Source organism: Coregonus clupeaformis, unplaced genomic scaffold, assembly GCF_020615455.1.
Source record: "Coregonus clupeaformis isolate EN_2021a unplaced genomic scaffold, ASM2061545v1 scaf0291, whole genome shotgun sequence".
In the NCBI taxonomy this organism is placed as follows: Eukaryota; Metazoa; Chordata; class Actinopteri; order Salmoniformes; family Salmonidae; genus Coregonus; species Coregonus clupeaformis.
The window spans coordinates 380030-452118 of record NW_025533746.1 but is presented as its reverse complement, the minus strand read 5'-3'; the positions used below and the strand labels follow the sequence as shown (position 1 = coordinate 452118).

The window sequence follows — 72089 nt, the reverse complement described above, 5'->3', positions numbered from 1 at the left end:
GTGGAAACTGTTTGTCTGGATGGCTCCACTTCTTGTCCATCTTCTTCCTCTCCTACTTGTTCTCCGTGCACTGCTGCTTCCTTTTCCTCCACTCCTCCTGAAACACACAGTTACCGGTGTGTGTTTGTAATGGTGACAATGTCAATGTGAAAAACAATGCTGTGTTCATAGAATGTTCTATGGCTTTTGATGGAAAAGTAAGCCAAAATAACAAAGTATTTGGACTATGTTACTAGGTGAGTTAATCCCATAGATTTTACCATTATAAACTGGTAATCAGCAACAATCAGTTATCTTCCCAACAAAAAATACAAGGCTGAGGCTCACCTGCAGTTTCCACATCTTGAACAAAGTCCTGAAAGTAGTTTATTATCTGACTCTATGGCAGCCCTGGAGGTTCCTCTCCCGCTCATTTCAGGAGCAATGAGGCTGACTACATAGTCAGCATCCGGCTGAAAAAGGATAAATTAAATTTCAAAATAAATCTGACTGCCTCATACATAACTAAACTAATTTAGCAACAAATTCACTAACTGTGCAATATTCCCCAGGGACAAATAGACTCTTGCAGAGATTTGGCTGCTTCTGAAGGATGTTCCAGGAAGCCATACAACTTATTTAGGAGGTATACACTGAAAATAAAAGGTGTCCATGCCTTTGTAGTCTTGCCTGGTGTTCTGGAAGAAGGGTTTGTTATTTTTCCAGAGGCAGCCTGCATCCGGAAGAGGTTCAGAAAGAACCTGCAAGTAAAAGGGAGAACATTCACATTGATAAGTCTACATTTGAGTTTATTTTATCTCAAAATTGTAATGAGAAACAGTGTAGGTTAGAGGTATACGAGAGTTTTAAGTGTGCGTCATTATGTATCAGAGAGTCTATTCATCTTATTTTGTGTCTGCAAATTTGTAAAGTGCCAAACTAAGAACTACCAACTTTGGATGCATAAGTTTCAAAGTGTTTGTGAGTGAGTGAGAGGTGTAATAATGAGAAAAGTAATACATCATTTACAGATTAATCAGTCATCAAAATAGTGGGTAGACCCTATGATGGGTTGGGTATAGACACCAAAATGACACATTTCCTGTATTCTGGGACCATTGATATGCACCGGGCCATCTCCTGGTTACTGGAGGAATGCAGCGGTCACTGGGTCTGTCCCTGCACCTCTGTCTGCTGATGATGCCCGACCGTGCAATTGATGCACCTGAGCTTGCGGATGCAGTGACACTGGACTCTGTTAATAGTCTGGGTTAGCACAGAGATGAGGCTGTGTGAAGCCAAAACCACCTCTGAATACTCTCTGCTGAACACAAAGTGAACATTAGCTGGATATACAGTGCGGAAAGTATTCAGACCCCTTTTTCCACATTTTGGTACGTTGTTTTTTCATCAACCTACACACAATACCCCATAATGACAAAGCAAAAACTGGTTTTTAGATTATTATTTAAAAAAAATAAAAAACGGAAATACCACATTTACATATGTATTCAAGCCCTTTACTCAGTACTTTCTTCAAGCACCTTTGGCAGCGATTATAGTCTCAAGTCTTTTTGGGTATGATGCTACAAGCTTGGCACACCTGTATTTGGGGAATTTCTCCCATTCTTCTCTGCGGATCCTCTCATACTGTTAGGTTGGATGGGGAGCGTCACTGCACAGCTATTTTCAGCTCTCTCCAGAGATTTTCGATCGGGTTCAAGTCCGGTCTCTGGCTGGGCCACTCAAGGACATTAAGAGACTTGTCCCGAAGCCACTCCTGAGTTGTCTTGACTGTGTGCTTAGGGTTGTTGTCCTGTTCGAAGGTGAACCTTCGGTTCCAAACTTCTTCCATTTAAGAATGATGGCGGCCACTGTGTTCTTGGGGACCTTCAATGCTGCAGACATTTTTTGGTACCCTCCCAGATCTGTGCCTCGACACAATTCTGTCTCTGAGCTCTACGGACAATTCCTTCGACCTCATGGCTTGGTTTTTGCTCTGACATGCACTGTCAACTGTGGGACCTTATATAGACAGGTGTGTGCCTTTCCAAATCATGTCCAATCAATTGAATTTACCACAGGTGGACTCCAATCAAGTTGTAGAAACATCAAGGATGATCAATGGAAACAGGATGCACCTGAGCTTAATTTCGAGTCTCATAGCAAAAAAAGTATTTAGTCAGCCACCAATTGTGCAAGTTCTCCCACTTAAAAAGATGAGAGAGGCCTGTAATTTTCATCATAGGTACACGTCAACTATGACAGACAAAATGAGAAAAGAATTTCCAGAAAATCACATTGTAGGATTTTTAATGAATTTATTTGCAAATTATGGTGGAAAATAAGTATTTGGTCAATAACAAAAGTTTCTCAATACTTTGTTATATACCCTTTGTTGGCAATGACACAGGTCAAACGTTTTCTGTAAGTCTTCACAAGGTTTTCACACACTGTTGCTGGTATTTTGGCCCATTCCTCCATGCAGATCTCCTCTAGAGCAGTGATGTTTTGGGGCTGTCGCTGAGCAACACAGACTTTCAACTCCCTCCAAAGATTTTCTATGGGGTTGAGATCTGGAGACTGGCTAGGCCACTCCAGGACCTTGAAATGCTTCTTACGAAGCCACTCCTTCGTTGCCCGGGCGGTGTGTTTGGGATTATTGTCATGCTGAAAGACCCAGCCACGTTTCATCTTCAATGCCCTTGCTGATGGAAGGAGGTTTTCACTCAAAATCTCACGATACATGGCCCCATTCATTCTTTCCTTTACACGGATCAGTCGTCCTGGTCCCTTTGCAGAAAAACAGCCCCAAAGCATGATGTTTCCACCCCCATGCTTCACAGTAGGTATGGTGTTCTTTGGATGCAACTCAGCATTCTTTGTCCTCCAAACACGACGAGTTGAGTTTTTACCAAAAAGTTCTATTTTGGTTTCATCTGACCATATGACATTCTCCCAATCCTCTTCTGGATCATCCAAATGCACTCTAGCAAACTTCAGACGGGCCTGGACATGTACTGGCTTAAGCAGGGGGACACGTCTGGCACTGCAGGATTTGAGTCCCTGGCGGCGTAGTGTGTTACTGATGGTAGGCTTTGTTACTTTGGTCCCAGCTCTCTGCAGGTCATTCACTAGGTCCCCCGTGTGGTTCTGGGATTTTTGCTCACCGTTCTTGTGATCATTTTGACCCCACGGGGTGAGATCTTGCGTGGAGCCCCAGATCGAGGGAGATTATCAGTGGTCTTGTATGTCTTCCATTTCCTAATAATTGCTCCCACAGTTGATTTCTTCAAACCAAGCTGCTTACCTATTGCAGATTCAGTCTTCTCAGCCTGGTGCAGGTCTACAATTTTGTTTCTGGTGTCCTTTGACAGCTCTTTGGTCTTGGCCATAGTGGAGTTTGGAGTGTGACTGTTTGAGGTTGTGGACAGGTGTCTTTTATACTGATAACAAGTTCAAACAGGTGCCATTAATACAGGTAACGAGTGGAGGACAGAGGAGCCTCTTAAAGAAGAAGTTACAGGTCTGTGAGAGCCAGAAATCTTGCTTGTTTGTAGGTGACCAAATACTTATTTTCCACCATAATTTGCAAATAAATTCATTAAAAATCCTACAATGTGATTTTCTGGATTTTATTTTCTCAATTTGTCTGTCATAGTTGACGTGTACCTATGATGAAAATTACAGGCCTCTCGTCTTTTTAAGTGGGAGAACTTGCACAATTGGTGGCTGACTAAATACTTTTTTCCCCCACTGTATCTGTTTTTTATTTTAATGAATGTGCAAAGATTTCTAAAAACCACTTTTTGCTTTGCCATCATGGGGTATTGTGTGTAGATTGATGAGGGAAAAAAAGTATTTAATCAATTTTAGAGTAAGGCTGTAACGTAATAAAATGTGGAAAAAGGGAAGGGGTCTGAATACTTTCCGAATGCACTGTAGGGACAAGGGAAAAGCATTAACTGACTTGACCAAATTTGAATGTCTCTAGCTGAAATTGCCACCTAGTGCAGAACATTTTGCTAAGGGTAATTCAGATACAATCAGATATGTATGACTAGTTTTAACGTATGCTTTCAATAAACCAAGTAGCTGTCCATAAAGGTGCAATATGATTTCAATCTCATGATCTAAGAGTGTTGTCGTGTCATGGTTGATACATGTAACGTTACCTAGCTAGCTAACTGGAGACATTCGTGATGGGACTAAAATCACAATGGCTTATTTCAACGTGACTTGGTTTAATAAAAACATACAGACAACCCTACGGCAGGCAGTGGCTAGCTACAGGCTGACAGCGATTAGTTACAAGCATATAGTGTCTTGCGATTCACTCCATTTGGCTAGCTAGTCAGACAACTTAATCCAGCCGACTAAACTATGTAGCTAAGTAACGTACTTCAAAATTGTCACAGGTCAATATACACTGAATAAAAACAGAAAGGCAACATGTACATTTTTGGTCACATGTTTCATGAGCTGAAATAAAAGATCCCAGAAATGTTCCATATGCACAAAAAGCGTATTTCTCTCAAATGTTGTGCACAAATTTGTTTACATCCCTGTTAGTGAGCATTTCTCCTTTGCCAAGATAATCCATCCACCTGACAGGTGTGGCATATCAAGAAGCTGATTAAACATCATGATCATTACACAGGTGCTCTTTGTGCTGGGGGAAAATAAAAGGCCACTCTAAAATGTGCAGTTTTGTCACACAACACAATGCCACAGATGTATCTTGTTTTGAGGTTGCGTGCAATTGGCATGCTGACTATAGGAAGGTCCAACAGAGCTGTTGCCAGAGAATTTAATGTTAATTTCTCTACCATAAGCTGCCTCCAACGTCGTTTTAGAGAATTTGGCAGTACGTCCAACCGGACTCACAACCGTAGACCACGTGTATAGCGTTGTGTTGGCGAGTGGTTACCTGATGTCAACGTTATGAACAGAGTGCCCCATGGTGGCGGTGGGGTTATTGCATGGGCAGGCATATCTTATGGACAACAAACATAATTGCATTTTATCGATGGCAATTTGAATGCACAAAAATACTGTGACAAGATATCTGTATTTCCAGTCATGTGAAATCCATAGATTAGGGCCTAATGAATTTATATCAATTGACTGATTTCCTCATATGAACTGTAACTCAGTAAAAATATATACAATTGTTACAAGTTGCATTTATCTTTTTGTTCAGTATATTAAGCGTATATTCATACAATACATTTCATGGTATCAAGCAAGATTGGGTCTAGGCTTCAGGTATTGTTATGGGAATAGCTATTTAGGGTTGTCACTTTTTTATCTCACTCTCACACGGGCAAACATACGGACCAACCTTTCACTACGGCTGGTAGTGGCTAGCTGTAACATTACAGGCATGCAGTCTTCAAATCGAATAAAATCTTATTTGTTACATGCGCCGAATACAACAGGTGTAGACCTTACAGTGAAATGCTTACTTACAAGCCCTTAACCAACAATGCAGTTTTAAGATAGAATACCAATATATATATATACAATATAAAATAATATGAAATAAAAGTAACAAATAATTAAAGAGCAGCAGTAAAAATAACAATAGCGAGGCTATATACAGTGGGTACCGGTACCGGTACCGGTACCGAGTCAATGTGCGGGGGCACCGGTTAGTCGAGGTAATTGAGGTAATATGTACATGTAGGTAGAGTTATTAAAGTGACTATGCATAGATAATTAACAGAGAGTGGCAGCAGCATAAAAGTGTGTGTGTGTGTGTGTGTGGGGTGGCAATACAAATAGTCAGGGTAGCCATTTGATTAGATGTTCAGGAGTCTTATGGCTTGGGGGTAGAAGCTGTTTAGAAGCCTCTTGGACCTAGACTTGGCGCTACGTTACCGCTTGCCGTGTGGTAGCAGAGAGAACAGTCTATGACTAGGGTGGCTGGAGTCTTTGACTATTTGTAGGGCCTTCCTCTGACACCGCCTGGTATAGAGATCCTGGATGGCAGGAAGCTTGGCCCCAGTGATGTACTGGACTGTACGCACTACCCTCTGTAGTGCCTTGCAGTCGGAGGCCGAGCAGTTGCCATACCAGGCGGTGATGCAACCAGTCAGGATACTCTCGATGGTGCAGCTATAGAACCTTTTGAGGATCTGAGGACCCATGCCAAATCTTTTCAGTCTCCTTAGGGGGAATAGGTTTTGTCGTGCCCTCTTCACGACTGTCTTGGTGTGCTTGGACCATGTTAGTTTGTTGGTGATGTGGACACCAAGGAACTTGAAGCTCTCAACCTGTTCCACTACATCCCCAACGATGAGAATGGGGGGTGCTCAGTCCTCTTTTTTTCCCCTGTAGTCCACAATCATCTCCTTTGTCTTGATCACGTTGAGGGAGAGGTTGTTATCCTGGCACCACACGGACAGGTCTCTGACCTCCTCCCTATAGGCTGTCTCATCGTTGTCGGTGATCAGGCCTACCACTGTGGGGTCGTCGGCAAACTTAATGATGGTGTTGGAGTCGTGCCTGGCCATGCAGTCATGGGTGAACAGGGAGTACAGGAGGGGACTGAGCACGCATCCTTAAGGGGCACCCTTTTTGAGGATCAGCGTGGCAGATGTGTTGTTACCTACCCTTACCACCTGGGGGCGGCCCGGCAGGAAGTCCAGGATCCAGTTGCAGAGGGAGGTGGTTAGTCCCAGGGTCCTTAGCTTAGTGATGAGCTTTGAGGGTACTATGGTGTTGAACGCTGTGCTGTAGTCAATGAATAGCATTCTCACATACAGTGGGGAAAAAAAGTATTTAGTCAGCCACCAATTGTGCAAGTTCTCCCACTTAAAAAGATGAGAAAGGCCTGTAATTTTCATCATAGGTACACGTCAACTATGACAGACAAAATGAGAAAAAAAAATCCAGAAAATCACATTGTAGGATTTTTAATGAATTTATTTGCAAATTATGGTGGAAAATAAGTATTTGGTCAATAACAAAAATGTCTCAATACTTTGTTATATACCCTTTGTTGGCAATGACACAGGTCAAACGTTTTCTGTAAGTCTTCACAAGGTTTTCACACACTGTTGCTGGTATTTTGGCCCATTCCTCCATGCAGATCTCCTCTAAAGCAGTGATGTTTTGGGGCTGTCGCTGGGCAACACGGACTTTCAACTCCCTCCAAAGATTTTCTATGGGGTTGAGATCTGGAGACTGGCTAGGCCACTCCAGGCCCTTGAAATGCTTCTTACGAAGCCACTCCTTCGTTGCCCGGGCGGTGTGTTTGGGATCATTGTCATGCTGAAAGACCCAGCCACGTTTCATCTTCAATGCCCTTGCTGATGGAAGGAGGTTTTCACTCAATCTCACGATACATGGCCCCATTCATTATTTCCTTTACACGGATCAGTCGTCCTGGTCCCTTTGCAGAAAAACAGCCCCAAAGCATGATGTTTCCACCCCTATGCTTCACAGTAGGTATGGTGTTCTTTGGATGCAACTCAGCATTCTTTGTCCTCCAAACACGACGAGTTGAGTTTTTACCAAAAAGTTATATTTTGGTTTCATCTGACCATATGACATTCTCCCCAATCCTCTTCTGGATCATCCAAATGCACTCTAGCAAACTTCAGACGGGCCTGGACATGTACTGGCTTAAGCAGGGGGACACGTCTTGCACTGCAGGATTTGAGTCCCTGGCGGCGTAGTGTGTTACTGATGGTAGGCTTTGTTACTTTGGTCCCAGCTCTCTGCAGGTCATTCACTAGGTCCCCCCGTGTGGTTCTGGGATTTTTGCTCACCGTTCTTGTGATCATTTTGACCCCACGGGGTGAGATCTTGCGTGGAGCCCCAGATGGAGGGAGATTATCAGTGGTCTTGTATGTCTTCCATTTCCTAATAATTGCTCCCACAGTTGATTTCTTCAAACCAAGCTGCTTACCTATTGCAGATTCAGTCTTCCCAGCCTGGTGCAGGTCTACAATTTTGTTTCTGGTGTCCTTTGACAGCTCTTTGGTCTTGGCCATAGTGGAGTTTGGAGTGTGACTGTTTGAGGTTGTGGACAGGTCTTTTATACTGATAACAAGTTCAAACAGGTGCCATTAATACAGGTAACGAGTGGAGGACAGAGGAGCCTCTTAAAGAAGAAGTTACAGGTCTGTGAGAGCCAGAAATCTTGCTTGTTTGTAGGTGACCAAATACTTATTTTCCACCATAATTTGCAAATAAATTCATTAAAAATCCTACAATGTGATTTTCTGGATTTTTTTTCCTCAATTTGTCTGTCATAGTTGATGTGTACCTATGATGAAAATTACAGGCCTCTCTCATCTTTTTAAGTGGGAGAACTTGCACAATTGGTGGCTGACTAAATACTTTTTTCCCCCACTGTAGGTGTTCCTTTTGTCCAGGTGTGAAAGGGCAGTGTGGAGCACAATAGAGATTGCATCATCTGTGGATCTGTTGGGGCGGTATGCAAACTGGAGTGGGTCTAGGGTTTCTGGGATAATGGTGTTGATGTGAGCCATGACCAGCCTTTCAAAGCACTTCATGGCTACAGACGTGAGTGCGACGGGTCGGTAGTCATTTAGGCAGGTTGCCTTAGTGTTCTTGGGCACAGGGACCATGGTGGTCTGCTTGAAACATGTTGGTATTACAGACAGAGGTTGAAAATGTCCGTTAAGACACTTGCCAGTTGGTCAGCGCATGCTAGGAGTACACGTCCTGGTAATCTTTATGGCCCTGCGGCCTTGTGAATGTTGACCTGTTTAAAGGTCTTACTCACATCGGCTACGGAGAGCGTGATCACACAGTCGTCCGGAACAGCTGATGCTCTCATGCATGTTTCAGTGTTACTTGCCTCGAAGCGAGCATAGAAGTAATTTAGCTTGTCTGGTAGGCTTGTGTTACTGGGCAGCTCGCGGCTGTGCTTCCCTTTGTAGTCTGTAATAGTTTGCTAGCCCTGCCACATCCGACGAGCGTCGGAGCCGGTGTAGTACGATTCGATCTTAGTCCTGTATTGACATTTTGCCTGTTTGATGGTTCGTCAGAGGGCATAGCGGAATTTCTTATAAGCTTCCGGGTTAGAGTCCCGCTCCTTGAAAGCGGCAGCTCTACCCTTTAGCTCAGTGCGGATGTTGCCTGTAATCCATGGCTTCTGGTTGGGGTATGTACGAACAGTCATTGTGGGGACGATGTCATCGATGCACTTATTGATGAAGCCAGTGACTGATGTGGTGTACTCCTCAATGCCATCGGAAGAATCCCAGAACATATTCCAGTCTGTGCTAGCAAAACAGTCCTGTAGCTTAGCATCTGCTTCATCTGACCACTTTTGTATTGACCGGGTCACTGGTGCTTCCTGCTTTAGTTTTTGCTTGTAAGCAGGAATCAGGAGGATAGAATTATGGTCAGATTTGCCAAATGGAGGGCGAGGGAGAGCTTTGTATGCATCTCTGTGTGTGGCGTAAATGTGGCCTAGAGTTTTTTTCCCCTCTGGTTGCACATTTAACTTGCTGGTAGAAATTAGGTAAAAACTGATTTAAGTTTCCCTGCATTAAAGTCCCCGGCCACTAGGAGCGCCGCCTCTGGTTGAGCGTTTTCCTGTTTGCTTATGGCCGTATACAGTTCATTGAGTGCGGTCTTAGTGCCAGCATCGGTTTGTGGTGGTAAATAGACAGCTACGAAGAATATAGATGAAAACTATTGGTAGATAGTGTGGTCTACAGCTTATCATGAGATACTCTACCTCAGGCGAGCAAAACCTCGAGACTTCCTTAGATATCATACATTTGGCAGTCTTGCGATTCATTCCATTTCCATTTGGCTAGCTAGTCTGACACCAAAGCCAGCCAACTAAGCTAATGTACAGACCGTCTGGTTAAGTAGCCAATAGAAAAAAAGCCTGTATATCATGTTCATTGATTGGGTTAAGATGAACCGTCACTCCAAAACTAGTGGACCAATGGAGACGCATTGTCTACGCCTCCCTCTAAACCCCGCCCTTCACGAATAAAAAAAAAGCCAAAACTCACAATTGAAAATACAGGCAGTGAAAGCAAAGATATGAGTAGTGTAACCAAAATGTAGTACATAAAGGCAAGAGCGTAGGCAAAATGGATTCAATAGGATTGGTTTTTGGGAAAGTTGAACTTAAAATGGTTTTTGCATTCGTTTTCAAATATTTATTTTCACTCATTTGTCAGAGGTTTGCTCTCGCTTTAAAATTATTTGCTTACAAGTTTCAGGGTTTTGCTTTTGATATTTTTGTTTACAATTCTATACATTTTGCTTTCAACATCCATTATTTCACCCTTCATCGAAAATATGTTTACATTTAACTTTATTTTTCATGTTTACTATTTATTTTATTTTAAATTCAATACATATGGCGTGAAATTTGCCCCATACCTGGGTCGAGGTAGCCTTACTGCAGAAATGTGCTGAATTAATTGAGGAACATAACGCTAGGAATTTATGAACGGCCTGTTTCGCAATTCACAACACCAACCAGGTTTCCATCTAACCTTTTTATGCGAGTAAAGTACATGTCAGATAAATGTCATGACAGGCCTGATGGAAACAGATATGTTTTCAGTAAACTTTCCAAATGTGGACAAACCAAAATACGCTAAACAAGGTGGGATCTTTTTGTGTCGGTAAGATTAATTATGCGACAAATGTTGGTGTTAACACTTGTATGCGCAAAAATCTATATAATAACCATAATATCGAAGTATACTTGGAGTCACACGATGACGTGTGGTCCTCCCACCGACTAAGTCGGGAAAGTATTCAGTTTATTAGGCTACAAATTAAATAAATTATGAACTGCTTCACAGGGTGGTGAAAGTGCAAGGTGCTTGATGCTCCTTTACAATAAATATCGAGGGTCCTATTCTGGTGACATGATCTTCGATGATTGGCTGCCGTTTGACAAATAAAAATATTATTGCTATTTTGTCCATAAAAATGTCATCATGTAGGCTATACATGTGCTCAGATATGCACGTGCCAATAGCTATATAACTCAACCATCAGTAGAGTTTAAAATACAATGGAAACCCATTTAACTTGTATTTTTTAGTCGGTACATTGGAATTTAACCGCAAAACGTATCTTTTTGTGCACTACATTATCACGCACAGCCTTTTATCTGCAGCAAGTCAATTTGGTGGGAAAATGCACATTGTTTTTATGCAGATTTTAGAATATTTGCATGAAAATCTGTCTCCAATTGGATGGAAACCTAGCTACTAGCTATGTTTCCATTAACTTGTCCAGTGATTTATTTTGTGGACATTTAGAAAGTTTGCATAGAAAATAGATGCGACAATTGCCTGCTAGCGTTTCTGCTAAAACCTACAGTGTCAAATAAAAATGTAGTGGTTGAAGTGTTTCCATTCAGGCAAATTGCGCATTAATAAATTGGCGACAGCCTGTATGCCTCCCAGCTATCTGTTTCATGTAGCCTGTGAAATCCAGCATGGATAGAATGCAATAGTTGACTAATATTTGCCATAATCAAATAATTCTCATCGGCTGCCTAGGCTAGTCAATGCCATGGTGAAACTTGTAGATCTGAAATAATTGGATGGCGAAACTTGCCAGCCAAACCAGAAAAGGAAGGCGAAGCATTCTTAAATACCAGGATAATCCTTGTCCTGCAAAGAAACATTTTTATAGTTGAAAAAATATACTTTGCAAGCAGTAGGCATTTTAATTAAATGTGGAGTGGAGCTTATAGTCACGTGTGTTGGTGGACACATAATTAGGAGAGGGAGTACAAAACCAACGACGCTAGACAGAGAGGAATTTGCTTAAGCAAAAGGCAGTTTATTAAAACAGAGATAGCTGGTACTGCTCAAGCTACATGCATGGACCCAACCAATTGCCTCTTAAGGAGACAGTTGAGAAAGGATGATTAAAACAGAGTTTACAGCATTACTTTATACAATGTAACATAAAGGAAGGGGTCCTTCTTCTAGTCCCTTGATTGGTTCCCGAGGCGTAGGAGGCGGGTCTGCTCTGTCCAGAGCAGATGCCCCATTGGTGCACGGCAGAGTCCTCTGCCCTTGGCACCCGACCAGTAGAAGGGGGGGTTCAGAATGAGTGTGCGTCCACAGTGAGATGTCTGTGTGTGTCAAAGGAAACTCGTGAGAAGCAACTGGTGGGGGCCTTGGGCCTGAGGTGTGGGTGTTGTCCAGTTATCGTACTCCTGTAAGATTAGGCCATCTGGTGCTCTGTTCTTTGTTCGCTACTAAAATGTTATGCACAGACAACTAACACACTGTTAGTATCAGACACATGACACAGAACATTTATTGAAAACAAGCTCCTAACACAATTTGTCTTGCACAACCTCTTGCACAACATATTACTCAGATCAATCTATAACATTTTATATTTACTACGACACGTGCCCCACGTACCTTTAAACATTTTCAATCATTATTTGAAAAAACTTCCCATCATCATTTGTCGCAATGTCTTTTTTTTAAATCCACCCGTCGAACGGATGAAAATGTTGATATTTAGAAAATTTCTCCAATATCTGCAGTTTCAATTACACGTCAAACTATTTTTTTTTGTGCAACATTGTTTTTGTCGAATAAACCTGGATCAATGGAAACCTGCCTTTTGTCGATCAAAGATAGTTAGGATACTCTATCATTACTAAAGTTCACTTTGAATTACTCTGAAATGTTTAAATAGTGGTGCAACGCCACTTATTTGGGGAGAACCCCGACATTGACAATATCTTGGTTTTAAATGCTTTAAATGGGCACTTCCGAGTTTTGCTATATTTTCCGGAACTCTCGGGACAATATGAATTATTCCCGGTATTGAAATTTGGTAGATTTTCAGGAAAATATTCATCCCTAGTAAAAACCGCTTTAGGAGACCTTATTCGTTTTGTTCCACGATAATCTTCATTAGCTAACGTAATTTTAGTGCATTTTTAAGCATGTATGTAATAAATACAATTCTGAAAGGTCATGTTATGACAGATCTCATAGAAAAAACTTAAATCTCTTAAACCCGTGTTAACCTTATTTTTGGCATTAATCCCAAAACCCCAATAGGAATGGCTGAACGAACCAGAGATCACTCATTTCCGGTTTTTAGAACTACAAACTGGTGAGCTGTACAGCATGAACCCTACATTGTGTTGAAAATAACACTAATATAGAATAAAATGTGTGGTATGCAATTGGGCATTATATAGAAGTCTGTGTGCAGTGTGTTGAAATCTGAGGAACTGTCCTGATATGGTTTAACTCTGACAAAGCATCTAAAAAAAATGGCAAATGAAAGTTATTTTCATGGGACACCTGTTTTTCTGTTTCTACATGCCCACAATAAAACTGGAATGACTACCCCCCCCCCAAAAAATGGGGGAAATCGTTTCATATGCAGCCCAATGTTGTATTATCATCTCTGGTGGGAAATAACAGCCTTTGTGACAGGTGTACAATTTCGATGAGATGGATTAAAGAGAACCTGGGCTATCAATCAACTCAGGATTACGGAAGAATACTGTGTTACACATTTCCCTCCATAGCGGATATTGAAAGGCCTATAATAATGTGTTCATACTTCCACAGAAGTTTGACAAAAACATGCATTATCGTATTCATTGTAGTTACAAGCGAGACAACCGTGGACAGCTGCTTATGAAAGCAGCAAATTAGTCTAAACAGCCAGGCTGACCCTAAAACAAACCAGGTGTCTGGACTATTTACAGTTCTTCTTTCCACACGTACAGAAACAAAATGGTGACCTACATACAATAGCCTACACTATGGATAAGGCTGTATCAAATAACCCTGTGGCACAAGTCATGCCATTTTTGGAAGGGAAATGTGCTAATGAAAGATCTTAAACTATTCAAAAGTATAAATGTGGACTAAATATTGCCACAAGTTAAGCCATTCATTTATTAACACCAACATTCATAATGTAGAAGCATTCAAAGTATTGTCCATTAATGCCCTTATAGCTGGTCTTAAATTACTTTAACTTCTGTAACACAGAAGCTCAAAATGTCAGAGAAACTTCATATATATAGTATACTTCATACAAAAGAGGTTGAAAGAGTCAAACAGATTGCTTATGAACATAATGTATTTACAAAGAGTTTTATTTGACAACAGCCATCTAATATTTTTAAAAAGCACTTGATAGCCAAGTAAGCAAAACCCCCACAGTTAGCAACGTTTCGCTGTTGCAAAACCACTATGCATGTTTGCATTTAATTCTGTCATGATGGTGTAGATGAGGACGCACTAAGGGGGTCCCATTGTAGTCAGTAGCCCATTAGCCATCTCTTCACAGGCCAAGCCATTCCCTGGTTTTGTGTAAGAGGCTTGTGGCTGTGAAAGAGCTCTTTAGATGAAGGTGATGCGGGTGCGGGCCTGGTTGACCTGCCACACATTGAGCTCTTCATACTCGTCCAGGGCCTCCTGGAACTGGGCAGGGGTGAAGCCACGGGAAACGCACCGCTGTTCGGCCTCCGCCATGCGCACCAGACCCCAAGACCCACCACGACCCTTCACACCCTCCGTGGCCAGCTCACGCAGCAGGGAGAAGATCACGTCCGCCGGCCGCTGGGCTCTGGAAAACAATGTGATGGAAAAGGTTAAGTGTCTGAAGTCGTGGAACTTTGAGATCAGGGTGGGGGTCAAACCCATGAATTAGGCCTACATTGATCTGTTCAGAAACTGAATGCCTATCCGACAGGATCAAATCCATGTCCAATTAAACTGACAGGAAATTGCATTGACCCAAACTCTGCTTAAAATGCACTTGGTCATACAGCCCTACCGCTTCCAAAACATACAGTGCTACATGCTTACATTTTCCAATCAACTCCTTTGAATCCCTCGAGGTAGACTGGCACAGTAGTATGTGAAAAAATCATTTGAAGTCAATAGGGCGTGTGGTGAAGCACTTAAAACCTGTAGACATGTCAGCCGTTAAGGTCTTCTCCAGTTAACACGCTGTGTAAACAGATAAGGCCGTAAAAAAAAAACGTCCCTCTGGCCATGGAGCCACTTTTAATATACAGTAGCTCCTGAATAGCTATTCTCAGAGTAGGTCATCCCCTTACTCTGTTATAACCCAAACCTCAACCATAGGCATTCAGTCAGATCTTATTAAAGCATAACAACGGTGTCATCGGGGACTGTCTTGTTGGCAGTTTCCCACAGCAGCGGAGAGTAGCTGACCTGGTGGTGCTGGACTTGTCAGCCTGCAGGGAGTCCTTGGACATTTCCATGAGCCTCATCGCCTCGTTCACGTCCTCTTTCTCCACCACGTCCACCAGCCGCAGACGGGCCTGTGGGGGTGGGGGTGAGGGAGAGACCACAGGTCAGGCAGGTACATAGGCTAAAGCTCAGAGCACATACCAAAAATACATGCAATATTAAACTGTTAAGAGTCGATCAGACATCGTAGGTTGCGCTGTGCCGGCACTGTCAGACCGAGACAAGTGCAATGCCCTCTGGAATGGCCGACAATTGCCCAAGTCTCCGCCTCTCAACACCAGCTAGTCTCTCCCAATGGATGAGGCTTGACAATCAAAATTGACACAATAGGCAACGTTAATACAGTGATGGTTGTATTATAGGAAGCGTTCAGGTAGTGAGCGACGACTAGTTCCAGTCACAGTCAGTTTTGCATGGGTTTGCACAGCTGCTCCTACAAACACAGGCTGACTGCCTACCCTGCAAAGCTGACTGGGACTAGACACAAAAACGTACATATTAACACAGCTGGATTGGGATAAAGCCACAGTAAAACATACTGGAGTACAATTATGACAATATTAATAAAATCAACACAAACACTCCATAAAGGGCATGGAAGAAACCTTTGACAGCAGTTGGGTAGGTACTAGCCGTTGATCATTACACACAAGTCATTGGACAAAGTAGTCATCTGTACGGGGGAGTTTTGTTAAGGGCCCCGACACTCGGTCTGAACATCAACACCTGCCGCTTGCAGTACGGTTTTGGAAGCATAAAACATGTTTATTTTTCATGTCAGCAATAAACCATTTTCAAAAAACAAAATGTTCAATTGATACACACCTTTATAGGGTTAGTGTTCTCACATGGTCATATCGCCATGTTACAGCGCTTGTTCACAGAAAACAGACGGAAGACAAGAGGCGACCACCTGTGCTAATTTGCTATAGAGCGGGCTGGAAATGTAGCGGAAGTGTAGTTGTCAGATGGAGGCACCCATAGCTGTATGGATTTGTGCAAAACAGTAAGTGTAGCTATCTTTTTTTTTATTTGAATGATTCTCGCAGATGAAAGAGAAGTGCTATATGTTTAGAAAGCCGTATCGCAAGCGATGCTCAACGTTTCTAAACGTTAAAACAAAGCATCGGGATTGTAGTTTACACGAGCCAGTCGTGGGCAAAGCTGACAGCTGAAAACTGTAGGGAGAAGGCAGAATGCCGCCTAGAGTTTGAGAGCTAGGTAGGTACAGGGTCACCCAATGGCGTGGCAGAGATTTGCCCTCTTGTGGCCATCCAGATGTAGCACAGTACAGCCGGTGTGTCGCGAAGTGCTGGTTTTGCAGTAGGGCGGTTGAGTCAGCTACCTGCACAAACAGCACTTTTGACACCCAGGCGCTACGAGACCACACAGTGAGAAGCATTACATTCCAGTCTTAATGGACATGAAGGAGTCAGATTCAATAGGCGAGTCAGTGCGGGCGAGAGTAGACACAGGGCCTAGTGCCCAGCGTGTAAAATAAGTGCTCACACTGCAGGTAGGCTGGGCATTGCCACTACCTGCACTGTAAGCACTTTAGCACACACTGGGCTGCAACCAACTGTCCCCCCAATCCATGCAGTCTTGCTCCACTCTTCATTCTAAGTATGCACCCAGTCAGGGTAGAAAGGGTGTGTAGTTAGGATGGGGTGAGTCTCACCAGGGCGGTGGATAGGCGGAGGATAGACAGGAGTGTACGGGCGGAGGTGAAGGTGCAGTCCTTGCTGACACGCGCCTCCTTCCTCATCTCCACGTAGGCCGCCGTGATGTAATCAGCCAGTGCCTCTGGGATGACGGGCTGTCGCCTCGTACACAGGGAGATGTAACGCCTGGAGAGCGATGATACAGTTAGTCACATAAAATAAAAATGCATGTGGGAGAAATGTCTAATCACTGATGACTAAATAGTAATTCTTTATTTTATTTCCAGCACCACAAAGTTTGCAATAAGTTGCCGTGGGGTGTGCATGTTACACCTGGCTCTGGGTTACCAGTGAACTGACCTCATGAGCTTCATATCGATGGGGGTAAAGTGAGTGGGTGGCTGGTGGCAGTGCTGGTGAACATAGGTGATGTGCTGGGCCAGTCGGAGATCGGCCTCCGTGTCAGGCTTGTCCTGGATGAGCCAAAGCAGGTCAAAACGGGAGAGCAGGGCGGCCGGCAGCTGGATGTTCTGCTCAATGGTCTTGCGCGGGTTGTAGCGGCCGTAAGCAGGGTTAGCGGCCGCCAGGATGGAGCAGCGGGCGTTGAGGGAGGTCATGATTCCCGCCTGGGAAGGGAATGAGTTAGTCACACACATTATCGTTGAACAGGGGAAAGCTCTGTTTTGACTGTCATTTTCCACCTTGTCATAGGGATACAGGTAGAAAATCTTGTCTGGTCTGCTGTAGCTCAATTGGTAGAGCATGGCGCTTGTAACGCCAGGGTAGTGGGTTCGATCCCCGGGACCACCATACGTAAACATTTATGCGCACATGACTAAGTCGCTTTGGATAAAAGCGTCTGCTAAATTGCATATTATTATTTATTTATAAAACCAGTTGAAATTCATGAATAGCCTTACATAAAAAAACAAAAAAAATAAAAGTGTTCGTTTTTGTTTCCAGAGCTACTGCCAGACATGTGGCTGTGAATGAGGAGAAAGCACACCTTGGCGATGGAGATGGTCTGCTGCTCCATCACCTCGTGGATGGCTGTGCGGTCGGCGTCGGCCATCTTGTCAAACTCGTCAATACAGCAGACACCCTGGTCGGCCAGAACCAGGGCTCCGCCCTCCAGGGTCATCTCCCCGGTGAGGGGGTCACGCATCACAGCTGCCGTCAGTCCCACGCCAGAGGATCCTCTGCCCGTTGTATACTGGCCTGGAGGGGGTCAGGGAGGTATGGTCATGGCTGATAAGTGGCAGGAGCCAAAATAGAATCATCTTCATTCCTTTATTTACTTGAACACGAGTGAGGACCTCTAGGGATCAATATTGTCAAAAGAAATCTACCAAGTTTCAATTTCGTATTTATCCAGACAGTCCTTGGAAATACCGCAAAAATCAGAAGTGCCCATTTAAAGCGTTTAAATTCAAGATATGGCTAGGGGCGCCACGCCACCTTGTCGACGCCACTACGTAAAGATTTCAGAGCAAATGAAAGTGATATTTAGTAATGATAGAGTAACTACCCTTTGATCGCCAATGACGTTGTGAGCTGCGAAACAGCCCGTTCATAAATTCAGAGCGTTCTCATGTTCCTCAATTAATTCAGCAGTAAGGCCATCTCGACACAGAATGCGCTCAGGACGCACAGAGCATAGCATTAGTGGCAGTCAAACAAAAATTAAATGACCTGTTCGGCCTGTTCACCCTGCTATCATCCAGAAGGCGAGGTATGTACAGGTGCATCAAAGCTGGGACCGAGACTGAAAAACAGCTTCTATCTCAAAGCCAGACTGTTAAATAACCATCATTAGCCGGCCCCCCCGCCCTGAACTTAGTCACTGTCACTAGCTGGCTACCACCCGGTTACACAATCCTGTACCTTAGAGGCTGCTGCCCTATGTACATAGAATCACTGGTCACTTGAATAATGTTTACATACGGTTTTACTCATTTCATATGTATATACTGTATTCTAATCAATGCCATCCAATTAAACTATTGCTGTATATACTCTATCCTACAGATATACTAAACATACTGTCCATAATGTCTATACATCACACACACACACAGAGTATTTGGAGAGTATTCAGACCCCTTGACTTGTTCCACATTTTGTTACGTTACAGCGTTATTCTAAAACGGATGAAAAATTTAAATCCTCAATCTACACACAATACCCCATAAAGACAAAGCAAAAACTGAAATATCACATTTACATAAGTATTCAGACCCTTTACTCAGTACTTTGTTGATGCACCTTTGGCAGTGATTACAGCATCGCGTCTTCTTGGGTATGACGCTACAAGTTTCTCCCATTCTTCTCTGCAAATCTTCTCAAACTCTGTCTGGTTGGATGGGGAGCGTCACTGCACAGCTATTTTCAGGTCTCTCCAGAGATGTTTGATCGGGTTCAAGTCCGGGCTCTGGCTGGGCCACTCAAGGACATTCAGAGTCTGTCCCGAAGCCACACCTGTGTTGTCTTGCCTGTGTGCTTAGGGTTGTTGTCCTGTTGGAAGGTGAACCTTCGCCTGGAGCAGGTTTTCATCAAGGATCTCTCTGTACTTTGCTCCATTCATTTTTCCCTCGATCCTGACTAGTCTTCCAGTCCATGCCGCTGAAAAACATCCCCACCGCATGATGCTGCCGCCACCACGCTTCGCCGTAGGGATGGTGCCAGGTTTCCTCCAGACGTGACGCTTGGCATTCAGGTGCCTTTTGGCATACTCCAAGCGGGCTGTCATGTGCCTTTACTGAAAAGTGGCTTCCGTCTGGCCACTATCATAAAGGCCTGATTGGTGGAGTGCTGCAGAGATGGTTGCCCTTCTGGAAGGTTCTCCCATCTCCACAGAGGAACTCTGGAGCTGTCAGAGTGAACATCAGGTTCTTGCTCACGATTGTGCAGTTTGGCCGGGTGGCCAACTCTAGGAAGAGTCTTGGTGGTTCCAAACTTCTTCCATTTAAGAATGATGGAGGCCACTGTTCTTGATGACCTTCAATGCTGGTTGAGAGAATGCCAAGAGTGGGCAAAGCAGTTATCAAGGCAAAGGGCGGCTTTTTGAAAAATCTCAAATATACTACATGATTCCATATGTGTTATTTCATAGTTTGTCTTCACTATTATTCTACAATGTAGAAAATAGTAAAAATATAGAAAAATCCTGGAATTAGTAAGTGTGTCCAAACTTTTGACTGGTACTGTATGCATATAAAAACACACACACACACACACACACACACACACACACACACACACACACACACACACACACACACATACAGAGATACACACACTGATTCCAGACTCCAACATTGCTCGTCCTAACATTTATTTTAAAAAATTATTCCATTATTTTACTTTTAGATGTGTGTATTGTTAGAAATTACTGCACTGGCGGACCTAAGAACACAAGCATTTCGCTACACCCACAATAACATCTGCTAAATATGTGTATGCGACCAAACACATTTCATTTGGCCAGCAAGTAAGAGACAGTGCATAAATGTTATAGCGGTATTTTGACATGCATAGGCAGAGACGTGCGTTGATAATGCAACCTATGGATTACAGAATAAAGTTATGAATTTTCATGCGAGACAGGAGTCAGGATTTTGGGTTTCAGTGGGATTGGGATAGGACAATCTCCTACGCTGTAGGACAGGAGATGATAGAATGTTCCCTTCATGCCTCTGAATTGTTTATAGGTTATAGTGTAGTGGTTTCCTGTAATGTTTATTAACTGCATTCGGGTCGCGTGTGCAGTCCGGCAGTGTGAAGTAAATACACTAGGCTAAAGGCTTCCATGCAACAACCTGTTTGGATGAGGTGCAATTAATTTTTTTGCTAATCTGCTGCTGCGCATGTTGTGTATTTTGTGGAATTGCATTAGTGCTGACATTGGATAAATGTTTTGTAATTTCACAACAACCACCCCAAAAATATATATATAGGGAAGAGTTCCGGGACAGTCCCGGGATCCCGGCTACCCATGTTACTCCTTAAACCTTTTCATTGACTATATTTGGTTCATGTCCCTATTAATTCAACAACTGTGCGGAATGGTGCAAGGCTTTTAGTCAATTTCCAGTAGGCCATTTAGCCTGTTGCTAATACCAGTCTTGCGACATGGGATCAGTGCAAATGAAGGAGGATACATGGAGAATAAATATTTTAGACAGTTCCAGGAGATTGTACTTACTGCGAGCAGCCAGGCGGTCGATGTAAGACAGCAGCTGGGACTTGGCTACTCCTGGGTCTCCCATCAGACAGATATTTATGTTGCCTGGAAGGAGCCAAACCGGGTCATAAGTTAAACATCCCGAAACTCCAGTTAATTCAAATGAAAGCCAAAGCAGCTATTCTAATGGACAATGTTGCAGGGCAGTGGAAGTTTTATTGCGCTCACCTCTGATCTTCATGCCTTTGGGGGCCTGCTGCACTCCTCCAACCAACAGCAGCAGGAGAGCCTTCTTTACATCTTCATGGCCAAAAATCTCAGGGGCGATAGAGCCCGCAAGCTTCTCGTAGAAATCTTCCTCTGCAAGTAAGAGAGATAAGCGCATTAACCAAACTATTCAGTTACACAGTCCATTCGCGTCGACACATCCTCTTGGATAAACAATACGAGAATGGTTAAAAAAAACGCACTCCCTTAACATTCTGTTCACAGATCCAAAAGGACAGGATACATGTAAGCACCATGCAGTGAAGCTTCCATAATACTGCCAACATCAATCTGGTTCCTTCAGACCTGTGATCACTGAAAGGTTTGAGAACCTAGGGGTTTTTTCAAAACAGTCAGGCATGCACGCACATACCTGTGATCTGGCGCAGCTCTTCCTCGCTCAGCTCTGCTGTGCCCAGCTCGTCATCCTCGGTCTTGTTCATCAGTGTGATGCTGTGGGACTCCAGGTACGTTTCTGAAAGCAGACCCTGAGAGGGAGTGACAGTCACATTACAACAGCAGCATCTCTCAGCCAGCCAACTAGCCTCCTGGTTCAGGGGATGTACTTGTACATCAAGTTGTCTCAGGCCGAATGGGCCGTTCTAGCCTGAACAAGTCTTCCTTTACATCTCAGCCAAGTCATGGGTATGGAGTAAGGCAGATTGTACCATTTTTCGCCAACTTATTTTATGTTGCTCAACTTTAGGATAATTCTCAATAAGGTTTAAGGCAACTTTGTAATGTGTTTGAGTGCACTCACCTGGACAGCCTGTCTGAAGCCAGTGCGCAGCAAAGGGAGGAAGACACCAGCAATAGCCACATGGTCTCCGGGTTGGGCCACGCGCGTGTTCTCCCCGCGGGCGTAGATGGTCATGCTCCTGGGGATGTTCCCCACAGGAACCTGGTCACTCTGGAAATAGATGAGGCACAGGCAAGGGTTACAGCTTTCAAACCAGTGCAAATGCATTAGTCTGACTTGTGCTTCTTTATTTGCCTTCAACTTCTGCCAGAGAGCTATGTGAATTGAATGTGTTGCTGTGTTTCAGATTCTTTATATAATTATAATTAGTCATTTAGCAGACGCTCTTATCCAGGGCTCGGGGATTAGAACCAGCGACCTTTCGGTTTCTGGCACAACACTCTTAACCACTAAGCTACCTGCCACCCCCAAGGGTTAGACAAAAGGTCCTTACGTGTTCCTGTATGCGCAGCTCCTGGAACTTGACAAACTTTGAGCCTCGGCTCTGCAGGTAGAGCCGGCCGCCGGACTTGTTGGTGACACACTCTTGACTGGGACACATGATGAGGGGCATGAAGGTGGGGGATTGGATCTGATAAGACAGGGAGAGGTGTCTGGGTTAGCACAAGGAACCGAGAGATCTTAAATGTTTCTGTACCGGACCGAATGTTGAATTTATTTACCCAGCCCTCCTGTGAGATCTAGTAAATTCTTTCCATTTATTTTCTTATATAGTTTATCAAGTTTTCTTGACTGGTTCATGCAATAAAACAACAACAGAATGCCAATCGCTTACCGGCTGGTATGTCTCTGCGCCACACTGGTCACAGGTGTAAGTGGCGACTGCCATCATGGGTTTGACCTCAGTGGCACGGGTGACAATGCCCCTAACTGTCACCAACTGACCAATGCTGTCTGCTCGGACATCACGGACCACTTTGGGTTTGGCAGTGCTGGGCGGTTTGAAGTACAGCTCGCTGTGAGAGAAAGGATCTGTCTCAGAGGGGATGCCATAATTGTTATTCCTTGCCTCCTAAATACGTAAAATCAGCAGTCATGAGCTGGCTATGGCTTGTAACTCATATTTAGTAGAACATGCATCCAGTCCAAATAAGAATATATACACACACTCTTTTTTTCGCCACGTGTACAGGACAGAACAGGTATAAAACAGTACAGTGAAATTATCTTGATAGCTCTTTCCCAACAATGCAGTGCTAATTTATAATTTAGATAATAGAAAACAAAATTAAAACCACAAGAACTACAATGAGACTGAAAAACAAGAAGGCAAGTATATACAGGTCAGTTCAATGTGCAGGGGTACTGGAGCGGTTGAGGTGGGTTTATACAGTACCAGCAAAATTTGGGACACACCTACTCATTCAAGGGTTTTTCTTTATATTTACTATTTTCTACATTGTAGAATTATAGTGAATACCTCAAAACTATAAAATAACACATATGGAATCATGTAGTAACCAAAAAAGTGTTAAACAAATCAAAATATATTTTACATTTGAGATTCTTCAAAGTAGCCACCCTTTGCCTCGATGACAGCTTTGCACTCTTGGCATTCTCTCAACCAGCTTCATGAGGAAGTCACCTGAAATGCTTGAAGGAGTTCCCACATATGCTGAGCACTTGTTGGCTGCTTTTCCTTCACTCTGCGGTCCAACTCAACCCAATTGGGTTGAGGTCGGGTGATTGTGGAGGCCAGGTCATCATTTTACATTTTAGTCATTTAGCAGACGCTCTTATCCAGAGCAACTTACAGTTAGTGAGTGCATACATTTTTCATTCTGGCCCCCCGTGGGAATCGAACCCACAACCCTGGCGTTGCAAGTGCCATGCGCTACCAACTGAGCTACAAGAGGCTACAGGTCATCTGATGCAGCACTCCATCACTCTCCTTCTTGGTCAAATAGCCCTTACACAGCCTGGAGGTATTATTTGGGTCATTGTCCTGTTGAAAAACAAATGAGTGGGACTAAGCGCAAACCAGATGGGATGGCGTATCGCTGCAGAATGCTGTGGTAGCAAATGCTGGTTAAGCGTGCCTCAAATTCTAAATAAATCACAGACAATGTCACCAGCAAAGCACCGCCACACCACCTCCTCCATGCTTCACAGTGGGAACCACACATGGAGAGATAATCCATTCACCTACTCTGCGTCTCACAAAGACACAGCGGTTGGAACCAAAAATCTCAAATTTGGACTCATCAGACCAAAGGACAGATCTCCACCGGTCTAATGTCCATTGCTCGTGTTTCTTGGCCCAAGCAAGTTCTTATTATTGGTGTCCTTTAGTAGTGGTTTCTTTGCAGCATTTCGACCATGATGGCCTGATTCACAGTCACCTCGAAACAGTGATGTTGAGATGTGTCTTACTTGAACTCTTTGAAGCATTTATTTGGGCTGCAATCTGAGGTGCAGTTAACTCTAATGAACTTATCCTCTGCAGCAGAGGTAACTCTGGGTCTTCCTTTCCTATGGCGGTCCTCATGAGAGCCAGTTTCATCATAACGCTTGATGGTTTTTGCGACTGCACTTGAAGAAACATTCCGTATTGACTGACCTTCATGTCTTAAAGTAATGATGGACTGTCATTTCTCTTTGCTTATTTGAGCTGTTCTTGCAACAATATGGACTTGGCCTTTAACCAAATAGGGCTATCTTCTGTATACCACCTCTACCTTGTCACAACACAACTGATTGGCTCAAACGCACTAAGGAAAAAAAGAAATTACACAAATTAACTTTAGGCACACCTGTTAATTGAAATGCATTCCAGGTGACTACTTCATGAAGCTGGTTGAGAGAATGCCAGGAGTGTGCAAAGCTGTCATCAAGGCAAAGGGTGGCTACTTTGAAGAATCGAAAATATTTCTTTGATTTGTTTAACTCTTTTTTGGTTACTACATGATTCCATGTGTGTTATTTCATAGTTTTGATGTCTTCACTATTATTCTACAATGTAGAAAATAGTAAAATAAAGAAAAACCCTGGAATGAATAGGTGTATCCAAACTTTTGACTGGTACTGTACACTGTACATGTAAACAGGGCTGAAAAGAGACTGGTAGCAGGAATATATAAATACTCATGGTAATATACACATGTAAACAGGAGTAAGTGACCAGTAGCTGGATAAATACACTGCTCAAAAAAATTAAGGGAACACTAAAATAACACATCCTAGATCTGAATGAATGAAATAATCTTATTAAAATACTTTTTTCTTGACATAGTTGAATGTGCTGACAACAAAATCACACAAAAATTATCAATGGAAATCAAATTTATCAACCCATGGAGGTCTGGATTTGGAGTCGCCCTCAAAATTAAAGTGGAAAACCACACTACAGGCTGATCCAACTTTGATGTAATGTCCTTAAAACAAGTCAAAATGAGGCTCAGTAGTGTGTGTGTCCTCCACGTGCCTGTATGACCTCCCTACAATGCCTGGGCATGCTCCTAATGAGGTGGCGGATGGTCTCCTGAGGGATCTCCTCCCAGACCTGGACTAAAGCATCCGCCAACTCCTGGACAGTCTGTGGTGCAACGTGGCGTTGGTGGATGGAGCGAGACGATGTCCCAGATGTGCTCAATTGGATCAGGTCTGGGGAACGGGCGGGCCAGTCCATAGCATCAATGCCTTCCTCTTGCAGGAACTGCTGACACACTCCAGCCACATGAGGTCTAGCATTGTCTTGCATTAGGAGGAACCCAGGGCCAACCGCACCAGCATATGGTCTCACAAGGGGTCTGAGGATCTCATCTCGGTACCTAATGGCAGTCAGGCTACCTCTGGCGAGCACATGGAGGGCTGTGCGGCCCCCCAAAGAAATGTCACCCCACACCATGACTGACCCACCGCCAAACCGGTCATGCTGGAGGATGTTGCAGGCAGCAGAACGTTCTCCACGGCGTCTCCAGACTCTGTCACGTCTGTCACGTGCTCAGTGTGAACCTGCTTTCATCTGTGAAGAGCACAGAGCGCCAGTGGCGAATTTGCCAATCTTGGTGTTCTCTGGCAAATGCCAAACGTCCTGCACGGAGTTGGGCTGTAAGCTCAACACCCACCTGTGGACGTCGGGCCCTCATACCACCCTCATGGAGTCTGTTTCTGACCGTTTGAGCAGACACATGCACATTTGTGGCCTGCTGGAGGTCATTTTGCAGTGCTCCTCCTGCTCCTCCTTGCACAAAGGCGGAGGTAGCAGTCCTGCTGCTGGGTTGTTGCCCTCCTACGGCCTCCTCCACGTCTCCTGATGTACTGGCCTGTCTCTTGGTAGCGCCTCCATGCTCTGGACACTACGCTGACAGACACAGCAAACCTTCTTGCCACAGCTCGCATTGATGTGCCATCCTGGATGAGCTGCACTACCTGAGCCACTTGTGTGGGTTGTAGACTCAATCTCATGCTACCACTAGAGTGAAAGCACCGCCAGCATTCAAAAGTGACCAAAACAGCCAGGAAGCATAGGAACTGAGAAGTGGTCTGTGGTCACCACCTGCAAAACCAGTCCTTTATTGGGGGTGTCTTGCTAATTGCCTATAATTTCCACCTGTTGTCTATTCCATTTGCACAACAGCATGTGAAATGTATTGTCAATCAGTGTTGCTTCCTAAGTGGACAGTTTGATTTCACAGAAGTGTGATTGACTTACATTGTGTGTTCCCTTTATTTTTTTGAGCAGTGTATATAAATACTAATGGTTATCAAATGGACAGTAGCGTAATGGAGTAATAAATCTTATAAATAGTAATTTTAGCAGCAGCGTAGGTTGTGTCTGAGTGGGTAGACCTGCGGATGGGCATAGAGTCAGTGTGGATAGTCCGCCACATGCATAAGTGTCCCAAAGCGGAGGGAGGTAAAATTATGGAGGGTGTAGGGGCTAATTAAACCCTCCGATAGCCACTTCTACCGAGCCAGCAACACTGCCGTGTTCAGAGCGAAGTGGAATCCCATAAAATAGTTATTTGAGTTTGTGCAATTTCACACAAAATAATGGAGAAGACTGCCTAATATGCCACAAGCATTTGTTTGTCTGATTTCTAAACTTGAACACAAGTAAAAGATGAAATACCTCCAAAATTAAAAGGTTTAACTGTTACAGAGATTTCTTGTAAAACAGAATTTCATGCTTGTTTTATTATTTAAAAAGTGGAACTTGCATTGCATCATTGTGTCCCGAAGTTATTGTGTTTATTGATAACCTCGCCACTCTCGAAGTCACCCTTGGAGTTTCGTCAGCAACGCGTTATAACGGAAGGCCCTCCAAGCGAGTTGGTAAGGGCGTGTGGGTGGTTTGGGCAATTTATTGGGCCCTTCTCAGACACCGCCTGGCATGGCTGGGAGCTTGCGCTGGGCCGTCCGCACCACCCTCTGTAGGGCCTTCCGGTCGCGGGCGGTGCAGTTGCCATACCAGACAGTATCACAACCAGTCAGGGTGCTCGCAAGGGTGCAGCTGTAGAACTTCATGAGGATTTGAGGGGTCATGCCAGGGAGAAGAGTTAAGTCCTAAGTGGTGTGGACACCGAGGAACTTGAAGCTCTTGACCTCTCCACTGCGGCCCTGTCGATGTTCACCCCCCCCCCCCATTTCCAGTAGTCCACGATCAGCTCCTTGGTCTTAGTAAGCAATTCATCCAGGTTCATGCCCAGTTCTAACTCAGAGACAATGACAAACATGCTAGCTAAGTGAACTTACAATCTCCTCATGAGCTCTGCTGGGTACTGGTTGCGAGGGTCCCTCGTGTCTGCGGTGTCGTGACCTCTCTGCTCCATCATCAGCCTATGCTCAATGTACACATCCAGGGAATCCTTGGCCACCACCTGCGTGAAAGATGAGACAGGTATTGACAGGTCCCGGGGCAGTTAGTCTCAGACTCAATGTTTTACCGATAACTTCATCCCAGGGATGCAAACTGGCGAGGGGCCCAAAAAGTATACTTTTTTAATGCACGGAAACACACCAAAATTCTGTAAAGTGCAAGAAAAATGTGCCTATTTTCAGAGTGGGGTTGTCACAATACCAACATTCTACTAACGATGTGATAACAGGCCAAGTATCACAGTATTATCACAGGGTTTGCTCTGCTCTGCTCTTCCCAGTCACTACAAAGATACAGGCGTCCTTCCTAACTCATTTGCTGGAGAGGAAGGAAGGCCAAGGGTGACTTTAACAGCTACAGAGTTTAATGGCTGTGATAGGAGAACTTAGCCAGCAGCATACCACTTGTATCCCACTGCTGGCTTGCCTCTGAAGCTAAGCAGGGTTGGTCCTGGTTGGGAGACCAGATGCTGCTGGAAGTGGTGTTGGAGGGCCAATAGGAGGCAATCTTTCCTCTGGTCTAAAAAGTATAATATCCCAATGCCCCAGGGCAGTGATTGGGGACATTGCCCTGTGTAGGGTGCTGTCTTTCGAATGAGACGTTAAAACGGGTGTCCTGACTCTCTGTTGTCACTAAAGAGCCCATGGCACATATCGTAAGAGAAGGGGTGTTAACACAAGCCCTGGCTAAATTCCCAATCTGGCCCTCATACCATCATGGCCACCTAATCATCCCCAGCATCCAATTGGCTCATTCATCCCCCTTCCTCTCCCCTTTAACTATTCCCCAGGTCATTGCTGTAAATGAGAATGTGTTCTCAGTCAACTTACCAGGTAAAATATAAATTATAATGAAGATGGGTCAACATTGTAGTTACTCCACAATAAATGAGTGAAAAGGAAGCCTGTACAGAAAAAACATATATCCAGTTTGCAATAAGGCACTAAAGTAAAACGGAAAAAGTGTGGCAAAAAAAATGACTATGTCCTGAATACAAAGCATCACTGAGTACCACTTCATATTTTCAAGCTTGGTGGTGGCTGCATCATGTTATGGGTATACTTTTAATTAAGCTTAGAATTACATTGATTAGGCATATGCATCACACCTTTGAAGAATCTCTATGAGTAGGCTATCCATCCCTTTTTTAAGTTTGTTCTGTGCCATCCAAATGTGTGCATAGCCAAGATACCATGTTGTTAGCTAGCTAGCCAGGTAACATGACTAAACGAGGATGTTCGTTATCAAACCAAAAACCTGCGGCCTGCGAGTAGTTTAAAAACGCCCCACGACATGGTTTATAAAATTATATTACATGTGCGCCAATTAGTGGTAGAAAGGCGCCGGTAATATGGGGCATAACTTTTAAGAAAAACTTTTGGACTAGAAACTCAGTTCAGTCATGTGAAGGCGCAAGCAGGCGCAAGGAAACAAAACACAAAGTGGATTTAACTTTATCATTATGTTGTCATCCAGTCACGTTCATGTATTTTCCAAGCTACAGCACAATATTTTACAGTAGGTTTTTTTAAAGGACCAAAGAATTTAGTCTGCTTCCCGTTTTCATTTTTGCCACCGGAAAAAATATTGCGATACTGGTATTGTCACAGCCCTACTGTCACTGTGATCCGTTTCTCCTCTATGGCAGTGGCACTCAAGAGGCTGCGTGACAGCGAATCCTCATCAGACTGGCCTGCTTGTTCTTACAGGCAGAATGAAAACATACATATCCACTTCCCTCACGCTGCGTGCCGCACCAATAATTAAACAAATGTAACAGCAACCCCATCACTGTCTGCACACCTCAGCTCACCATCACGGCTAAATAACATTTTAAAAACTGACGGAGATGCGCAGAAAGAACAGACAGAGAAGCTGCTGAGTAGGCTAATGGCTGGTTAGGGGATGTGGCTGGCTCTTCACAGCTGTCACACTTGATATCACTCATTCCGATATGACATCTGACATCACACTCTGAACTCAGTTTAATATTCTATTTCTAGGATGTGTAGGGATGCATTCTGTGCTCAGTCATTAATTTCAATATGAGAAACATACACCATTATTTAGTGATCACACAGGGAGAATATATGTTCGCGCCTCTCTTTTATAGCTCAATGGGTGGTACACTATGCACACTGTCAGACCCCCCTCTATTAGCAACTGCCATATCCAAATCAATATCCAGTCAAGCAGGCCAGATTAGGTCTTAAATGTGTGTTCGTATTAACATAGCTAAAATACCTCTCTCTCGCGGTACTCTGGCAGAAGCTCGTGGACCGCATTGGCGAACAGGCCCATGTAGCGCTTGGCATTCTCACAGATGCTCTCCACCAACTCGGGGTCCTCCTCGGCCACATCATCCAGGTCCACCTGCAAAGCCACCTGCTCCCTGTGGGACAGGGCAACCTACAGACACAACAGGGCTTCCATCAGGGACACAGAATATTTACATTTGTTGCTTAGCATTGATGCTGCATGGCCCTTTCCTGCAAACAACGACAAAAGTTCCTGCTCATGTCAAAATACTGCAATGTACAGTTAACTGCCAAAATAAAGAACACACTTGAGTAAATGAGGGATACAAAGTATATTGAAAGCAGGTGCATTCACACAGGCGTGGCTCCTGAGTTATTTAAGCAATTAACCCCCATCCACAGGGCACTGAATGGTTTAATGAGGATGAAAACGATGTAAACCATATGCCATGGCCGTCTCAGTCACCAGATCTCAACCCAATTGAACACTTATGGGAGAGATTCTGGATCGGCGCCCGAGACAGTGTTTTCCACCACCAAAACACCAACTGATGGGATTTATTGTGGAAGAATGGTGTCACATCCCTCCGATAGAGCTCCGGACACTTATAGAATCTTTGCCAAGGTGCATTCAAGCTGTTGTGGCTTGTGGTGGCCCAATGCCCTAGTAAAGGGGGCGGTTCACCCAAAAACACTTCTGGGCCCTTTATAACCCTTGCCTGGACATTTGTCAGTACCCCAAACAGTTTAGATTTCTGTATTTATATATCAAAATGCCACATTTACGAAATTACCTAAAATGCATTAAAAACGGTATTTAGTTACATTAACAACAATTTGTGTCTCGGCATTGAATTGCCAAATAAATGTGGTATTTAATGTAAAAAAGTATAAAAAACAAAGACCTCCTTTGTGCAAGCGCAAAGGTCTTCCATGTAGTCTAATCCGTTGATACTCTTTCGTGGTTCTAAGATTGATAATTACAGGAGGTGGGATGAAGGAGCATCTTACTATTGGTCTTCAGGAAATGAAGTCAGGAAGTAAACAAAGAGATGGTAGCTATTAGCTAGGCTAGCGGTAAGTAGTGGTTTCCAATCTCTGAAGTAAAGCAGTAGACAAATAGTACTTGAGTAGCTGAGTAACTTAAGGGAAGTAGGCAGAATATCTGGCTAAAATCAGGTGCATTGTACCCAGGTGCAATAATGTCCCTGTCAGACACAAATACAGTGCGCATTTTCACTCTTTTCCTGTCCGCGATAGAGCTGTGTGTCTGATCCTGATTATGTTCTCAATACAAAGCATGAAGTGATTCACTAGCTGCAGTAGTCCGTGTGCAGTGATCACTTTAGGAACGCTTGACAACCATTCGAAGAAAGGTAAGATGGAACCGACAGACATGGCAGCTCTGCTTCTAGCTCCTAAGCAACTGATACCCAATATATTTTGGATATCAGAGCGGCGGTAACTCACCAGCATTCTGACCAGAAATTCAACTTTCCCGAATTGGATGCTTTGTTTGTACCCACAGTAGTAGGCCTGATTACCAACAATGATGAGACAGCCTACAGGGAGTGAGGGCCCTGGCGGAGTGGTGCCAGGAAAATAACCTCTCCCTCAATGTCAACAAAATGAAGGAGCTGATCGTGGACTACAGGAGACAGCAGAGGGAGCATGCCCCCATCCATTGGACCTCAGTGGAGAAGGTGAAAAGCTTCAAGTTCCTCTGCGTTCACATCACCGACAATCTGAAATGCTCCACCCACACAGTGCCTCGTCAACCTCAGGAGACTGAAGAATTTCAGCTTGCCCCTTAAGAACTTCACAAACATTTACAAATGCACCATTGAGAGCATCCTGTCGGGCTGTATCACCACCTGGTACAACAACTGCAAAGCCCGCAATCGCAGGGCTCTCCAGAGGGTGGTGAGGTCTGGCCAACGCATCACTGGGGGCACACTACCTGCCCTCCAGGACACCTACAGCACCCAATGTCACACGACGGCCAAAAATATCAAAGACTTCAACCACCCGAGCCACGGCCTGTTCACCCCACTGTCATCCAGAAGGCGAAGTCAGTACAGGTGCATCAAAGCTGGGACCGAGAGACTGAAAAACAGCTTCTATCTCAAAGCCATCAGACTGTTAAATAGCCATCACTAACCGGCCTCCACCCAGTACCCTACCCTGAAACTAACCACTGTTACTCAATCCTGCACCTTAGAGGCTGCTGCCCTATGTACATAGACATGGAATCACTGGTCACTTTAATAATGGAGCAATTGACACTTTAATAACATTTACATACGGTTTTACTCATGTCATATGTGTATACTGTACTCTAGTCAATGCCATTCCGACATTGCTCGTGCTAATATTTTATATTTCTTAATTTAATTCCTTTACTTTGAGATGTGTGTATGGTTGTGAATTGTTAGATACTACTGCACCGTTGGAGCTAGGAACACAAGCATTTCGCTACACCCGCAATAACATCTGCTAAATATGTGTATTTGACCAATAAAATCTGAAGTTGCTAACACCTGTAGCAATTTATAACGTTATTTGTTTGCCATTCGCCGAACTAGCTCCTGATGCTTTTGGCTTGCTACTTTCACAGTAAAGTTGTCCTGTCCTGCTGTTTTGTTTTTAAATTTTGCTTCATGATGCAATTCCTTTTTCCATTACCCATAAAGTCGTCAGACCCAGATCCCGACTCATGGTGCACATTAATCTACTTCCTGGATTTCAATACGAAAATAAAATACATTGGTAAATATTAACCTACTGAAATAAGTCACTACTTTGTTCACTCAACCATTCAGTGTGTTGGGGCAGGGGAGGAAGATGGCGGCCTCCAGGCTCGCCCCGACACTTACATTGACGATTTGTTTTTAACTTTGAATACTTAATCCATTATACTTTACCAATCAACAGCATCATGGTTTAGAACCATTTCTCATATTAGATCATTGATTTTCAATTGCAAATGACTTGAAGACTGGCGTGACATATTACAGACAGAACAGGGTCATGAAAGTCAGTTCCATACTCACAAGCTGAGCTCCATATTTGAACACCTTCTTTCCATTGTCATCCTCACTGTAAAACTCTTGAAGGAACTTCTTGCATTTCTCTGAGGGAAAGAACAGAATATTCAACGGTGCACATTGAATGTTATTAATCTTATAGGCAGAGCAAAGCCTCAGTCTGAATTAGGGCCTCGTCTTTTTTTGCCAAGCTGAGTGAAAAATCTAATTTAGCTCGCCCTTTACCATTTTTTCCCCTTCCAGTTTCAATACAAGGCTCAGTTAATGAGCTGTATTTTTTTGTGAAAGTTTTCCAATTGCCATCAACAGCATGGTAGTCAAGGGCCTACATACTGCGACCTAATTTGTGGTCCTTCGACAACCCCCTTTGTTGGGTAACATCGCATCCCACAGATAACGATTTCTTACATTAAAGTACTGTCCCTACTGGAAGAGGCAGGAAGAGGATGTGGACAGCAGAGGAGAGAGTGGGTGAAGGAGGGAGTGAGGCGCCATGGAGAGAGTCAATGGGCCAGAGTAAAGTCCTCTTTCCCCTTTGTTGGCCGAACATCCATCAACATCAAGGATAGGTGGAGAACCACGAAGAAACTAAAGATGGTCTGAGGGCACCAACTGAAGAACACTGGCTAAAACAGGGAGGGACTAACTTGTGCAATAAGAAAATGCTCCTTTTCGCTTTCAGTCGCAAAATGTTTTTCTATGGGGTGCAGGTGGCTAAAGATGGTCCGAGGGGCAGAGGGCATTTGGACTAAGCAATAGATAATAGGGATATTATCCAGTTAAGCTAATTTTATATGTTCAAAGTAGGGCTGGCAAAATATTAAAATAAATCATTTTTTATTTTGGTGCTAAAGATTGGTCCATAAAATATAAATGCGCCCAAACCTTTACAACAATGCTGTAATGTTACAGGTTTGGTTTGCAGCTCACGCCAACAACCAAATCGCTGTCAATGTTGGTGAAAATAACCCCCATTTCTCCAAAAAATGTGAACTATACTAGGAGACGCGTCTGGATTTTAGACACCTCAAAACAAACATTTACATTTAAGTCATTTAGCAGACGCTCTTATCCAGAGCGACTTACAGTTAGTGAGTGCATTCATTTTTAAATTGTTTTTTCATACTGGCCCCCCGTGGGAAACGAACACACAACCCTGGCGTTGCAAGCGCCATGCTCTACCAACTGAGTTACACCTGTCTGTACCTACACAATATGCGTAGTTATTTCACTTACTTTTCATTCGAGCCCAAAATCACAACCTCTTCAACATTCTGTATTCGCAATAATTTTGTAAACAGAACAGCACATGGCTTTTAGCCTGGTCACTACGAGCAATCCGCCGCTTTCCCTCGGTCGTAAAATAGTCCCAACTAAACTGGGGGATTGCGTTAGCTATGGCTTCAAAGCATGACTCGGTTTCAGGACCAGTTTGTTGATTTGCCGAATTCACTGTAAAGTTACACTGGACTTTAGACCAACAATAGATACACTATTTAGCAGCAAACTAAATATATTACCTAGATAGCTAGGACCGGACAAACATCACGCCCATACTGCAGCTGCCTGCAACAAAGAATAGCCATCTCCCGCGGATGAGAAGCATATGGCGAAAATGCGTGTGGATTGCTAACTAGCCACTGGCAAGCCATTTATTCCATTGCACTTTTTCAATTGAAATGTTATGTACAAAATTGAGTTAACATTTCTCTTTAACTAATTCAATCACTTTTGTAGTATTGGTCAGTTCTATCGTTCATTATCAGAGTAAATCCTGCATTATCTTTCTCTGCCCCTGAACCATGTGCTCCTCGCGCGTAATTCTTTGTCCTCATGAGTTCCATCCGGGTTACTTAAAACTGAAGCGAACATGCACGCCATACCCAACAAGTCTATTTGCCCTAATTTTTAAATTGCTGAAACAACTTCACAAGTAGCCAGATAATGTTGTGCACGGGACGACCAAGCTTAGATGTTTAGTACAACTAGTTAGCTATATTATAAACTAATATTCAGTTGGCTTCTTGGCTGAGTAGTCAGAAATACTTTGATTAGCTAGCTAGCTACTCAACCCCAACGTACCCTAAAAACGTATGCTATACTGTCGCTAATAAAATCAAATGTTAGTTGGTTAGCAAGCTATTTAGTGATTCCAAAGTCCAATAGCATGGCTTACGTCACTTGTTGCTCAGACGTAGTTATGCGAGTGAGCACGCTAATAGCAAATATGTTGTGTTACAGTACTAGCCTCCATATACTCGAGAAAAAAAAGTGCCTAGTGTCTCAAGCGACCTACTGTTAGTAGATAGCTAAGTTAGCAAAAGTAAATAAATACCTTTCTCAGCCAAATAATCCTTAGGAGCCATGCTTTCAGATGAAATATGTCGAATAGTTGGGTAATGTGGCTTGATTTCGACCCCAATTTACTAAGTATTATTATTATTTTAATAAAAAAGGATTCAGCACCAACAATTCATTCACTAAGTCGGAGGTCCCACTGCAAAAAAACTGGCGCGAGTCTGTCGTCTGCACGCACCAATCAAAATGCGTATTTCTGTTACCAAAGGTGTGGCTTCGCTGTGGCGCGAAAAATGCAGCGATGGTTGGTTACATGTACAGCATAATTCAACAAACTTGTACACTTTACGTCATCCGTGGCGCGAAAAGTTTGAGGTTGCATATCATGTTTTTTTATGGGATCATTTAGCTGCCGAAACTCAATTGGTAATGCAAATAGACAAACGATTAATCAAATCAATATGTTTGCAATTCCAATTGAGTTTCCGCAACTAAATGATTCCATAAAATAACATGATATGCAAGCTTAGATGTTTAGAAAATAAATAGCAAAATGTGTTTAATATTTCATTTCCCTGGTACTATCCAGTACAACACACAAATTATTTCTCATGTTTGCCATTTAATATTGTTGTGACAGCATGAGTTGTGGGTCCATGTAGGCTTTGTTTGTTACTTTAATTTCCGAGTCAAAACTGAGAATGGAAAAACGGATAGATAACGGCTTGTTTTTGGTTTCTGAATTTGAAAAACAGAAATTGAGTTCATTTATAGTGTAAAATTTGGACATGGAATAACGGAAAACAAATAAACTATTACATTTTTGTCTTGTTCTACCCAGAAGTACACCCCCCCTCATAATATTAACATGGTTTAGGGGTTGTGTTTATAACCTAGGTTGGCATTACAAAGAAAGGATTAAACTGAGTGTGACAGGAAGATAAAAATACTAATGTTAGCTAAGAAGCAGAATTTATTAAGTTAGCATGCCAATAGAACAAATTCAACAGAACAAAGTTGGTAAGCACTAGTTGGCTACTGGCTAGCTAGCCCTACCTGGTTACTGGCTATAGTCATGCTAGCTAGTGGAAGTAAGTTAGTCCCTCAACCTTATACAAGATGAAGCTGCCCAGCCAGAGCTACCAAATACAGAAAGGTCTGATTTCTCCATTAATTTCTGTAGCTAAGTTAGCTAGCTCTTTTGTCAGCTGATGGTATTTGTCAGTAATAATGAACAACAGTTACTGTAAATGGTTAACTATCTGGCACTTTGCATTGCTAACTTAGATATTTATTACACATACAACAATGTCCAATTAAGCTAAAGTCAGTGTTGATGTGTGTGGGAGTTCGGGATGTTCCCGTAGGAGAAAAGCACACTGGCATCTGAGCAGATAATCATGAACTTCATGTAGTTACATCAGCCAATTAAAATAAGCCTTTTTATTGGTATGGGTATACGTCATCAACATCCTTTACTGCTCACTGAAAGGCAGGTGTAGGCTATACTCTTCAGTTGTGAACGCGACTATTGCGGCGACAATTGGCCCACTTCTCAATGTATACAGCAGGAAATGCAAACTTGTAGTGTATTTGATGTTTAAAATAGAAATTAAACTTTAGAAGCCTTTTTAAAGTGTCAGACTTGATTTTCCCTAACTATTTTTTTATCAACCCTTACAAAAATGTATTATAATATAATATGCCATTTAGCAGACGCTTTTATCCTAAGCGACTTACAGTCATGTGTGCATACATTTTTACATATGGGTGGTTCCCGGGGATCGAACCCACTACCTTGGCGTTACAAGCGCCATGCTCTACCAATGGAGCTACAGAGGACCACTGTATTAATTGTAATCTACATTTCCTGTTGCTGCAGGATTCTTTTCGACGACACCATTCACACAGTTCAGTCACTCAGCCCTATCCAGTGGACATGATGCTCTCAAGGTCCTGCACTACCGCCTCCTACAATACCCTGATGAGAAGCAATAATCCTGGCCCCATGACTGTAAGTGCATATCTCTCTAACCCTGCTGTACCCTACTGTGCTGAGACAATATGACTCTAGAACAGTTTTGTTACTATTTTAAATGGAATGCTCAACAGTGATTATCTCACCCACTCTCAATTCAATTCAAAGGGGCTTTATTGGCATGGGAAACATATGATAACATTGCCAAAGCAAGTATAATAAACAATCAAAAATGTACAGTTAACTCTCTGTCTTGACAATCCTCACAGTTCCCTCACAGATGTTCTGTAGACTGGTAGATGGCACCTGCAGACCTGTTTGAGGGACAACTGGACAGAACATATCAGAATTCTTGGATTTCAGCTGAGATCCTCCTCTCCTTTCCCCGTCCTTCAAGGAAAGCCCATTCTCTACACTTCCTGTTAGGCATGATGCTCAAAGTGTCTCTCCATTTCTCCCATGTCATGTGTGAAGCTGCCCGGCCAGAGCTACCAAATACAGAAAGGTATTGACCCCTAGACACTTTCAAATTGTTTGCCTGTGAATGGTTGCCAACCTCATCAAGCTATTTGCTTGTTACCTGTGTGTTTAAAATAATGCGTCCCTCTCACAGAACCTTAATTACATCTATTCACTACTGGCCAAATGCAGTCACCATCCACTTCAGCTAGCATTTCCTGTTTTCATGCCTGTTTTACAATTTCTTTGGATGAAGTGTCAAAAATGTGACAGGCATTATTATATTATTATTATTATGCTTATGTATGTGTTGGTACTGTATGTACAAAAAGGTATCCAATATCCTTAAAATCTGACATGGGTAGAAGTTACTAACATTAATCCTGCATTAAATCTCATATGGATGAATTGTAGTGTATAGAATAACCAGTGTTGTACAATTTGTAATCCACTAGATGGCAGTAATGTCCCACCACCTTCAAATAAGTCTGTTTTTCTGTTCACCCTTCAAGTACTGAGCAAATGTCAAAATTAATGAAATTCCCTGAATTTGCATTGCGAATGTTGCTTTGATGGTTACTAGATATGACACATGCAAAGTTCAAGTGTCATACAAAGTGGGTAATGCTGAGCCCCCAACTCCTGTCTGTCACTTAATCCATTAAATATCTTAAACATATAGAGTTTAAGGTGTGGTATATACACTATCAGTCAAAAGTTTTAGAACACCTACTCATTCAAGGGTTTTTCTTTATTTTTACTATTTTCTACATTTGAGATTAATAGTGAAGACATCAAAACTATGAAATAACATATGGAATCATGTAGTAACCAAAAGTGTTCAATTAAAATATATGTATATGAGATTCTTGAAATAGCCACCCTTTGCCTTGATGACAGCTTTGCACACTCTTGGCATTCTCTTAACCAGCTTCATGAGGTAGTCACCTGGAATGCATTTCAATATACAGGTGTGCCTTCTTAAATGTTAATTTGTGGAATTTATTTCCTTCTTAATGAGTTTGAGCCAATCAGTTGTGTTGTGACAAGGTAGGGGGGTATACAGAAGATAGCCTTATTTGGAAAAAGACCACGTCCATATTATGGCAAGAACAGCTCAAATAAGCAAAGAGAAACGACAGTCCATCATTACTTTAAGACATGAAGGTCAGTCAATACGAAACATTTCAAGACCTTTGAAAGTTTCTTCAAGTGCAGCTGCAAAAACCATCAAGCGCTATGATGAAACTGGCTCTCATGAGGACTGCCACAGGAATGGAAGACCCAGAGTTACCTCTGCTGCAGAGGATAAGTTCATTAGAGTCACCAGCCTCAGAAATTGCAGCCCAAATAAATGCTTCACAGAGTTCAAGTAACAGACATCAACATCAACTGTTCAGAGGGGACTGTGTGAATCAGGTCTTCATGGTCGAATTGCTGCAAAGAAACCATTACTGAAGGACACCAATAAGAAGAAGACTTGCTTGGGCCAAGAAACATGAACAATGGACATTAGACCGGTGGAAATGTGTCCTTTGGTCTGGTTCCAACCGCTGTGTCTTTGTGAGACGTGGTGTGGGTGAACGGATGATCTCTACATGTGTATTTCCCACTGTAAAGCATGGAGGAGTTGGTGTGATGGTGTGGGGGTGCTTTGCTGGTGACACTGTCTGTGATTTATTTAGAATTCAAGGCACACTTAACCAGCATGGCTACCACAGCATTCTGCAGCGATACGCCATCCCATCTGGTTCGGGCTTAGTGGGACTATCATTTGTTTTTCAACAGGACAATGACCCAACACACCTCCAGGCTGTGTAAGGGCTATTTGACCAAGAAGGAGAGTGATGGAGTGCTGCATCAGATTATTGGCCTCCACAATCCCCCAACCTCAACCAAATTGGGATGGTTTGGGATGAGTCGGACCGCAGAGTGAAGGAAAAGCAGCCAACAAGTGCTCAGCATATGTGGGAATTCCTTCAAGACTGTTGGAAAAGTATTCCAGGTGAAGCTGGTTTGGAGAATGCCAAGAGTTTGCAAAGCTGTTATCAAGGCAAAGGGAGGCTATTTGAAGAATCTCAAATATAAAGTGGGGAGAACAAGTATTTGATACACTGCCGATTTTGCAGGTTTTCCTACTTACAAAGCATGTAGAGGTCTGTCATTTTTTTATCATAGGTACACTTCAACTGTGAGAGACAGAATCTAAAACAAAAATCCAGAAGATCACATATTATGATTTTTAAGTAATTCATTTGCATTTTATTGCATGACATAAGTATTTGATCACCTACCAACCAGTAAGAATTCCGGCTCTCACAGACCTGTTAGTTTTTCTTTAAGAAGCCCTCCTGTTCTCCACTCATTACCTGTATTAACTGCACCTGTTTGAACTCGTTACCTGTATAAAAGACACCTGTCCACACACTCAATCAAACAGACTCCAACCTCTCCACAATGGCCAAGACCAGAGAGCTGTGTAAGGACATCAGGGATAAAATTGTAGACCTGCACAAGGCTGGGATGGGCTACAGGACAATAGGCAAGCAGCTTGGTGAGAAGGCAACAACTGTTGGCGCAATTATTAGAAAATGGAAGAAGTTCAGGACGGCGGTCAATGACCCTCCATGCATGGCTCTATGCAAGATCTCACCTCGTGGGGCATCAATGATCATGAGGAAGTTGAGGGATCAGCCCAGAACTACACGGCAGGACTTGGTCAATGACCTGAAGAGAGCTGGGACCACAGTCTCAAAGAAAACCATTAGTAACACACTATGCCGTCATGGATTAAAATCCTGCAGCGCACGCAAGGTCCCCCTACTCAAGCCAGCGCATGTCCAGGCCCGTCTGAAGTTTGCCAATGACCATCTGGATAACCCAGAGGAGGAATGGGAGAAGGTCATGTGGTCTGATGAGAAAAAAATATAGCTTTTTGGTCTAAACTCCACTCGCCGTGTTTGGAGGAAGAAGAAGGATGATTACAACCCCAAGAACACCATCCCAACCGTGAAGCATGGAGGTGGAAACATCATTCCTTGGGGATGCTTTTCTGCAAAGGGGACAGGATGACTGCACCGTATTGAGGGGAGGATGGATGGGGCCATGTATCGCGAGATCTTGGCCAACAACCTCCTTCCCTCAGTAAGAGCATTGAAGATGGGTCGTGGCTGGGTCTTCCAGCATGACAACGACTCGAAACACACAGCCAGGGCAACCAAGGAGTAAGAAGCATCTCAAGGTCCTGGAGTGGCCTAGCCAGTCTCCAGACCTGAACCCAATAGAAAATATTTGGAGGGAGCTGAAAGTCCGTATTGCCCAGCGACAGCCCCGAAACCTGAAGGATCTGGAGAAGGTCAAAATCCCTGCTGCAGTGTGTGCAAACCTGGTCAAGACCTACAGGAAACGTATGATCTCTGTAATTGCAAACAAAGGTTTCTGTACTAAATATTAAGTTCTGCTTTTCTGATGTATCAAATACTTATGTCATGCAATAAAATGCAAATGAATTACTTAAAAATCATACAATGTGATTTTCTGGAAAAAAATATTATTCCATCTCTCACTGTTGAAGTGTACCTATGATAAAAATTACAGACCTCTACATGCTTTGTAAGTAGGAAAACCTGAAAAATCGGCAGTGTATCAAATACTTGTTCTCCCCACTGTATATATATAAATATATATTTTTGGTTACTACATGATTCCATGTGTTATTTCATAGTTTTGATGTCTTCACTATTATTCTACAATGTAGAAAATAGTAAATATAAAGAAAAACCCTTGAATGAGTAGGTGTTATAAAATATTCCCTTTTGATTGAACAAATATTCCTACTTCTCTTTGCTATAATTTTATTTATTACTGCCACAGACATATGTTAAATAGTCAGGCACTGGCTCATTGGAAGAGAGGGGAAGGGTCAGAGAATTAAGAGGCAAAGGCCTGAGCCTACTAAGCCCACTAACAAATTACCAGCCAGGCCTCCACACACACCTGCAGTGTAACAATCAGCTTGGATCTAAAACCATGTGTGATCACGCTCTCCGTAGCCGATGTGAGTAAGACTTTTAAGCAGGTCAACATTCACAAGGCCGCAGGGCCAGACGGATTACCAGGACGTGTACTCCAAGCATGTGCTGACCAACTGGCAAGTGTCTTCACCGACATTTTCAACATGTCCCTGTCTGAGTCTGTAATACCAACATGTTTCAAGCAGACCACCATAGTCCCCGTGCCCAAGGACACTAAGATAAACTGCCTAAATGACTACAGACCCGTAGCACTGACATCAGTAGCCATGAAATGCTTTGAAAGGCTGGTTATGGCTCACATCAACACCATTATCCCAGAAACCCTACACCCACTCCAATTTGCATACCGCCCCAACAGATCCACAGATGATGCAATCTCTATTGCACTCCACACTGCCCTTTCCCACCTGGACAAGAGGAACACCTACGTGAGAATGCTATTCATTGACTACAGCTCAGCGTTCAACACCATAGTGCCCTCAAAGCTCATCACTAAGCTAAGGATCCTGGGACTAAACACCTCCCTCCTGGACTTCCTGATCGGCCGCCCCCAGGTGGTAAGGGTAGGTAACAACACATCTGCCACACTGATCCTCAACACGGGGGCCCCTCAGGTTTGCGTGCTCAGTCCACTCCTGTACTCCCTGTTCAGCCATGACTGCATGGCCAGGCACGACTCCAACACCATCATTACGTTTTCCGACGACACAACAGTGGTGGGCCTGATCACCGACAACGATGAGACAGCCTATAGGGAGGAGGTCAGAGACCTGGCCGTGTGGTGCCAGGATAACAACCTCTCCCTCAACGTGACTAAGACAAAGGAGATGATTGTGGACTACAGGAAAAAAAAGATGACTGAGCATGCCCCCATTCTCATCGACAGGGCTGTAGTGGAACAGGTTGAGAGCTTCAAGTTCCTTGGTGTCCACATCACCAACGAACTATCATGGTCCAAATACACCAAGACAGTCGTGAAGAGGGCACGACAAAACCTACTCCCCCTCAGGAGACTGAAAAGATTTGGCATGGGTCCTCAGATTCTCAAAAAGTTCTACAGCTGCACCATCGAGAGCATCCTGATTGGTTGCATCACTGCCTGGTATGGCAACTGCTCGGCCTCCGACCGCAAGGCACTACAGAGGGTAGTGCGTACGGCCCAGTACATCACTGGGGCCAAGCTTCCTGCCATCCAGGACCTCTATACCAGGCGGTGTCAGAGGAAGGCCCTCAAAATTGTAAAAGACTCCAGCCACCCTAGTCATAGACTGTTATCTCTGCTACCGCACGGCAAGCGGTACCAGAGCGCCAAGTCTAGGTCCAAACTGCTTCTCAACAGCTTCTACCCCAAGCCATAAGACTCCTGAACAGCTAATCATGACTACCCGGACTATTTGCACCCCCACCCCATATTTTTACGCTGCTGCTACTCTGTTAATTATTTATGCATAGTCACTTTAACTCTACCCACATGTACATATTACCTCAACTACCTCAACTAGCCGGTGCCCCCGCACATTGACTCTGCACCGGTACCCCCCTGTATATAGTCTCCCTACTGTTATTTTATTTTACTGCTGATCTTTAGTTATTTGCTTTTATTTTTTTACTTAACACTTTTTCTATTTTTTTAATTTTTTAATTTTTTTAATACATTGTTGGTTAAGGGCTTGTAAGTAAGCATTTCACTAATGTTTACACCTGTTGTATTCGGCGCATGTGGCAAATAACATTTGATTTGATTTGATTTTTCATATGAGTGTGACCAAGACAAAATGAATTAAGTGAGCAAAAGAGGCATATATTGTAATAGAAAGTATCAATTCACAAAACCAATTAGACCCCAAATAAAGTTCAGAAAATCCAAGTCCCAAGCCCAACCAAAAAAGTCTCAAAGTCAATCAAAAAGCAAACATTTGCAATCCCCCTTCAAAATGCAAAAATATAAGTAATCCCATAAAGTAAATCACACAAAAAAATACAGTGAACATGATCAATCTCACCGGATGGTTGAGGAAGAGGGAAATACGGCGTGATGGAGGTTTCCTTACATCTCAATGTTCATGGCATCCTCCAAAACAAACACATGAATCCTTTGTCGTTGGGGTAAAAATCCACAATAATGAGCAAAAGGTATTCCCTCTCAATGGTTAATCTAGGCTGCTTAAAAGGTTGTCCACAGAAAAAGAACCTCAGCCAGGTATACACCAAACATTTCCCAAAACTATTCTTCTTCTTCTGTTGGTTTTATGGCGGACTACAATCCAAAAAGGTGTATTGCCGCCACCTACTGGATGGGTTGAAACCAAAAAAGGTAAAAATAAAATCCATACGTGATAGGGAAACTAACTTAAAATCCTCTTAAGGATCGTACACTTTTTTTTCCATTTTCGCCTAAAATTACATACCCATAGCTCAGGACCTGAAGCAAGGATATGCATATTCTTGATATAATTTGAAAGGGAACACTTTGAAGTTTGTGGAAATGTGAAATTAATGTAGGAGAATATAACACATTAGATCTGGTACAAGATCATACAAACAAAAAAACATAAGTTTTCTATTTTTTGTTGTTGTTGAATCATCTTTGAAATGCAAGAAAAAGGCCAGACAGTGATGTAGGAATAATTTGGATTTTGTTCACAAGATGGCAGCATTCTGTGTGCAAAGTTTCAGACTGAGCCAGTGAAGGATTACATTTACATTTAAGTCATTTAGCAGACTCTCTTATCCAGAGCGACTTACAGTTAGTGAGTGCATACATTTTTCATGCTGGCCCCCCGTGGGAATCGAACCCACAACCCTGGCATTGCAAGCGTCATGCTCTACCAACTGAGCTACAGGAGTCCTTACATCACTACACAATATTTTTTATCAAGTCTGCCAGGAGTTTTCCCAAATGTTCAGAAATGGTCAATTTATACATTTTCAAGTACATAACTATAGAGAACATACAAAAATGCTATGGGTTTGAATCATTCAGATGTTCATTGGCAAACTTCAGACGGGCCTGTATATGTGCTTTCTTGAGCAGGGGGACCTTGCGGGTGCTGCAGGATTTCAGTTCTTCACGGCGTAGTGTGTTACCAATTGTTTTCTTGGTGACTATGGTCCCAGCTGCCTTGAGATCATTGACAAGATCCTCCCGTGTAGTTCTGGGCTGATTCCTCACCGTTCTCATGATCATTGCAACTCCACGAGGTGAGATGTTGCATGGAGCCCCAGGCCGAGGGAGATTGACAGTTATTTTATGTTTCTTCCATTTGCGAATAATCGCACCAACTGTTGTCACCTTCTCACCAAGCTGCTTGGCGATGGTCTTGTAGCTCATTCCAGCCTTGTGTATGTCTACAATCTTGTCCCTGACATCCTTGGAGAACTCTTTGGTCTTGGCCATGGTGGAGAGTTTGGAATCTGATTGATTGCTTCTGTGGACAGGTGTCTTTTATACAGGTAACAAGCTGAGATTAGGAGCACTCCCTTTAAGAGTGTGCTCCTAATCTCAGCTCATTACCTGTATAAAAGACACCTGGGAGCCAGAAATCTTTCTGATTGAGAGGGGGTCAAATACTTATTTCCCTCATTAAAATGCAAATCAATTTATAAAATTTTTGACATGGGTTTTTCTGGATTTTGTTGTTGTTACTCTGTCTCTCACTGTTCAAATAAACCATTAAAATTATAGACTGATCATTTCTTTGTCAGTGGGCTAACGTACAAAATCAGCAGGGGATCAAATACTTTTTTCCCTCACTGTACATGATGGATCATTAGCTTCACTACAGAAAATATACTAACCTTCAAACATCTATATTTGAATATTAAATTGATTTTATCAAACAAAACTATGCTACTCTGGGATCCTCAGGATGACAAATCAGAGCAAGATTACTGAATGTAAGTACATTTTTTACCTTCAGAGGTGAATGTATCAAACCAGTTGCCGTGACAAAAGTGTTTTGCTGTTGTGCACGATCCTCAAACAATAGCATGGTATTTGTTAGCTGTAATAGCTACTGTAAATTGGTCACTGCAGTTAGACATGTCTATGTCCCGGAAAGTTGGCTGTTGTTTACAACGCCATTCTAGTCACATATCGCATATTGAGCAGCAACCATTCCGGTATAGGCACGCCAATCCTGTAGAGGTTAATCCACCCAAATAAAAATAGTACATTGACAAAGCAAAACAAAACTCCCACTTCTTCCTTCTTTCAATTCTCCATATCTCCCTTCTCAGGCTCTAGGGCCTGAGAGGGTGGTACGGCTTGTGACAATATTCCATGTAACTCCTTCGCCGAGAAATCTTTCAGCCCCAGGAACTGCTCCGCCGCTTCCACAATGATTTATATCTTCCTGGACCTTCTCTCCACCTTGGCAGTGCCATTTATCACCATAGCTATAAAGTCCACCTTCTTAACCTTTAAAATGTCAGGATTCTTCTGGTGAAAGGCAACCCCTGCAGCCTGCAGTGAAGGCCTATCCACCACCATGGACTCTCCAAGTGCACCATTCAAACCCTCAACCCTTTTAACAGCTGCTGCATATGATATGCTCTGGATAGCCCACAAGTTGGACATCTCGGCTTCTCCCTTCTGCAAACACTTGAAACATGACCAAAAGCTTTACAACGATCACACTGCATTGGTCTTGGGATAAATTATCTAACTATGTAGTTAATATACCCTAACTGCACTTGAGTAGGGAGAGACTCCATTTCAAAAAACAAAAGAACCTATAGACTCTTCACTTTTTCTTCATTCACCACACGATTCATCCGACGTGCATCAATCACTCCAGGAATACTTTTCATCTCTTCAACATCTACTTCCCACGAGACTCCAGATATAACCCCCTTGAGGGGTGCCCTGTTCCTAAGAGACACCCACGACACTTCAAACGTATCAAATCGGGTGAGACGCAACACACGTTTCTTCTGATCCCCAGAAGCACAAAAAATCAAAACCAGCCCGCCTCTCGTGATCCCCACAGCTTTCAATCTACCCAGCACTCTCTCCACCATTTTGGATATCTCAAATGGATTCCTCAAGATTGGTAATTCAATCAGCTGCTCCTCATTTACAAACCGTACTCCTACAAGATACAAAGTGACATTCTCATCACTGTACTCTACTCTACATTCCAATTCTCCTTGATTCTACCGCCATTAGATTCAGAATCCACTTCCTCATCCGCTTCCGCCATCTTTTTTCCCTCTGTCTCCCGAGCATCGAATCACCTTCCGTATACCCCCAAACTATCCTTCCTCCTTACAGGGACATACCCTCTTAAAGGGACAGTCTACCAAAATGACAATGGCAGCCATCTTAGCTTTGCCAGTGCAAATAACGCAGTCAGAACTGGCAGATACATAATATAACAGTATGAAAATACACAAAGGTTGAACCTTGCAAAGTTTTTAAAACTTTAAACTAGATGTGCCTATCACCTTACACTTGTGGCAGTGTCACAGCAGTACACTTCTCTCCCCGCCCCCACCTACTTACACACATACAATTCAAGGAAGATCTAAGTCTGTATTCAGAAAGTGTCTCTGGGTAGCATTGCTGATTGAGGATCACTGATCAGGTCCCTCTATGTAGTCAGCAGATGCAGCTGCTGTTTCAGCACTGAGGACCGGACACCATTATAGGAAAAGTCACATGTAATAAGTCATTGTGGAAATGACACAATTGTCTTAATACTGAATTGTGTCTATTGATGACATTTTATTATAGGGAATATCATTCTGATTGACTCCTCACACCTGTTTCTTGGGCCACAGTGCACAAAATTATTCCAAAAATGTATTTTTCATGCCCTTGCTTATGTAGACATAAAACTCATCAGTATTGACAATCAAAGAAATGTATGCTTTCATGGATATAAACAAAGAGTTTTTGCATTGTTATCATCATTTCAGAAAAAGGCATATTTAATTATGGATATATCTTACTGTACCCTTGGTGACCTGTGATAGACACATTGTCCTACAGGTAACAGTTATTCTTGTTCTTGTTCTTAGAATCACTGGTGTTCAACAAATAGGTTCAACTACTGTAGGTTTTCTTGATAATGGTTTCCAACATATGATTGGCAAAACCTCAGAGCAAGAACATTTCTGTATTGTTATTCTTTTTGCAGAACATCTTATTGAACATGTGAGTAGTGGTAACAAAGTGGCACTGTAATTTTGACTGAACGCTTCAAGCAGTTCAGCGACAATGGATAAGTCTGCCCTCCTCTTCCTCATCAGTACAGTTAGAAATATTAGTACTATCATTTGGGATGATATTCCTTCTCGGTTTCTATCAGCTATTGAGAGACGTCATTAGCCTGAACCGCCTGTGAATAAGGAGCACAAATTATGCAAAAAGGTTAGCATGGATGGAAATCTAAAACGCAGATTATGTACAACTCATAATAAGTGCAGTAGTCACAATTCCCGCACCCAGGAGATGAAGGTAGGAAACACAAGGGTGCGTGCTCAGCCCACTCAATCATCAAGTTTGCAGATGACACAACAGTAGTAAGCTTGATTACCAACAATGACGAGACAGCCTACAGGGAGGAGGTGAGGGCTCTGGGAGTGTGGTGCCAGGAAAATAATCTCTCACTCAACGTCAACAAAGGGGGGTGCACCCCCCTATCCACATTGACGGCACCGCAGTGGAGAAGGTAGAAAGCTTTAAGTTCCTTGGCGTACACATCACTGACGAACTGAAATGGACCACCCACACAGACAGTGTGTTGAAGAAGGTGCAACAGAGCCTGAAGAAATTTGGCTTGGCACCTTAAACCCTCACAAACTTTTACAGAACATCCTGTCGGGCTGTATCACCGCCTGGTATGGCAACTGCACCGCCCGCAACCGCAAGGCTCTCCAGAGGGTGGTGCGATCTGCCCAACGCATTACCGGGGGCAAACTACCCGCCCTCCAGGACACCTACAGCACCCGATGTCACAGGAAGGCCAAAAAGATCATCAAGGACATCAACCACCCGAGCCACTGCCTGTTCACCCCGCTATCATCCAGAAGGTGAGGTCAGTACAGGTGCATCAAAGCTGGGACCGAGAGACTGAAACGGAGTTTAAATGTATTATAGCCTAGAGGTGCTATGTATAGACTTCCGACTTCAACTGTATATACACTACCAGTCAAAAGTTTGACAATTACCTACTATGATACAGTGGGGGAAAAAAAGTATTTAGTCAGCCACCAATTGTGCAAGTTCTCCCACTTAAAAAGATGAGAGACGCCTGTAATTTTCATCATAGGTACACGTCAACTATGACAGACAAAATGAGAAAAAAAAATTCTCCAGAAAATCACATTGTAGGATTTTTAATGAATTTATTTGCAAATTATGGTGGAAATAAGTATTTGGTCAATAACAAAAGTTTCTCAATACTTTGTTATATACCCTTTGTTGGCAATGACACAGGTCAAACGTTTTCTGTAAGTCTTCACAAGGTTTTCACACACCGTTGCTGGTATTTTGGCCCATTCCTCCATGCAGATCTCCTCTAGAGCAGTGATGTTTTGGGGCTGTCGCTGGGCAACACGGACTTTCAACTCCCTCCAAAGATTTTCTATGGGGTTGAGATCTGGAGACTGGCTAGGCCACTCCAGGACCTTGAAATGCTTCTTACGAAGCCACTCCTTCGTTGCCCGGGCGGTGTGTTTGGGATCATTGTCATGCTGAAAGACCCAGCCACGTTTCATCTTCAATGCCCTTGCTGATGGAAGGAGGTTTTCACTCAAAATCTCATGATACATGGCCCCATTCATTCTTTCCTTTACACGGATCAGTCGTCCTGGTCCCTTTGCAGAAAAACAGCCCCAAAGCATGATGTTTCCACCCCCATGCTTCACAGTAGGTATGGTGTTCTTTGGATGCAACTCAGCATTCTTTGTCCTCCAAACACGACGAGTTGAGTTTTTACCAAAAAGTTCTATTTTGGTTTCATCTGACCATATGACATTCTCCCAATCCTCTTCTGGATCATCCAAATGCACTCTAGCAAACTTAAGACGGGCCTGGACATGTACTGGCTTAAGCAGGGGGACACGTCTGGCACTGCAGGATTTGAGTATCTGGCGGCGTAGTGTGTTACTGAAGGTAGGCTTTGTTACTTTGGTCCCAGCTCTCTGCAGGTCATTCACTAGGTCCCCCCATGTGGTTCTGGGATTTTTGCTCACTGTTCTTGTGATCATTTTGACCCCACGGGGTGAGATCTTGCGTGGAGCCCCAAATCGAGGGAGATTATCAGTGGTCTTGTATGTCTTCCATTTCCTAATAATTGCTCCCACAGTTGATTTCTTCAAACCAAGCCGCTTACCTATTGCAGATTCAGTCTTCCCAGCCTGGTGCAGGTCTACAATTTTGTTTCTGGTGTCCTTTGACAGCTCTTTGGTCTTGGCCATAGTGGAGTTTGGAGTGTGACTGTTTGAGGTTGTGGACAGGTGTCTTTTATACTGATAACAAGTTCAAACAGGTGCCATTAATACAGGTAACGAGTGGAGGACAGAGGAGCCTCTTAAAGAAGAAGTTACAGGTCTGTGAGAGCCAGAAATCTTGCTTGTTTGTAGGTGACCAAATACTTATTTTCCACCATAATTTGCAAATAAATTCATAAAAAATCCTACAATGTGATTTTCTGGATTTTTTTTTCTCAATTTGTCTGTCATAGTTGACGTGTACCTATGATGAAAATTACAGGCCTCTCTGATCTTTTTAAGTGGGAGAACCTGCACAATTGGTGGCTGACTAAATACTTTCCCCCCCCACTTTATACTGTATTCTATACTAATCTACGGTATCTTAGTCACTTTAATAATGTTTACATGTCTTGCATTACTCATTTCGTATATATATACTGTATTCTATACTATTCTACTGTATCTTTGTCCATGCCGCTCTGACATCGCCCATCCATACAGTGAGGGAAAAAAGTATTTGATCCCCTGCTGATTTTGTACGTTTGCCCACTGACAAAGAAATGATCAGTCTATAATTTTAATGATAGGTTTATTTGAACAGTGAGAGACAGAATAACAACAAGAAATCCAGAAAAACACATGTCAAAAATGCTATAAATTGATTTGCATTTTAATGAGGGAAATAAGTATTTGACCCCCTCTCAATCAGACAGATTTCTGTCTCCCAGGTGTCTTTTATACAGGTAACGAGCTGAGATTAGGAGCACACTCTTAAAGGGAGTGCTCCTAATCTCAGTTTGTTACCTGTATAAAAGACACCTGTCCACAGAAGCAATCAATCAATCAGATTCCAAACTCTCCACCATGGCCAAGACCAAAGAGCTCTCCAAGGATGTCAGGGACAAGATTGTAGACCTACACAAGGCTGGAATGGGCTACAAGACCATCGGCAAGCAGCTTGGTGAGAAGGTGACAACAGTTGGTGCGATTATTCGCAAATGGAAGAAACACAAAAGAACTGTCAATCTCCCTCGGCCTGGGGCTCCATGCAAGATCTCACATAGTGGAGCTGCAATGATCATGAGAACAGTGAGGAATCAGCCCAGAACTACACGGGAGGATCTTGTCAATGATCTCAAGGCAGCTGGGACCATAGTCACCAAGAAAACAATTGGTAACACACTACGCCGTGAAGGACTGAAATCCTGCAGCGCCCGCAAGGTCCCCCTGCTCAAGAAAGCACATATACATGCCCGTCTGAAGTTTGCCAATTAACATCTGAATGATTCAGAGGAGAACTGGGTGAAAGTGTTGTGGTCAGATGAGACCAAAATGGAGCTCTTTGGCATCAACTCAACTCGCTGTGTTGGGAGGAGGAGGTATGCTGCCTATGACCCCAAGAACATCATCCCCACCATCAAACATGGAGGTGGAAACATTATCCTTTGGGGGTGTTTTTCTGCTAAGGGGACAGGACAACTTCACCGCATCAAAGGGACGATGGACGGGGCCATGTACCGTCAAATCTTGGGTGAGAACCTCCTTCCCTCAGCCAGGGCATTGAAAATGGGTCGTAGATGGGTATTCCAGCATGACAATTACCCAAAACACACGGCCAAGGCAACAAAGGAGTGGCTCAAGAAGAAGCACATTAAGGTTCTGGAGTGGCCTAGCCAGTCTCCAGACCTTAATCCCATATAAAATCTGTGGAGGGAGCTGAAGGTTCGAGTTGCCAAACGTCAGCCTCGAAACCTTAATGACTTGGAGAAGATCTGCAAAGAGGAGTGGGACAAAATCCCTCCTGAGATGTGTGCAACCCTGGTGGCCAACTACAAGAAAGGTCTGACCTCTGTGATTGCCAACAAGGGTTTTGCCACCAAGTCCTAAGTCATGTTTTGCAGAGGGGTCAAATAATTATTTCCCTCATTAAAATGCAAATCAATTTATAACATTTTTGACATGCGTTTTTCTGGATTTTTTTGTTGTTATTCTGTCTCTCGCTGTTCAAATAAACCTACCATTAAAATTATAGTCTGATCATTTCTTTGTCAGTGGGCAAATGTACAAAATCAGCAGGGGATCAAATACTTTTTTCCCTCACTGTATATATATTCTTAATTAATTCCTTACTTAGATTTGTGTGTATTGGGTATATGTTGTGTAATTGTTAGATATTACTTGTTAGATATTACTGCACTTTCGGAGCTAGAAGCACAAGCATTTCACTACACCCGCAATAACATCTGCTAAACATGTGTATGTGACCAATAAAATGTTATTTGAATTCAATTCACATATCCTACAGTTTTATATTGTTCACAATAACTGCACTGTAAACCCTTATGCTTTACTAGCACAAATATATTGAGTAGACTGAACTTAAATATTTCCAAATGTTTCACACAGTCAAACACTTTAAGTGGTACTGACACAAAACTTAATGAGAAGTCATGTGAACTTTACAGTTTTAAGTTGACCTAAACAATTACACACTTTTAAGTACTTGTAACATATTATTTTTAAGTGACAGTAGCTTAGTTGTGTAAGTGCATATAACAAAAGACAGCTTGTACATTGAACATTCATCTGCTTGTAGATGCTACTTAAAAGCAATTGTAACATAACAAAACCTGATTTTTATAAGTAAGCATAACATTTGTTTTGCTTTAAGTACCTTGAACTCAAGGTATTGAGTTATTGTCATTCAGTAAGAGCCTGGTAATGTATAATCGCATTAAGTACAGAAAACTTCTGTATCTTTAAAAAAAATAAAAAAAATCTATAGATATGTGCTGAGTTTTATCGCATAACTAATCAGAACCTGCTGCGATCATTCTTTGCTGCACTACACTGAACGTTTGCTGGCTTTATCCCGGGAGGTGCATGGACAGATGGGGAGCTTTGGACTTCGGCTTTCTGGCATTCTGAAGACGTAGGATGACATTTGTTTGTTACATTCTAATTTACGTATTTGGTCAGTTTCCTTGGTCTGTGCGGGCACTCCCCCTATTTATCATTTTATTTAATTTTTTACCATTTTCCAAACCCCACCTGCAGTGTACATAAAATTGGTTTGGGGTGAAATGGTAGTAAAAGGGGTGTTGTGTCTCGATTAGGGATTGAGCCTATGGATAGCCATATTGGTTTAAAATCACAGTGCCTATATACTTTTCCCATTTGTCCTCTGCAAGTTGATTGATTAATGTTCTGTCTGTGTCCTTTTAGCAATCAAGGGATGTGAATGTCAATCGAACGGCTGCCCTTCATTGTCTCCCAGCACTACTTTGTGAAAATGACTCAGAGGTGTTCAAAACCTGCAAGGTTGGTTAATATACTTACAGGGTTATTACAGAGTTTAAGACTGCTCCTTTTAATATGGACTTGCCTTGCCTAGAAATCCCAACACATCTTCCACATTGGTTGATCTGTACACTCTTCCGGTTGTCATACTGTAGGAACGTGAGTCAAGAAATCCTGGTGTCCTCATTGGTCCAGTCTGCAAACTTGCTATCATCTCCGATGAAGATGCAGTCTCCCTTCAGCCACACTGGACCATCATCCTCGAAGATAGAGTGGTGATGCACAGCTTCCAATCCTGGCCAGATGCTTTTCCCGCTCTTTTTGGCCTGGTTTATGCTCTACATCTGGATTACTCAAATGTGCCTGTGGTAAAACAACAACAGATTGAACAAAAACAAATAAAAAACAACCTTAGAAAAGAGAACTTGGTGTTGGAACAAAAATATTTTTTGTTGTTGTTTCCTCTCATATGTGTTCTCTTGAAATGTAACCAGAGGAACAAAAATTGACTGACAACTGTGAATCTCATGTGTTTGAAATGTTTTTGTGGTATTCTCCAATAATACATAATAGTAATTTGTACAGTCCAACATGAAATTTACACCTGAACCTAAATTATCTACATGGAAGCACGCTGGGAGGGATTGGCTTGTGTGTTGTCTTAGCAAGGAGGTAGGCCTAATAAACTATGACTGTGCTTTAGGAGACTGTAATAAATACATTGAATGTGTACTTTGAAGGGGTTGAATTTGTTTTACACAATAATACTCACTTCAGCTATTATGTTTGTTCTAGGTTATATTGCCTAACCAACAAATAATCACAATCATTATTTTAATTATCAGACGTCAATATTCTTATTAATTAACTTGAAGTCATTCGACGTTTACAAAGCAACGCATGATGAACTGCTAAATGGGTTTGAACTTTCCTCCCTGGTTTGCTTTGAGAGAACATGCAATCATGATAACCTCTACTTACAGTACTAATACTGAGCTCATTCATATAGCAGTCTATACAGTAATATACTCAGTCATTTGTCTGTGTTATAATATTGTGGTGTTAAGGGAGCTCATGGTCTCCAGGTACGCCTTCAGGCAGTGTTAACAGCAGTGCTCCAACGAAAATTGATTTTGGCATGTTGGGTGGCATCTGCCTGTTGGTTGCACAGCAACAAAAAAAATTCCACAGCAGGGTTAACTGGTGCATCTGAACATCACTGTTAGTAGGCCCAACTTCTATGACACACCATACACATCATTTTGAAACTAGAGAAATGGAACGGTTAGGAAAGGGGTGGCTAGTGAGGTCTAAGTCAGTCTCTCTTCCTGCCTATCGTTCGTTCTCCTCTTATGCCTTGTCATCTTACTTGTCTCCCTCCTCCCACAACACACACCAGCCACATCATGTGGATAAGAAATGAAAGGGTGTGGAAAATGGTTTATGCCTTACACAATTTGTCCTCCCTATAGTCTCTCATCAGACAGAGTAAATTGTGCTGATGTACTGTCCTCTGCAATGACTTGTGTGCTGACCCTAATCTGGCCCTCTATAACATTGTACTCTGTCAGTGCGTGTGGTGTATAGGTGGTAGACATGCTTACTCTCTGGCATTATGTAGGCAGAATTATGTAGGCAGCTCAAAGCCTAACAGTGAAAATAATACAGATTGCTAAGTGTAGTAATGCCCCAATTGGTTAGGGCCAAAGCTATTTGAACGGTGACAGGGTGAGGATGGAGGTCAACTCAAAATGTTGGCAGGAGGGCTATATTCCCAAAATTATGGTGCAATTACAAATACACGTTCAATGTGTCCAGGACATGGTCCTTAAGCTCCTGGTGTCCAATTCCTGGGGCTCCTGGTGTCCAATTCAATTTAGGTTTAGGTTTTAAAACTGCTTTGCATCTGATCCAGGAAGTGGTCTAGTGTTGATTAAATGTAGCTTGCACCTGGGCCTAAAAGTGATAAAACATGGTGTTAATTGGTCATTGGTAATTATTAGATTAGTTGTGTGTAAAGTGTCACTGTGGATGTCTGTCTGTCTCAAAGAGAATGCGGCGTATGAAGCCCTGAATTAAGAGTCATGTTTATGTTCAAGTGATATAATAATAAATAATATGCCATTTAGCAGACACTTTTATCCAAAGCGACTAACAGTCATGTGCGCATACATTTGTACGTATGGGTGGTCCCGGGGATTGAACCCACTACCCTGGCGTTACAAGCGCCATGCTCTACCAATTGAGCTATAACCTCTAAAGAGTTAACTGCATGTCATAAAAAAGCTGGTTAACTTGACATTTTGGGCGGGCAACTTGAAGGATGTATTATTTTAAATTGAAGCCCGCTCATCCGCCAAAGGCAACGTCTTCTCTGTGATCACACTTTCTCCAAGTACATGTGCAGTAGTCTACCTCACACACAGGCGGCTGACTTCCCACCAAAGTTTGTACGATTAAGTATACATTGCATTAGGGAGCCAATTGTGAGCACAGAAATCTAATGTAGTCTCATTATTTAACTTAGGGACGAAATTTCCGGAGCCTGACGACGTAGATAACGTTAACATTAGATGAAGTGGATTAACTTTTCAGCAGTTCATGTTAGCCAATTAATTTAAAGAGAAGTTCTGCTGGCTTTCATGACCCTAGCCTAGCTAAATACAGAATTACCCAAATGTTAAATATTTTTTCTTAAAAGAAAGTTATGCTAAGCATAATATATTACATGATTGTTATAATGTTAGTTGCGGAACATTGTGAAAACTCTGTGGCTAACTTTAGCAAGCATGACTAATGGGTAGCTAGCTAGCCAACTCTGACGGATCAATGCATGTGTAATGTTAACATCGACAATTTGATGTTAAAATCCATCTGCCGTGACATGTGCGTATTTATTTGATGTGTTAACTGGTTGGCACTCCGCCTCAACAATTAGCTAGCCTAGCTAACCTTAGTTTGCAGAGCAGAGACGCCTCTGGAGGAGTATTTATGTCAAATGCATTCCTTGTCCACAGAGCTATATGGGGACAATGTAAATGGTTGTTGGGCTAATGTGTCAAATGCATTGCCTTTGAGAGTTAACGTTAAGCCTGCTTGCTTGCTAATGTTGCCCTTGCCTGTTCTTGCAGACCTTGGGACAACTGTGCAGCATTTCATCTTTGCCATAGACCTTGTAGAGAAAGGTAAGTTGTCAAGATAATTTTGGCTCAATAACAAAAGGCTAACAGTTAGTTAACAAAAAATCCAATAGGCATAATACAGTATACATCCCTATTCTTTAAGCTCTACAATAAATCAAGTCAAAACATGGTAACCTCATAGTTAAAGGCGTACTAGAGTACTTTCAATTTTTAGCTGCTTTTCAGTCACCCCTGCTGATTAATTCAAACTATTTTAAAATCCATCAATCTTAGGTTCGTGAAATGTCTGAATTACACTGTGAGAGTGGATGGTTTCGATGAATCGGGAAAAACACTCCAGAAAAGAATGTTACAATTTGTTGGTAGGCCCTGAGTGCAATAATATATCCTAACAGGCGTCTGAGTTATGTGCATATAACTTAAATTGTAAATAGCTTTTTTCCATTTCTATAATAAAGTGCATGACTTGTTTCCACTTCCATTTTTGCAGACATCCATCAACCAAACATGCTGTGAAATTGTAAACTCTGCCGTTTTTCCTACCATTCCCAAGGCAATCTTCTCAAACACTACCGGTTAACACATAGTCAACACTCCAGAATTAGTCCTTTGCCATGTTTGTATGAAACCTGCATCTGCACCTTTGGCTCTTTGAATTCGCTAAAAATGCATTTGTCAAGACTCCATGCACCGATACATGCATGTTCAGCTGTCGAGACACATTTGGCGTTCCACTGCCCAATTTGTGCTTTTACACAACCATTTGATGAGAGAGAGCTTTTTTCACATTTAAGAGCACAGCCTCCTTGCTGTTAAAATTACAATCACTTCTTCATGTGTCACAAAGTGCAACTCAAGATATGCTAGTGAAATTGGATGGTTGTGTAAAAGCACAAATTGGGCAGTGGAATGCCAAATGTGTCTCGACAGCTGAACATGCATGTATCGGTGCATGGAGTCTTGACAAATGCATTTTTAGCGAATTCAAAGAGCCAAAGGTGCAGATGCAGGTTTCATACAAACATGGCAAAGGACTAATTCTGGAGTGTTGACTATGTGTTAACCGGTAGTGTTTGAGAAGATTTGCATCACATCATGATGGATCATTTTGTAAAGACAATGAAATGCTTTCTAGTGAGGAGTTTAAGGTTGCTGTTCAACTCTGTCTTGATGATTTTGAAGTAGCCAACCCACTTGGTACATCAAGAAAAAAAGCACAAAATAGGCTGTGTTTACTGGACTTTAGCCAATATTCCAAGCAAGTATCGCTCAACGTTGCATACAATACAGCTAGCATTGCTATAAAATTCCAGTGTCTTGAAGACTTGTGGATATGCAAAGGTTTTTGAGCCACTGTTGAATGACTTAAAAATTCTGGAAACAAAAAGGTGTCTATGTTCACACTTTTGGAGAATGTGTTCAAGGTACTGTATTGTGTGTAGTGGCTGATAATTTAGCTGCACATGGACTTGCAGGGTTCAAAGAGAGCTTTAGTGGAAATACATTTGCAGATTTTGTCGGGCAATGAAGGAGGACATTCAGACATACGAGGCAAGGACTTTCGAGATAAGAACAAACGAAAGCCTTGATAATTTATGTAACGACATTGCATCTGGTATAAGCGCAGAGGACTATGGTGTGAAGAGTGCTTGTGTTTTTTTCACAGCAACTACAGTACTTTCTTACAACAAGTGGATTTCCTCCGCTATCCTTCATGATATCCTAGAAGGTGTTGTACCGGAGTCTCTGTGTCTACAATAAAGTGTTTCTCGTTGGAACAATTGAACATTGCTATTGTCAAGTTTCCTTATGAGAACAGTGATAAAGTTGATAGACCTCAACCTATACATTTGAAGTCTGAAGTTTACATACACTTAGGTTGGAGTCATTAAAACTAGTTTTTCAACCACTCCACAAATGTCTTGTTAACAAACTATAGTTTTGGCAAGTCGGTTAGGACATCTACTTTGTGCATGACACAAGTAATCTTTCCAACAATTGTTTACAGACAGATTATTTTACTTATAATTCACTGTATCACAATTCCAGTGGGTCAGAAGTTTACAAACACTAAGTTGACTGTGCCTTTAAACAGCTTGGAAAATTCCAGAAAATGATGTCATGGCTTTAGAAGCTTCTGATAGGCTAATTGACATCATTTGAGTCAATTGGAGGTGTACCTGTGGATGTATTTCAAGGCCTACCTTCAAACTCAGTGCCTCTTTGCTTGACATCATGGGAAAATCAAAAGAAATCAGCCAAGACCTCAGATTATATTTTTTTGACGTCCACATGTCTGGTTCATCCTTGGGAGTAATTTCAAAATGCCTGAAGGTACCACATTAATCTGTATAAACAATAGTACGCAAGTATAAACACCATGGGACTACGCAGCCGTCATACTGCTCAGGAAGGAGATGCGTTCTGTCTCCTAGAGATGAACGTACTTTGGTGCGAAAAGTGCAAATCAATCCCAGAACAACAGCAAAGGACCTTGTGAAGATGCTAGAGGAAACAGGTACAAAAGTATCTATATCCACAGTAAAACGAGTCCTATATCGACATAACCTGAAAGGCCACTCAGCAAGGAAGAAGCCACTGCTCCAAAACCGCCATAAAAAAGCCAGACTACGGTTTACAACTGCACATGGCGACAAAAATCCTACTTTTTGGAGAAATGTCCTCTGGTCGGATGAAACAGAAATAGAACTGTTTGGCCATAATGACTATCGTTGTTTGGAGGAAAAAGGGGAAGGCTTGCAAGCCGAAGAACACCATCCCAACCGTGAAGCACGGGGGTGGCAGCACCATGTCGTGGGGGTGCTTAGCTGCAGGAGGGACTGGTGCACTTCACAAAATAGATGGCATCAAGAGGAAGGAAAACTATGTGGATATATTGAAGCAACATCTCAAGATATCAGTCAGGAAGTTAAAGCTTGGTCGCAAATGGGTCTTCCAAATAGACAATGACCTCAAGCATACTTCCAAAGTTGTGGCAAAATGGCTTAAGGACAACAAAGTCAAGGTATTGGAGTGGCCATCACAAAGCCCTGACCTCAAACCTATAGAAAATTTGTGGGCAGAACTGAAAAATGTGTGCGAGCAAGGAGGCCTACAAACCTGACTCAGTTACACCAGTCTGTCAGGAGGAAGGGCGGCAGGTAGCTTAGTGGTTAAGAGCGTTGTGCCAGTAACCAAAAGGTCCCTGGTTCTAATCCCCAAGCTGACTAGGTGAAATATCTGTCGATGTGTCCTTGAGCAAGGCACTTAACCCTAATTGCTCCTGTAAGTCGCTCTGGATAAGAGCGTCTGCTAAAAAATAATAATAATAAGGAATGGGCCAAAATTCACCCAACTTATTGTGGGAAGCTTGTGGAAGGCTACCTGAAACGTTTGACCAAAGTTAAACAATTTAAAGGCAATGCTACCAAATACTAATTGAGTGTATGTAAACTTCTGACCCACTGGGAATGTGATGAAATAAATCACTCTACTATTATTCTGACATTTCACATGATTAAAATAAAGTGGTGATCCTAACTGACCTAAAACAGGGATTTTCTACTAAGATTAAATGTCAGGAATTGTGAAAAACTGAGTTTAAATGTGTTTGGCTAAGGTGTATGTAAACTTCCAACTTCAACTGTAGCTACTGGGTGTGCAGATTTATGTTCCAGCTCTAACACCTGACATTCTGCTAATTATTTGTATTAGAAACTATTCATTTAACTATTCAATTATCTATTGTTTTGGAGTGGATGGATGCCTAAACCCACTAACCATTTACAAAGGCGTTCTTTGTCATATCATACGAAGTGTTGATTCTTTGAAATAAGTATAGTGTATTTTTTGGTAATTTAACATTCCTTGTTTGTCGGTTTCATTTGGTTGTCACTCACTTTCATTTTGTCTTATGATATTGCATAGATTTGCAGCTGCAGCTGATGTCCTTGATAATTGGTGTTGGTGTAACAATCCCTGTATGGCTGACCTGGGATGCAACCCCTGTCCACAACAACCCTTCATACCCACAAAGCAGCGTCCATTATGCTACAAAAAACATGATCTTGGTTGGGCAAGACAGTGTTTCCCAATTCTGGTCCTTGAGTACCCCCAACAGTACACATTTTTGTTGTGGCCCCCGGACAAGCACACCTGATTCTACATGTCAATTAATCATCAAGCCCAGGTGTTTTCTTTCCAGGGCTACAACAAAAATGTGTGCTGTTGGGGGTACTCGAGGACCGGAGTTGGGAAACACTGCGGTAGGATAACAGTACTTTAGGTCTCAGGGTGGGTGACATCACCACACGATGACTACAAAGGCTTTGTCTCACTTTGTCTTTCCTTGATTCCTCACATCTCATCTCCTCACATATATTGTATTGGAACTGTATTGGAGGAGAAGGAACAAGGTCCCGCCAACAGAGCAGACTGTGTGAACTGAGTCAATCTAGCGTCCACAGAATTATTTTTGTGGGTATTTAATTCTGCTACGCTAATTCGGCCCTGACCCTGAGCACGTGTTCTTGGGCGGAGCGGGAGAAGACGAGGATGTCGTCGAGGAAGACGAAGACGAACCGGTTCAACATGTCGCGGAGAACATCATTAACCAGGGCCTGGAACACAGCGGGAGCATTGGTAAGGCCAAATGGCATGACCAGATACTCGTAGTGACCGTTGGCTGTGTTGAAGGCAGTCTTCCACTCGTCCCCCTCCCGTATCCGCACCAGGTGGTAGGCGTTCCGTAGGTCCAGCTTGGAGAACACGTTAGCCCCCTGGAGCGGCTCGAAGGCCGAGGAGATGGGTGGTAGCAGTTAGCGGTTCTTCACCGTGATGTCGTTGAGGCCCCGGTAGTCGTGCACGGGCGCAGGGTTTTGTCCTTCTCCACAAAGAAGAACCCTGCGCCGGCTGGGTAGGCAGTAGGATGGATGAACCCGGCAGCTAGGGAGTCCTCAATGTACACTACCATTCAAAAGTTTGGGGTCACTTAGAAATGTCCTTGTTTTCAAAAGAAAAGCAATTTTTTTGTCCATTAAAATAACATCAAATTGATCAGAAATACAGTGTAGACATTGTTAATGTTGTAAATGGCTATTGTAGCTGGAAATGGCTGATTTTTAATGGAATTTCTACATAGGCGTACAGAGGCCCATTATCAGCAACCATCAGTCCTGTGTTCCAATGGCACATTGTGTTTGCTCATCCAAGGTTATCATTTTAAAAGGCTAATTGATCATTAGAAAACACTTTTGCAATTATGTTAGCACAGCTGAAAACTGTTGTGCTGATTAAAAAAAGCTATAAAACATGCCTTCTTGAGACTAGTTGAGTATCTGGAGCATCAGCAATTGTGGGTTCGATTACAGGCTCAAAATGGCCAGAAACAAATAACTTTCTTCTGAAACTCGTCAGTCTATTCTTCTTCTGAGAAATTAAGATTATTCCATGTGAGAAATTGCCAAGAAACTGAAGATCTCGTACAACGCTGTGTACTACTCCCTTCACAGAACAGCACAAACTGTCTCTAACCAGAATAGAAAGAGGAGTGGGAGGCCCCGGTGCACAACTGAGCAAGAGGACAAATACATTAGAGTGTCTAGTTTGAGAAACAGACGCCTCACAGGTCCTCAACTGGCAGCTTCATTAAATAGTACCAGCAAAACACCAGTCTCAACGTCAACAGTGAAGAGGTCTCTCCGGGATGCTGACATTCTAGGCAGAGTTGCAAAGAAAAAGCCATATCTCAGACTGGCCAATAAAAAGAAAAGATTAAGATGGGCAGTCTGAGATATGGCTTTTTCTTTGCAAATCTGCCTAGAAGATCAGCATCCCGGAGTGTGAATAACTATGTAAATGAGATATTTCTGTTTTACATTTTCAAGAAATTAGCAAAATGTTCTAAAAACCTGTTTTCACTTTGTCATTATGGGGTATTGTGTGTGGGGGTATTGTGTATCAAGGGGTATGAATACTCCCTGAAGGCACTGTAACTAGGAATAAAGTGACTAAGCATGAGGATAGATAATAAACAGTCGCAGCAGCTTATGTGATTAGTCAAAAGAGTTAGTGCAAAAAGGGTTGATGCAGATAGTTAAATAGTTAACCAAATAGCTACACGGACTAACTATTTAGCAGTCTTATGGCTTGGTGGTAGAAGCTGTTCAGGGTCCTGCTGGTTCTAGACTTTGTGCATCTGTACCCTTTGCTGTGCGGTAGCAGAGAGAAAAGTCTGTGACTTGGATGGCTGGAATCTGACATTTTTTAGGGCCTTCCTCTGACACCGCCTGGTATAGAGGTCCTTGGTGTGTGTGGAACATGATAGATCCTTAGTGATGTGGACTCCGAGGAACTTGAAGCTCTCGACCCGCTCCAATACAGCCCCGTCGATGTTAATGGGGGCGTCCTCTGACCTCCATCTCCTGTAGTACACGATCATCTCCTTTGTCTTGCTGACATTGAGGAAGAGGTTGTTGTCCTGTCACCACACTTCCAGGTCTCTGACCTCATCCCTATAGGCTGTCTCATTGTCGTCAGTGATCAGGCCTACCACCATCATGTATTCAGCAAACTTAATGATGGTGTTGGAGTCTTGCACAGCCATGCAGTCATGGGTGAACAGGGAGTACAGGAGGGGACTAAGCATGCACCCCTGAGGGCCCACGTGTTGAGGGTCAGCATGGCAGATGTGTTGTTGCCTACCCTCACCACCTGGGGGCGGCCCGTCAGGAAGTACAGGATCCAGTTGCAGAGGGAGGTGTTCAATCCCAGGGTCTTGAGCTTGGAAGGCAGTAAGGTGTTGAACGCTGAGCTGTAGTCAATGAACAGCATTCTCACATAGGTGTGCCTCTTGTCCAGGTGGGAGGGGACAGTGTGGAGTGCAGTAGAGATTGCGTCATCTGTGGATCTGTTGGTGCAGTATGTGCATTGGATTGGGCCCAGGGTGTCTGGGCTGATGGTGTTGATGTCAGCCATTCAAACATTTCATGGTTACAGATGTGAGTCATTTAGACAGGTTACCTTGGCGGTCTTGGGCACAGGTACTATGTTGGTCTGCTTGAAACATGTAGGTATTACAGACTGGGTCAGGGAGAGGTTGAAAATGTCAGTTAAGACACTTTCCAGCTGGTCAGCTCATGCTCTGAGTACGCTTCCTGGTAATCCATCTGGCTGTGCGGACTTGTGAATGTTAACCTGTTTAAAGGTCTTACTCACATCGGCTACGGAGAAGGTGATCACACAGTTGTCCGGAACAGCTGATGCGCTCATGCAGGGTTTAGTATTGCTTGCAGTGAAGCGAGCATAGAAGGCATTTAGCTCGTCTGGTACAGATGTCGGATCTTAATATGAACCATTTTGTCGTAGGAGGAAAATAATCCTGCAGCAGGAGGATTTGAATGGATATTGAATATTTAGAATTGCCGCCAAGGGGCAGCTGGAAGCGGTGTTTGTAGGCTATACAAGAACTTAGACTGCAGGTCCATTAGGTGTCAGTTCAAGTAGCCTATGTAGGCTACGTGCAGGCTAGAGCACATCTCATGTGAATATCTGGATTATAATAAATGGACAATATGTGTAGGGGTTAGATGTATTTTTTGTTAGGTAAAATATGTTTTTTGGTTTTATTATATGTTTAGGACAAGCAATATGCAGAATAAATTCAAGGTTTTGTCAGTGCCTGTGTGGTCCAGCGGTTACCTGACCCTGGCACACATATGCCAGAATTGGCATGGGTACAAATCCGGCCTGCCATTGCCATTTTTGGAGGAACTAGTACTTTTCTATTAGTTACCCCTGTGGGATGTACTTGCACTCTTACTTCAGTCATTTCTGAAGGAAGAAATTTACTTTTTACTCCGTTCCATTTGATCAAATCACTTCAGTTACAGTACATACAGTGCATTTGGAAAGTATTCAGACCCCTTGACTTTTTCCACATTTTGTTACGTTGGACCACACATATTACATTTACATAAGTATTCAGACCCTTTACTCAGTACTTTGTTGAAGCACCTTTGGCAGCGATTACAGCCTCAAGTCTTCTTGGGTATGACGCTACAAGCTTGGCAAACCTGTATTTGGGGAGTTTCTCCCATTCTCTGCGGATCCTCTAAAGCTCTGTCAGGTTGGATGGGGAGTGTCAATGGACAGCTATTTTCAGGTCTCGCCAGAGACGTTTGATTGGGTTCAAGTCCGGGCTCTGGCTGGGACAATCAGAGACTTGTCCCGAAGCCACTCCTGCGTTGTCTTGGCTGTGTGCGTAGGGTCGTTGTCCTGTTCGAAGGTGAACCTTCGCCCCAGTCTGAGCGCTCTGGAGCAGGTTTTCATCAAGGATCTCTCTCTACTTTGCTCTTTGTTCAGCTTTCCCTCAATCCTGTCTATTTCCCCAGTCCCTGTTGCTGAAAAACATCCTCACATCATGATGCTGCCACCACCATGCTTCACTGTAGGAATGGTGCCAGGTTTCCTCCAGACGGGACGCTTGGCATTCAGGCCAAAAAGCTCAATCTTGGTTTCATCAGATCAGAGAATCTTGTTTCTCATGGTCTGAGAGTCCTTTAGGTGCCTTTTGGCAAACTCCAAGCGAGGAGTGGCTCCGTCTGGCCACTCTAGCATAAAGGCCTGATTGGTGGAGTGCTGCAGAGATGGTTGTCCTTCTGAAAGGTTATCCCATCTCCACAGAGGAACTCTGGAGCGCTGTCAGAGTGACCATCGGGTTCTTGGTCACCTTCCTGACAAAGGCCCTTCTCCCCCGATTGCTCAGTTTGGCCGGGCAGCCAGCTCTGGGAAGAGTCTTGGTGGTTCCAAACTTCTTCCATTTAAGAATGATTGAGGCCACTGTGCTCTTGGGGACCTTCAATGCTGCAGAAATGTTTTGGTACCCTTCCCAGATCTGTGCCTTGACACAACCCTGTCTCGGTGCTCTACGGACAATTCCTTCGACCTCATGGCTTGTTTTTTACTCTGACGTGCACTATCAACTGTGGGACCTTATATAGACACGTGAGTGCCTTTCCAAATCATGTAAAATCAATTGAATTTACGACAGCTGGACTACAATCAAGTTCTAGAAACATCTCAAGGATGATCAATGGAAACAGAATGCACCTGATCTCAATATCGATTCTCATAGCAAAGGGTCTGAATACTTAAATAAATAAGTTATTTCTGTTTTTTACTTTTTATACATTTGCAAAAAAATCTAAAAACCCGTTTTCGCTTTGTCATTATGGGGTATTGTGTGTAGATTGATGAAGAAAATGTTTTATTTAATCAATTTTAGAATAAGGCTGTAACGTAAACAAAATGTGGAAAAGGGGAAGGGGACTGAATACTTTCCGAATGCACTGTATATGAGCAAGGCATATCCTTCCTATTAACCTACACTGTTATGTAAGAAAGCACACAAGACTTTCTGCATACACAAACAACATCAATGGTAGATGGGCTTCCCCTAAACTGCTGCACTGAGGCTGCTCTCTGCTCCAGCCTCTACAACCTAATGTGTGTTTGTGTATGTGTATGTGCATAGGCGACGCATCCTATAGGCTAGGGCAGCTATTCCCAAACTGGGGTACGCGTACCCCTGCCATCGGGGGTAAGCCAAATAAAAATGTGATTCACATTTTCAAACAGTCCATTTAGATTTTCCAACGGGGCTATACGTTTGGGTGATGTTTTTTTCTCGCTTGAGTAGCCTCGTTTCACTGGAAAAAATAAAATTAAACAATCTATTGTTCAGCTAAATAACAACACAATGTCAAATACAGGTAGCCTAGTCAATTAAGACTACTTTCGAGTAGACATGTATAAAAGCAACAGATACCATTAATAAGAAGGGGCTAGAAGCGTCTTATATGGTGAGCTACCGAGTGGCTAGGACAGGCAAGCCCCATACTATTGTGGAGGACTTAATTGTTCCTACTGCCGCGGATATGGCTGGGACAATGCTGGGGGAAAAGGCCAAAAAAACTATACAGACAATGCCTTCATCAAACAACACTGTTTCACGATGCATCAGTAACATTTACTGCTTCGCATACAAGCCAGTGAATTCTATGCATTACAGCTGGATGAGTTAACAGACGTGGCGGGCCTGGCACAGCTCCTGGTATATGTCTGTAACGTTTATGGGGGGGTCAATTAAGGAAGACATCCTCTTCTGCAAACCACTGGAAACCAGGACAACAGGAGAGGATATTTTTTAAGTACTGGACAGCTTTGTGACATCAAATGGACTTTGGTGGTCAAGATATGTTGGTATCTGTACTGATGGAGCAAAAGCCATGACAGGGAGACATAGTGGAGTGGTAATGCAAGCAATTGCTCCCGCCGCCACTTGGGTACACTGCAGCATCCACCGAGAGGCTCTTGCTGCCAAGAGAATGCCTGACAGCTTGAAAGACGTTTTGGACACTACAGTGAAAATGGTTAATTTAGTTAAAGTAAGGCCCCTGAACTCTCGTGTATTTTCTGCATTATGCAATGATATGGGCAGCGACCATGTAACATTTTACATTTAAGTCATTTAGCAGACGCTCTTATCCAGAGCGACTTACAAATTGGTGCATTCAACTTAGGATAGCCTTAGGACCACCCCCCTTTTTTTTTTTTTTTTTATTGGTGGGGTAGAAGTATTACTGTTATACTATTCCAGGTATTCCTTAAAAAGGTAGGGTTTCAAGTGTCTCTGGAAGGTGGTCAGTGACTCCGCTGTCCTGGTGTCGTGGGGGAGCTTGTTCCACCATTGGGGTGCCAGAGCAGCGAATATCTTTGACTGGGCTGAGCAGGAACTGTGCTTTTACAACATACAGGAGTGCGCTGGTTATCAAGGGGCAAAGTATTGACAAGTTTTTTTGAATTGAGAGACGAGCTTAAAGTTCTCTTTACTGACCATCATTTTCACTTGTTTGACTGCTTGCATGATGACGAGTTTCTCACACGACTGGCCTATCTGGGGGATGTTTTTTCTCGCCTGAATGATCTGAATCTAGGATTACAGTGACTCTCCACAACTATATTCAATGTGCAGGACAAAATTAGGCTATGATTAAGAAGTTGGAGCTCTTTCTCTGTCTGCATTAACAAGGACAACACACAGATCTTTCCATCATTGTTTTTGTGTGGAAATGAACTCAAGCTTACGGACAATGTCAAATGTGATGTAGCGAAGCACCTGAGTGAGCTGGGTGCGCAATTACGCAGGTACTTTCCCGAAACAGACGACACAGACAACTGGATTTGTTATCCCTTTCATGCCCTGCCTCCAGTCTACTTATCGATATCTGAACAAGAGAGCCTCATCGAAATTGCAACAAGCAGTTTTGTGAAAATTGAATTTAAATCAGAAGCCACTGCCAGATTTCTGTATAGGGCTGCACTCAGAGTATCCTGCCTTGGCAAATCGCGCTGTTAAGACACTGATGCCCTTTGCAACCATGTGTCATGTGCATCCTTTCAAGCACACCCTTCTCATTAACCGGTGGTGAGTTATTCACAATTTGTGATGAACAAATAAGGTTTTATATGTAAAATGGCTAAAGAAAGAGCAAAATTATCGATTATTATTATATTATTATTTGTGCCCTGGTCCCATAAGAGCTCTGTCACTTCCCACGAGCTGGGTTGTGACAAAAACTCACACTCAGTCTTATGTTTAATAAATGTATCGTATAGTGTGTGTGTGGCAGGCTTACAATGATGGCAAAAAACTACATTTGAGAGTGCGCTGACCCTGGTGCTAGAGGGGGTATGCAGCTGGAGGTTGAATGTTTGAAGGGGTACGGGACTATAAAAAGTTTGGGAACAACTGGGCTAGGTTAAGCTTCCCCTAAAGTAAATTGAATTGAACTTGCCAAAATTACATAATTAGTGCTGTCTATACAAAAATAAATACAATCCTTCAAAACACTACAGTAGAGAGCAGGATTTAGCCACAGAGGATCATTAGCTTCTTTAAAAAAATTGCTGTGGATTGTTATCGCAAGCGCATAGGCCTAAAGTCGGGAGGCGTGCAATTTGTGCAGCATGTGCTGCAAATATCAGATCTGATTGATGACTAGTGGCTGTCAGTGAAAAGCATCTAAAATAGGCCTAGGTCTATAGCAATATTTCAAACACAATCGTGGGAAAAACACAAAAGAGAGGAGACAAAGGAAAAACTCTAATCTGACTTTAGTTAGGCTATCAAAATTCTAAACTCCCAATAGGCTATTGAGTGAACAGTAGCCTACCCACTGGGCACAAACTGGTTGAATCAATGTTGTTTCAACGTAATTTGTCAACATATTGTGATGTGGAATCTATGTGGAAAAGACATTGGATTTGTAAAAAGTAATCATAGTAACTGTTGTTTAGAGGGTAATATTATTATGTCATCATAGTTACCAATTTTCAACATAGACAAAGCTTGTATACAACATGTTGAATTTGTACCTTTGAAACAACATCAGATCTTCAATGTTATATTCACTATCCTGAAAAAAACTATAGGCTGGGCAGCACCTCCTACTGGAGAGTTGTTTTATCTGCAGCTATCCATTTGGTCCCCCATCCAGGATTTTAACGAAGCCCTACTCAGCTTTAATATTGTCACTGACTACTACCAATGTGCTATCGTGAGAATAGTTAATAACTAAATAGATTCACTGTTGCTACTGAAGTCATCCCAAAGGGTAGGTTTAACAGAGCAAATGAAATGTAACCATACTTTAAAAGTAATATACACTATATATACAAAGGAATGTGGACACCCCTTCAAAATAGTGGATTTGGCTATTAGCCGTAAACTTCATGAAATGGGTTTCCATGGCCGAGCAGCTGCACACAAGCCTATGATCACAATGCACAATGCCAAGCATCAGCTGGAGTGGTGTAAAGCTTGCTACCATTGGACTCTGGAGCAGTGGAAACACATTCTCTGGAGTGAGGAATCACACCTCACCATCTGGCAGTCTGACGGACAAATCTGGGTTTGGCGGATGCCAGGAGAACGCTTCCTGCCGCAATGCATTGTGCCAACTGTAAAATTAGGTGAAGTAGGAATAATGGTCTGGGGCTGTTTTTCATGGTTCGGATAGGCCCCTTAGTTCCAGTGAAGGGAAATCTTAACTCTACAGCATACAATGACATTCTAGACGATTGTCACGGATTCTGCCGAGGCTGCTCCTCCTCCTTGCTCGGGCAGGCTTCGGCGTTCGTCGTCCCCGGAGTACTAGCTACTGCAGATCGATGTTTTCGGTGTTTGTCTTGTGTTGTCTAGTTTATACACCTGTTGCTTATTTTGTGTTGATTGTGTAACATATAAGTTCCTTGTTTTACGTTTGGCCTTTGTGTGTTATTGTCATTTTGTCTCGTTGATGTTCGGCATATCTATTTCGCCTTTTTACGCACAGTGTTTTTCTCCTCCAGTGTTGTGGAGACTTTTGTTTGTGCGTTTTGCATTAAGTAAAGTAGTCATCCTGATTCTTTGTGTCCTGCGCCTGACTTCACTGCCGCGTACACATCACCCCTTTTGACAGAATAACACACCACCATGGAGTCAGCAGGACCAGCGGTGGTAACGGAGTCTCTGGAGGATCGTGTCAGCAGCCAGGACGCCATGATCCGTAGACTTGGCACCGCCATGCAGGATGTGATGGACACGCTGAGCCGATGGGAAAGAGGAGGCTTGCCCACACCTCCTCCTACAATACCAGCACCATCGGCCAGACCCATCGTTCCATCTCCGGAGTCCAGTGGGATTCGGCTCTCGCTCCCAAGGGCATATGATGGCACCGCAGCCGGGTTTCAGGGTTTCCTACTTCAAGTAGAACTCTACCTGGCAACCATTCACCCGGCGCCCTCGGGATATGAGAGTGTTTCCGCCCTCATCTCCTGTCTATCCGGCAAGGCATTGGAGTGGGCCAATGCCGAATGGAGGGGAATAGACTCCGCCACCATCAGCTATGTGGAGTTCTCCCGCCACTTCAGGGCGGTTTTCGATCATCCCCCAGAGGGGAAAGCGGCGGGGGAGCGTCTGTTCCACCTCCGACAGGTGAAGAGGAGTGCGCAAGAGTTCGCCCTGGATTTCCGGACTCTGGCGGCCAATGCGGGGTGGAATGAGAGGGCCCTCATCGACCACTATCGGTGCAGCCTACGAGAGGACGTTCGCCGAGAGTTGGCCTGCAGGGACACCAACCTAAGCTTCGATCAGTTGGTGGACATGTCGATCCGTCTGGATACCCTGCTGGCTACCCGCGGACGTCCGGAGTTGGGGCCGTCCATTCCATCCCCCAGCACCTCCGAGCCGAGCCCTATGGAGCTCGGGGTTGCTGGTGCTAGAGAGAGGAGGAGAGAGACCCGGAGAGAGGCCGTCCCCTGCACCAACTGTAGAGGACACACTGCGGCTCGGTGCTGGGGAGGGTCTCCTGGGGATCGAGGCAACAGGTCACGCACTGATGAGTAATTTCAGGTGAGTAGGCGCCCAACTCACCCAGAGCTCTCTGTTGTCCACTTGTATATTCAAGTTGAATTTCCCCAGGTTTCATCTCATTCCCAGCATAAGGCACTAGTCGATTCAGGCGCAGCTGGGAATTTTATTGATCGTAATTTCTGTGTTAAGTTAGGGATTCCCCTCCTACCAGTAGATGTGCCTTTCCCTATCCATGCCCTAGACAGCCGTCCTTTGGGGTCAGGTTTAATTAGGGAGGTCACGGCGCCACTAAAGATGAAGACGCAGGGGGGTCATGAGGAAATCATACAGTTGTATCTGATCGACTCTCCTGCGTTTCCCGTGGTGCTGGGGCTTCCTTGGTTAATCTCTCATGACCCCACCATTTCGTGGCAACAGAGGGCTCTCAGGGAGTGATCTGATCAGTGTGTCGGGTGGTGTATAGGTGTTTCCGTAGGGGCGACCACGGTGGAAAGTCCGAACCAAATGCCCGCACTGCACATTCCTCCTGAGTATGATGATTTGGTACTCGTGTTCAGTAAGAAGAGGGCGACACAATTACCACCTCATAGACAGGGGGATTGTGCGATAGACCTCCAGGCAGGGGCTGCACTTCCGCGTAGTCATGTGTATCCTCTGTCTCAAGAGGAGACGGCGGCTATGGAGACATACATCGCCGAGTCTCTGGGACAGGGATACATACGGCCCTCCACTTCTCCTGCGTACTCGAGTTTCTTTTTTGTGAAGAAGAAGGATGGAGGTTTGCGCCCATGTATTGATCAC

General features: G+C 43.2%; 1 protein-coding gene and 1 long non-coding RNA gene across 4 annotated transcripts; one reads left to right on the top strand and one right to left on the bottom strand.

Annotated features, from left to right (window-relative positions):
• Window positions 1-13876: 13876 nt before the first annotated feature.
• LOC121534724 (DNA replication licensing factor mcm7-like) lies at window positions 13877-35753 on the bottom strand. 2 transcript variants are annotated; one of them, XM_041841310.2, is made up of 15 exons: window positions 35557-35753; window positions 33228-33307; window positions 30161-30325; window positions 27793-27917; window positions 22871-23051; window positions 22529-22666; window positions 22096-22245; window positions 21709-21823; window positions 21297-21428; window positions 21090-21173; window positions 17892-18103; window positions 17246-17511; window positions 16903-17071; window positions 15186-15295; window positions 13877-14571 (listed from the first exon to the last, which is right to left on the bottom strand). In XM_041841310.2, exons 1-15 carry the CDS (start codon window positions 35585-35587, stop codon window positions 14346-14348), a joined length of 2184 nt encoding a protein of 727 aa, XP_041697244.1. In that variant the 5' UTR covers window positions 35588-35753; the 3' UTR covers window positions 13877-14345. The 2 variants fall into 2 exon arrangements, with proteins under 2 accessions (XP_041697244.1, XP_041697249.1); XM_041841315.2 differs by lacking the exon at window positions 35557-35753 and adding an exon at window positions 34458-34854.
• Window positions 18042-54413, top strand: LOC121534739. Of its 2 annotated transcripts, XR_005994677.1 has the most exons (5): window positions 18042-18121; window positions 37402-37533; window positions 37767-38002; window positions 53658-53753; window positions 53888-54413. It is a non-coding gene; the product is annotated as an uncharacterized LOC121534739 (long non-coding RNA). The 2 variants fall into 2 exon arrangements; XR_005994675.1 differs by lacking the exons at window positions 53658-53753; window positions 53888-54413 and having other exon boundaries at window positions 37767-38635.
• Window positions 54414-72089: the final 17676 nt, after the last annotated feature.

Excerpts from the sequence above, each read along its gene's own strand:
- LOC121534724 (XM_041841310.2), bottom strand. The coding sequence starts at position 35,587 with ATGGCTCCTAAGGATTATTTGGCTGAGAAAG. Across the intron at positions 22,667-22,870 it reads GCGCAGAGACATACCAGCCG|ATCCAATCCCCCACCTTCAT; the intron begins GTAAGCGATTGG and ends CTGTCTTATCAG. Across the intron at positions 22,246-22,528 it reads AGCTGCGCATACAGGAACAC|AGTGACCAGGTTCCTGTGGG; the intron begins GTAAGGACCTTT and ends ATCTATTTCCAG.